This window comes from Perca fluviatilis, chromosome 21, assembly GCF_010015445.1.
Source record: "Perca fluviatilis chromosome 21, GENO_Pfluv_1.0, whole genome shotgun sequence".
In the NCBI taxonomy this organism is placed as follows: domain Eukaryota; kingdom Metazoa; phylum Chordata; class Actinopteri; order Perciformes; family Percidae; genus Perca; species Perca fluviatilis.
In genome coordinates, this window is record NC_053132.1 from 19841142 (window position 1) to 19902089 (window position 60948).

The window sequence follows — 60948 nt, forward strand, 5'->3', positions numbered from 1 at the left end:
TGATGAATTCAAATATCTGCATGAAATTGAATATGTGGGAATGTGGAAGAATATTGTTCAGAATAAAGAGTACAGATAGAAGAGTGAGAGTTAAGCAGTTTAGCCAGGATGGAAAAAACGTACCATATCCTCCAAATGAAATGCAGGAATACTTATCATTTGATATAACTTTAAATTAGATTTAACACAATTGGTTCAAAATTCGGCTTCGGGAAAAGTAAGAAATTCCTCATTTAAAGTGATGGTTCGGAGTAATTTCACCCTAGGGTCCTTTGCACCATGACCTCGAGCCAAACACCCCCCCAGAAGCTTTTTTCACCTGGGTCGAACATTGGGAGAGTTAGCGTTATCAGCTGAATAGCTTAGCGCAGGGGCTAATGGATCCACGTTTGTATCTCGTAAGTTATCCCACTAATAATGCCCGAAATGATACCAAACTTCTACACTAGTACAAATAGGTTATGTACTCATAAAACGATGGATTGGAAAGTTTGTAAGTACACCAGAAGTTTATGTAAATAACACTTGCCTGTTGGCTTCTGCTCTCTGATGCTGCTGCTGCTACTGCTACCGGCAGTAAGATGAGTGCTTAGGGACGTCTACAAATTACAACACCGAAAAGAGATACAACAAAAATATTTATTTTTATAATGAGGAATGCAACTATTGACTATTGTTATTATCCATTAATCTGTATGTTTAAAAAATAAAAATAGTGAACATTTCCAAAACCTAAGCTGACATTTTTAAATAGCTTGTTTTGTCCAACCAACTGTCCAAAACCCTGAGGGTATTTAGTTCACAATGAAATAAAACTTAAATGATTAAATTGTTGTTGTTAATTTCTTGTTGATCATCTTATTGCGTTACAGCGCTAACATTGCTAACTAATTGCAAACCTTGGTATGTTATCAAAACGGCTGCTCAAATTTTGGGAAACACACTTATTAGCTAGCCGAAAGAGCGATACCACTCACATATCTGTCCATTAAACATGAAGCTACAGCCAGGAGACAGTTAGCTTATCTTAAATGACGACGTTAGCTTAGCTTTAAGCTAAACTTTGTTGCAAAAACACATAACACACAAACTGAATTCACACAGTCAAACATTTGTTTGCTTTCTTGCAGAGAGTTAGACGAGACGAGAACAATAGCACTCTCACGTCTATATGGTGAATATGAAGCTGCAAACGGCTAGCCTGGTTCTGTCCAAAGATAAAAACACTATTTATTATATTATAAGTTATGTTTACTATACAGACATGAGAGTGGTAGCTAGAGATCTTCTCATCTAACTCTCAGCAAGATAACAAATACGCATAATGTTGAATTATTCTTTAAAAACACACGGGTCTCTTCACAATGCAGCATAATGTCAAAGGTGAGCCTTACAGGTCAAGGAGCATCTCAGGCAATCAGAGTAAAAGTTAACAAACAAATTGACCACAGATGACTGTTATTTGTCTAGGATCGGGGAGGATGCTGAGGGTCACTGCTATATCTGGACCTGAGCAGCGAGCCCCATGCTGGGGAGGCCTGGCGGTCGACGGAGCCGCACTCTAAAATAAACACACACTGGTACTGAAATGATCCAAACAGGAACACTCATCCATTCAAGCCCGCCTTCATTAAAGTGGTCCGCCCAGGCTCTAATTATAGGATTACAGGTTAGCCAGCAGGACAAACACAGCAAGGGCCTCTGGTTGGATGCAGCTGCCCCAAAACACACTGATCACTGTACCTAGTGACCCAGGTATCCACCCACAGGCATACACACACACACACACTCCTGCACAAACCCCAAACACTAATTTACACAGTGCTAGTCTTTTTCTCCCTCTCCACAGGACGCTGTACACACTCAGTTTAAACTAACACACGCAAGCCAAACAAGACATTTACCTGGGTAAGTATAGTGCTGATCGTGTGCCTCCTAAACACACTTAAAAATAACCCCAAGGTGGAGCGGCAAGGAAAGTCAGCCCTGCAGTCTGATAGCAGAGTGAGGCAGACAGGGTCAGGAGAACTCTTCTCAATAACACCTTATTATAGCCACAGACAGTCTGGGCTTTTAAGATGTTTTAAGAGATGACCCTGGGGAGCCTGTATCACCACTTAAGAATCCTGATTCGAGGGGCATGCATCCTTTCCTCCCTTTCCTTCGCACTAGATATTTGGTAATCTGTAGGAAGCTCAGGGCCTCTTTCAGTTTTAGTCCCTTCATTCTTTGCGATCCTTCATTCATTCTGTCTGGGGTTAGATCAGTAAATCAGTTTGCTGGTTGCTGATATGACCGAAATGAGGAAACGATTGTGTCTGCCGATGTCAAGGTTTGGAATGCTGCAGAATTGAAAGTCAAACTCTTCGGACCTGTTCTCTCAATCCCAATTTCCCTGGGGTTTTAGGCATGCTCTAGGAATGTTGGTCGGTCCACCATTTTGATCCAGGCCGCAATATCTCAACAACTATTGGATGATTTGCCATTCAATTTTGTACAGACATTAATGGTCCTCGGAGTATGAATCCGTCTGACTTTGGTGATCCCATGACTCCTCCTATAGCAACACCAGCCACAGTGGGACTACGTGTTCACTTATGCTGCGAAATATTCTAACATCTACTCGATGGATTGGCAAGCAATTTTGTATACATTCATGGTTTTTACTAACTTTGGTGAGCCCTTGACTTTTTCTTTAGCTCCAACATGAGGTAGGCCTACACATGTTTTGTGTTAAATGTCTCAACTTTTGGATGGATCACTGGATTTCCATAAAATTTGGTACGGATATTCATGGTCACCAGAGAATAAATCCTAATGACTGTTACACCACGAGGTTGACATGTGTGGTACAGACATTCTTATTATAAGGATAAAGTATAATAGTGTGGTAGTTGCATTTCCTTTTAGTCCTATTCTTTAGTCATGATTCAATAATAATCATAAAACCCAGGAATAAGATAGCATGTTTGCACTTCTGGTTCCCTTGTCTTGAAGTCAATGGGTTTTTGGTTAGATACCTGAAATAAGGTCTGCGGTTAACACAAGCTTAAGAGATTTTCAAGTTTTTTTTTTAGCATAAAATGTCAATTAATACCTCACTTGTGAATTTTTAAGCTTGTACGTGCAAAATCAGTTGGAAGCTAGTGGTGGTGTGACTGTGGTGTACAGTTTGTTTATGGCCTAACGTTAGCTTTTTACTTCTGAACAAAACAAGAGTATCATAAACTTTTGTTTGCCACAGAACTTATTTTCTCCAACAATCCCAAATCCACTGGAAAAATCCCATTGGCTTTTTGTCGAGGGAACTAGGGCGATACTAACTACTGGGTCGGCCTACAAAAATACGTCATCCCTGCAACACTCTATACATAACTAATAACATTCCCATCAGCCTCAGCTGTGCTTTGTGCTAATTAAGTAATGTTAGCATGCTAACATGCTAAACTATGATGGTGAACATGGTAAACATTATGCAGCACCACTGTGCCCAAGCACAGACTTGTGCAGCGAGCATGGCTGTTCTGTAGTCTTGTTAATAGTGGGTTTCATGATGATTCACAGGGGTTTTCCACCTTGCAAGAAAAGATGTTTGGGGGAAACACTAAGTTCTTGACATTTTAATTTTATTTCATTATTTTTTACATTTTATTTCAGTTTAAAAAAAAACAGTACAAAAAAATGTAATTTATTGTTTTGTAAAATTGTGCGCCATATGCATTGTACTGGCATAAAATATGGGCTACAGGTAGCTTCAACTCACTGAGTGTGATTACACTAATGATAACAAAACAGCCCACTTCAGTTTAGTGTTCTGTCATTATTATTCATGAAGGAATACATTGTACAGTTTGTAGATACACTATTACTGGAAGTAAAGCTACTGATCTGTAAAGAGCTGCCAAGATGTGTTTTTTAAGCCCTTGGGCATAATCTTGAGGAACAACGAATTCTCTATGAATATTACATTTTCTTCTAAATGAGATGCCAATTATTTTTAGCAAAACGTCCATCTTTCTGTAAGTAAGAACCAAGAAATGATCACAAAGAGAACACGCATCTCTCTCACACTCCCATAATATGCAATCAAGCAGAATGTCAACCTTGCTTTGTGCTGACACCATCAAGTGATAATTGTGTAAACAAAAGACGCAACAATCATTCAAACATTATAAGGAAATAGATGGAAAGGCATAACAAAAAAATACAAACTGTATCAAGAAGAGCCACACAGTGAAAATAAAAGAAGGGCCGCTTTGTGGTTGAGAGCAATTCAGAACCCAACATTTCAAAATGTCACCATGGTCTTCTGTGATCGTGGATGTTTTCCCAGAAGTGATTATCATGCCAGTTTAAATGTGTCTGTGTTTACACATCTGGCTTCTGAACCGAGCAACTGTAAATGGAGGTGAGGAGGGGCTGAAAGAGGACGAGACGGAGGAGCAGCGAGAGCGGCGTGAGGCTTATTGGGGCCAACAGAGGGCATTGTTATCTGTAATATCCATTCAAATGTGCCGTATCAGATGCAGTGAGTGCGGCGCTGCTTGAGGATGGAAATTAGTCTTGTTCCCCCACTCAGCCCTGGTCACACCAAGGGCAAATTCAGACAAATTAATTTACTCAGACAATACATATGGAACCCTGGCGATACAGAGGGATGTATGAATGGCAGAGGATGGCAGAAACAGTGGAGGAGTGTGAAGCAGAGAGGTCCATGCCTCAGTATGCAAACCAACGTGCCCTGACCTCCTTCTCTTACAATACTAAACAACTGTCAGCATTTTATGTCCATGCAGATTCAGGGTGACTTTCCCATTTCATTTTAACCTCATGTGCATTCCTAAATTTACCCAATGCTGCCATGGTTACAATTGAAAAAGAAAAACACAAATAAATGTAACTTATTGTGGTTCCCTGGCCTTGAGTTGACATGATTCTGCTTGAAACAGTAAATTAAAGTGAGCCATAATCCATCAAGGATTTAAATTTATTTTTTAAATGCATTGAGCTGTTTCTTGCTGAATCTTTCAAATGGATACATGTTACACCACTGGGATGCATGTTTGTTTGAGATTTAAAAAAAATGCTATTTTAATATGGAACTGTAAAACAGTTTTACATTCATTCTTTACACTAAATAGAGGTGTGTTATGATACAGAATATTAGCCAATATAATAAAAATGTAATTTTTCATTTTGACTTGAATAACATCTTGCCTGAATCTATTTGGAAGACTTTGTACCGTAGCAAAGCTCACCCCGTAATAGTGCAGATAGGAACACAGATAGCGCTATCTTGCTGCCCCCCCATGCTATCTCACTGAGAGACACTGTGAAGTGTAGAGGACATAAATCTTGTGTATTTACAACCCGTGCTGTAGTCAGCTATCTGTTCAGATGCCCTGCCCTCCTCCTCCTCCTTCTCTTCCTGATCTTGTCTGTGCAACGTCTAGGTGCTTTCAATAGCCTACTGTTGTCAAATGGGATATCAAAGGATGGTGTTTCTCAATCAGCCTGTTGTGTCACAGATTGCGATCAGAAGGATCTTTGAAAAAAAAGAAGAAATAAAAAAGGCTTGGTCATAGAAAATATAAATGTTGCCGGGGAACAAAGGGTGGAACTCGACACTGGTAATCCTAGAGTTTTTTTCTTGCATTACGCTTTGTCATGATAGCTTGCATTTCTGTCCAGTAATGTGGTGAGATTACTCATTTGAAGTTCGCAAATTGTCATCTCACAACGGTCCACTTCCATTACCAGATCTGAAGTGCTAATGTCATTTGACAGCATATGAAATGAGAGTAAAATTATTTTTTTTAAATGTGTTGACGTAGCAGCCCAACGGCGCGACAGCGAGAGAATCTCGTTGATGCTGAAAAGCTGGGCTATACGATTGCACAAGACAGGCCTTGTGAGGAACCATTGACCCATCGACTGCTGTGATCCATGTCTGACTGACATCAATACACATTCATCTCTGCTTGTTTCACCTCAGGCTAGTAGGCCACAGGCTACAGCGGCTGGCATAAGATCCGGACAGGCAACAAGCATCACTTTGTCTTCCACCCTCGCACTATCACTGGCATCAAACACCAGGGGAGGCGATCTGATGGACCTTTTGCTTTGTTGGGAATTAGTCACTGTTAAAGGGCCTTGAAATGTCAGTGGTCAGTGTATCTGATTTATGTAAACCCTCCATTAAACAGTAATTTAGGGGAATACTTTCTTACAACAAGGTTTTCTCTATGTCCAACACAATAGTCCATGCAGTGGAGCTGAATCCATTGTTTGTCGCTTGACACCTGATGCTTTTTCCTGGAGTAAACCAATCACCTCCCGCTTACTGTCCCAACACACACACACACACACACACACACACACACACACACACACACACACACACACACACACACACACACACACACACACACTTAGAGCTTCAGATTAGCAAAGACCTCTGTGCTGCTGTTTTAATTTTTCCTCTATATCAGCATCCTTAACATTCACAACTAATGTTTTGTTCCACTGGGTAATCCCCCCACAGAGCCTATCTTAATCCATCTCTACTCTTCTCTGTTAGAAATCTATTCTGTTAGTACAACAGCCACTGCTGCCACATCCCTCCCTCCCTCCTTCTCTCTCTCTCTCTCTCTCTCTCTCTCTCTGCTCCTCTTTTTAATTATAAACTAATCTAGGGAGGTAATCACAGACAGCATGATCACTTACTCATGCGTATATGCCATACTATGAAATGCAAGCAGTTTATTACCCTGTCTCTCCTGCCTATTTACAGCCACCAGGAAGCATGGATGCAGCCATAATGCTGTGGCAATTAGCCGTAAAAAAGAAACATTAGTGCACTGACTGGATATTGGAGAGTGCTGGCTCTCATTTGGCTTTCATGGCAGGTTGGTGTACTGTACTGTAGTTGCTTCGTGTGGCATATAGGTTAGGGGTCAGGCCAGCAGAAAAGCGTGGAGTCATGCAGCACTGAAAGGCAGTGGTGGAAGAAGTATTTCCATCCTTAAGTAAACTTAAGGCTACTTAAGTAAAAGTAATACCACACTGTAAAAATAGTCTTTTACAAGTAAAAGTCCTGCATTGATGTTAAGTAAAAGAATTTAAGTATCATCAGAAAAAAATGTACTTAAAGTATTAAAAGTAAAAGCACTCAATGCAGAAAAATCCTCACATTTTAGAAACTGGAAACGATCAAAGCAGTTCTGCCAATCAACTAAGTGTTTAATCGGCTAATCATTTCAGCTGTAGGCCTATACATTGTTAGGTAGTTTAATTTATATATATTATATATATTTATATAGTTTAATTATTATAACTACATGTTTTTTGTGTGCAAAAATCTTAATTTGTATAGTAACTAGTAACTAAAGATGTCAGATTAATGTAGTGGAGTAAAAAATAGAAAGTGGCATGAAAAGAAAACACTCAAATAAAGTACCTTAAATGTTTAGCCTACCTAGGTACGTTACTTGAGTAAATGTACTAAGTTACATTCCACCACCGCTGAAAGGGGCTTTGTGGTTTTCATTTCATGAAGCCTTAAAAACGTTATTGGAGATGTGATTGATGCTGAGTGGCAGCAGCGCAGGATGGAACTGGATCCTCAGACTGATGAGCGCTCTAATAGGCCTGTCTAATGTATCATCGATGGATTGACTGCCGTCTCGGAGGAGACATTTCAGAGGGATTCCAGGAGATGAATTTCAGAAAGAAAGAAAAAAACTTCTTTGCTGCTGGTGTTTAACAAAGCCAGGCTGAATAATGGCCAGTGAAAAGACGCCCTCTTCTTGCGCAGCCGGGATGTGCAGGGAGGATTTATTCCAAGAGGAATACAGACAAGCAACTATATGCTTCACGTGGTCGCTGCCTCTCTCTCTCTCTCTCTCTCTCTCTCTCTCTCTCTCTCTCTCTCTCTCTCTCTCTCTCTCTCTCTCTCAGCCAATCTGCGCACAGTGACGCTGAGCAAAGGCTGGATCTAGTCTTGGCTTCATCATCATATTTAACACACCCACCCAGATTCACACATGCTACAGGAGGTGCATTTAGTCCTAGAGGTTGGCTGGTCCTGCTGGAGGATCTCTGTCTCCTGTTACCTGTGCAGTTTATTGCGTCGGCTCGCCTCGGGTGATTAGTCGGGGACTCGATGTGACAAAAAATTACGCATGCTGGATCGCCGAGGTGGATTAAGAGCACACATTACTTTTCGGGGACTTTCCCATAAAGCACTTCAAATGTGAATAGGTTGCACTTCCCGTACATTCCTTCCCCCCCCCTCCCCGGGCCGAAGTCCCAGCTGATCCACGGCTGCTCATCCCCGCACAGGATCAAGGTTGGACGGTGAGACCGATGCGCGCCCTCGAACCTCTTGGACACGCTCGTTTAACGGATCATTTCGCCCCGCGTATCACAGCTGCTTTTGGCTCCTACTCACTTGTCCGCTACTCTTCTGAAATATTTCGTTGTGGCAGTGGGAAGAAGATGTGGCTTGCGCAAATCGACCGTTGGTCTGAACCGACTCAACGTGTTTTACCTGGACGCTTGCGGATGATTTTGCGCTTCTGAAAAATCTCTCCTGGACACCCGCGCGCATAACGCAGCTAGGACTCTGATGTTGAAAATACAAAGGCTGAACACTGAATCCTTTACTCAAGACGGCAAGTGAAGATGGCTCCTACGTGTTTAATGTATATTTCATTAGATTGGCGTCCAGTCTAATAAACATCATCAGCGATGTAGTCAGCTTGTTCATCTGCGTGCTCATCATTTGCAGTAAATACTCACATCTGCTCAAAAGGGAGACCATGAAGATGATCCTCCTGCGCAAATTCCGGGTTTTGATCCTCATGGTGTTCCTTATCGCATGCTCCATGCACATAATGATAGACTTGTTACCAAAGCTGGAGAGGCATGGCAACAGCGGCTGCTCGTGCTCCCACACGCCGAGCGAGGAGCCTCAGAGCTGGGGGAAGCAGGGTTGGCCTAACAAGCACACACTGCGGATCCTCCAGGACTTCAGCAACGAGCCCAGCTCCAATGTTTCCTCCCACTCCCTGGAAAGGATCCCGGTTCCAGGCGACAAAACGCAGGCTCTCAGGAGGCTGGAGCATCTGGGGCAACGTGGTGACAGGAAGAGACCGTTCATCCAGGACGCCACAGTGGCCAAAAACATGCCGGTTAAGGGTTCAAGGTTGTCGGCTCTGTATGACCACCCCTTATATAAAAGATCCCCGCCACCTCTGACAGACGAGGACACGCTGTTCAACGTCAACACGGACATCCGATTTGACCCCAAAGCTGCAGAGGATCAGGCATGGTAAAGCGTTTGGCTCATAAAGTCACTTTTGAAAGCATATCACATCACAGTCAACTCTAATGCAACAAAAGCTTTAAATAAACATTTCATAATGAGACCAAAACGTCACATCTGAGGGCTTACAGTGCAATCACATTATTGTAATGCTGCATGTGCTCATGGGCTGTTGCACAACACCTGTCACTGTTTACAAAAAAAAAAGAAATCTGACTTCCTCCTTTACCTTTTCCTTTCCTCACCCAGGAACACTGAAGGCAACATGGACGAGTTCAGCCCAACAGGAGAGCTGACGGCCGACTCCTACCCCAACTGGCTCCGCTTCCACATTGGAATAAATCGATACGAGCTGTACTCCAGACACAACCCGGTCATCGACGCCCTCCTGAAGGACCTGGTCACCCAGAGGATCACCAGCGTTGGTGAGTCATAAGAACCACAGGGGGGTGACTGGCTGGTTAACAGCAGCCAGCAGGAGGGCTTCAGTGCACAGACAGAGGGTCAACATTACACTTCTCTCTGACGCTCTGAAGCCCAAGCTTATAAAGCAGGAAACATGTTCTTTTTAAGATGACACATCATGACATGCATTTTTGCCGTGTGTTGTTGAGGTGTAAGGCTGGTGTAACAAATGTGTGCTCGTGTTGGGGGCTGCTTGCCGTATGACCTACCTCTCGAGCTCAGGGCCACTCTGACAGGCCACTTGTCTACTGATGGACACACATATTTGTTGGGCTCATGGATTAAACCTGTGCCATTTTGGTTATCTGGTTGCTATAGTTGTCTCTGTTTGCCGCACAGGTCAAAGTTCGGTTTACAAATATCAGTAACGGTGTCAGCAGCAGTGTTGCCAGATTTGACAGACACCAAGTAGGCCAAACAAGAGTGGGGACGTGTGTGATGACATTTCATACAATTTTATCATAAAATGACACAACACACACAGCTCTTGGTCCAGCTAGACAGCAGTGAACATTATATCGTAATAGCTTTGTAACATACTGATAATGGACGTATTGGGTTTGTCCTGTGGAACAGGAATTTGCCCCCTCAGATCCTCTCTGGTATGTTTTTTTTTATTCTGAGGCTGAAGACAAGTGAAAAAGCAAAAGCGATGAGTCTTCTGTTTCTTTTGTTCAATTAGGCAAACCGAAAAGCACGGTTACAGTAATTAAAAAATCAACTCCACCAAGCGGATAACGTTATATTACACGTAAAAAGCACTCACTTTTATGAACAGACAGAGCTTCTATCACAGAGTTGTGACTTTGTAACGGAATAACAGTTTGAGTAGGAAAAGACTCCGCCTAGTTGTAACTGAAATTACATTTTCAGGCCCAATCACAATACACAGAGAGGAGAAACGGCCGACTGGTTTCCATCGGGGGAAACAGCCCAAATGGCACAAAAAGTAGCCCAAATTATCACAAGCCGCCCAAAACAAATTTTACCAGCCCAATTGGGTGGAAAACAGCCCAATCTGGCAACACTGAGTGTCAGTCGAACAGTAATGTGTGCCTCTAATGTAGCTCGCCCTACTGGTTATGACTGAGAGGAGATGCTGCTAAGTAATGGACAACTATGCCTATCGATGCCACAGGCACTGACAACATGAACCCACACTCAAACACCACACACAAGTATGCATGAAGATGGAAGTCAGCTGCAGGCTATCGCACGACAGCGCCGATTCTGCTCGGCCTGTTCACTCCTCCCTGCTTTACGAGGCTGAAGGAATAATAAGAAAAACACCACAATCTCCTCTCATTTATCCCCACAAAGCGTCACCGCAGAATATATCAGAACACCTGGTCTCAATGCAAATTATGTGGCTACACATCACGGTGTGATTCAAATCAAACGCTGTGGCTTTTTTTATTTGATTGGCAAGTGCTTGGGGAATCCAGCTTTTTTGCAGAAAGCCACAAGTGCAAGTAGATACCTGACAGAGGCGATAATCCACGCTGGGCCAGTTATATGGAGTCTATTTCTTTTTTCTTTCTTTTTTTTTCTTCAAGGGATTGTCTTCCTTTTTTGGCTCAGTCCAGCTCCCACATTCCAAGAGTGCTTGTCGACTCAAAGTCGCCCATCTTGCGCTCGCTGTGAAAAGTAATTGCAGATTCCAGGTTCATCTGCCAATCACAAAACTGTTACTGGCCTTTAGCAAACGATTAAATACTTATCTGGGAGTAGGATTAACTGTTTATAAAACTAGTATCCCTGCCTGGTTACTAAAGGAAAAATGTGTTTCTTGCTTTCCTGTCTTACTGCTCAACATGCTCTCTGGTTTTCTCCCTCTTGCGTTCTGTCTCTCGGGCTGGGTGGATAGAGGAAGCAGTTCTCAGCATCTCTAGCCAGCTAAATACATGGTGGCTCAGTAATTACAGAGCCTTAACACAGGCCTGGGGCAGAATACCAATAGAAGCAAATAGCAGTCGGTTACTATCTAAACTCAAGGATAGGAGTGCTCGGATGCATTATACGCTCTAACCTCTTTTGAGCAGCGTTCATCAATAAGGGCATGGCGTGCAAAAGCAGCAGATATGATAAATGTTATTACAGATGATACGGGAGGTCTGTAACTTTCATTTGCGGTTTGCTTACTGTGAGTGGAGGTTGAAATGAAATGGTATATTCATGGTCCCCCGTGTACACTTCCTATCAATTACAGTTGGATTTGCCTCTATCCAACATGCCCCCCAAATATCTTCAGGGAAACTCTTTTGACACAGAAGCGAGTGAGACCAGGCGGACATTGATCTTTTCGCTTGTAATTTCTTTCTCTGTAAACATTTTTTCTTGTCCTCGTGATTCCCATATGTAAAAATAAATGAGAGCATTGATTGAGGAGGTTGTTCTTTGGCAAAAGGCCACTGAAACACTGCTTTCGATCGATCAGCTGAAGAAAGAACTGCTCTGTTTTGGGGTTTTTTTTGCGAGTTTCGCTGTTTTTCAGCCCTGAATAGTCCTCGCCACAGTGCCTGGCCCAGTCCCACGAGGGCCTTTAGACTGCATTATCATGTACAAAAAGGGGGAAAAAAACCTGAAGGATAGAAGGATGAATACAAACACAATGAGACAGGGAGAGATGGACCCTCCAGAGAATACAAAGAAAGAGTAAACAGGGGAGGAACGGGCGAGCACTCGCTGTCCTTCACCCCCCTCACTCTCCCTTCCCATCAAACAAACACTGTGACATCAGCGCTCTGCCTTTTCAGTCTGTCTCACACACACACACACACACACACACACACACACACACACACACACACACACACACACACACACACACACACACACACAAGCTCACATACACAACAGTGCTTCACCAACATGACATGTCATGTGAAATCAAATCAATGTCAGTCAATATTACATTATGGTTAATATGAACAGAATATAGGCTCATTTCCTCATGTGTATATGGACTTATGGATAGGCTCTTATCTCTGAGCTGTATGCATTTTGTTCTACTCATGTGACACAGTCTACTGGTCAACACACTTCTGGTCGGTTAATATATGTGCTTATTACTTAATTTGGCCTTCGGTTAATGTATTGTTAACGGCAGTGATGTCTGTTTCACTTCAACAGCAATGAAGTCTGGAGGCACTCAGCTCAAGCTCATCATGACCTTCCAGAACTACGGCCAGGCTCTCTTTAAACCCATGAAGTAAGTTTTGTATGTGTTTGAAAAAAGAAGAAGTTCCCGCTAGCTTTATTGTTCCTCTGGTTAAACTGACTTGAGGAAACCCACCTTCTTTAAGAAAAGCAATCTCTTTCGTATCGTGTTAAAGCTTGAGTGCCATTTCAGCATAAAACACCAATATATGCAGCTCTTTACCTCCACTGACTTCCTTTTTTCATCCTACTACCTACTCATTCCCCTCACAACATCAATCTCATTTCCTCATTCTCCTCTCTGGCTATATCAAATTGCTTTCATTTCAGCACAACCTTGATATTCGACTGAAGGCCGACATCATTCTGCTGTGTCAGAGCCAAATGTTGAGTAGGCATTTCACCTCACAGGGCTTTCAGGTGACACAACACATCCTTTAGTGGCCATATTTGAGGTCCTCAGCCCTCAGGCAACACTGGCTGTGTTGTTTTATGACTGATTCATCTGATCAATTATCTGTGTTGTGATAATGTCAAACCATCTAGTTGGCTAAATGTCACTGTCTTGTTGTCAACATGTGATTTTGCCTCGCTTGCTACAGCTTGAAGTGTTCATAACCCAGTGAAGTTGAAACCAAATTTGTAAACCCTGACTTTTAAATGTTTGTCTACAGTCAAACCTTTTAGTCATATGCTAGCGGTGTGGCTCTGTGCATGTTGGTTGTTAGGTTGGTCGGTCAGTCCACCACTTTGGTCCAGACTGAAACATCTCAACAACTATTAGATGGATTGCCGTGACATTTGGAACATATATCTATGGTGCCCCGAGGATGACTCCTAGCGGCTTTGGTGATCCTCTGTCCTTGAATATAGCGCCACCATGAGGTTGTGGTTTTTGAGTTAAATGTCTCAACATCTCCAGGCTAAAACTTGTTACACACATTCATGTCCCCTTCAGGATGAGTTTTGAGGCTATAATTTCTCAAAATTATCCCTGGCTTGAATCAGGTTGGGTTTGGACTGTTTTTTGTGTGTACTTAAATTGTTAAAAATTAAGACCTCATAGCCTGGTAATGTCATGAATAATGTATGGGTGTGCACAGCTGTGTTTGATCGCCGTCTTCTGGTTATCTATTCAATTCTTTCCATTTGCATGGATAAAAAAAGCAGTGGAAATTTGGGGCTCAGGCCCAAACCTGCTGCAGTGGTTCAGGCTCAGTTTGGGCTTAGTCAGAAACTATACAGGTTCACGTAGCGTTTGGGACTGGGTATTTTTTGGGCCCGATTATCACTCTAGTTGTAATAAAGTTGGTGATCCTTTTTATCTAGCGCAATCATTAGGTTGAAACTTAACTTAACTGTGGCTACGGCCCCAGCTAATGGAGATCCCAATAATTCAAATCAAATCAAATCAAACTTATCCATTACATGTTAGCATTTAGCTCAAAGAAAAACTGTCTCCATACATACTGTACAGCCTCAAAGAGCTGCTTGTTAAATTTGTCACAAGTCTCATATTGGTTCCTGAAAGAGGATAAGGTATAATTTAAGGTATGTATTTTTGGCTTGGTGCCCGCTGCGCAGACGTGGCCACAGGTAGCAGCATCTCAGGCATCATTCTTGCTAACCCAGGAGCTACATCTTTTGTCATTATTTCTCCATAGCTGGTTCTCTGTAATGGTGCCAGACATAACTGCTGTAAGCTTTGTAATCCAACACCTCTGTTCGGTGCCTCATCTCCTTCTGAATCCTATTCCAGTTGTGATATGAGAGGATCCGACTGATGAACTGTAGCTTATTATCAATGTCTCACATAAAGGGGTGAAGAGGAGGGAAAGCAACACTTTATTTTCCTTTTGTACCTATTGTGCTTACGTCGACACACCCTGTAATACACCTTGGTTTAACTTGTAGCGCAGATAAGTCTATCCAGTGGTAAAAAAAAAATGCCACACTGGTAGATAGATACTGTGTAATATTTGATTAATTCTCATTTCCTTTATCCAAACTGTCGTATTTAGACAATAACGCATCCCAAGAGAAGTGCTCTTTGCTCCTTATCCCTCCTTGATTGGTGGATTTAAATGTCACCCGTCCTTTGTTATGGTGATTGTAATTTAATTGTGGGTTAATGCTTTTCTACACAAGACTGTTGTCTGGTCCCTGCATGTCAGCATGGAGAGCGGGGTTAAGCCTGTGGATGATAGGTAGTGAGGTGGGAGGAAAAGCTATTCAGAGACTGTTGTAATTACTGCTTCAATCGTACCACACTAAGTCAGGCTAGACGCAACAAGCCTGAAATCATCCTGACAGGTTGGGAAGAGGAGAGATGTGAGAATGAGGTGAGAGGAGGGAAGAGATGGGGAGAGTAAAAGTGTGGAGTGCAAGAGAGGAGGGAGGAGAGGTGAGGGGGCCAGGGTTAGAGAAAATAGTAGAGAGACAGACGAGGAGACGTGGGCAAAGAGTGTTGTAAATACACGCACAGAGTAAAAATCCACAGATTATCTTGGTGCACTGCCTCGAATTTGAACCCAGACGGAAATGTGAAATGACATTTTCCGAGAAAAGCATGGGATGGTGGGCTTGGGCGTAAATCTGATGGTTGACAGTTGTGGTTGCCAGAGCTGCCGTGATGTTTGATAATCCTGAAAAATGGCAAGAGTGAAATGGGAGGGGGGCTTTTTCATTCCCTCCTGCTTGAATGCACTTGACTTCAACAAAATAAGGCAACCCATGATGGCATGTGTGTGTGTGCTCATTTGGACTGCAATCAAGGTCTTGACAGATTTGCAGTGTCATTCCCTCGCAAAAACACATGTGCGCACGCACACACACACACACACACACACACACACACACACACACACACACACACACACACACACACACACACACACACACACATCCACGCACATCCACTTAACACCCAACATCATCTCCTGTTTCCCAAATCTGCTGGTGTGTTTCCACATGGTGCATCAAAGAGACAGAGGCTGAGAGATCAAAGACTTCTCCGGCTGTGCTCTTCTGCACGGCTCCTCTCAACTCTAATGCAAATGTGTGCCAGGCAATCAGGCAGCGAAGGCAGGCAGGCATGTATGCGGTGTCTGGGTAACGATCGACCCCTCAAACCATCCATATCTGTGGAAACCTGCTCTCTCTGTTTATCAGCCCCTCTGTCCCTTTCTCATTCTTAGTATTCTCCATCATTCCCCCCCCCCGTATCTGAAACTCTGCCTTTTTGTTTTTCTCTCTTGCCCTTTCTTTATTGAACGTCACAGATGAAGAAATCCATTAACATATTCCCGTATTTGCTTCATTTTCCCTCAGAGAGAGAGAGAATGGTCAGTACCTCTGTTTTGTAATGGCATTCAGAGGAACCATCTGTATGTGTAGGTCAAGGAAAACACACTTTAGCATGATTTAACCATTCATATGACAGAGACTGAATCAGCTTCTACTGTATTGAGACACCACAAAATGGCTTAACGTACCTGTCCATGATGTAACATAGATGAATCAGCCCACTGAACTGCTGTCTGCAGTCCACTTTTCCAGACATGGAACAAACCCAATCTTAACTACTCTAATCTAACTCAATACTTGTTTTGCAAGGTTTGTTAAGACCACAGGTCTTGTGAGATCAGAGAGTCTTTAAGGGATGGCACTAAAATCCCAGCTGATGCCCATCCCTGTGTTGCTTAAGTAGACCGATGAAATCATCAAGGTTGTACTCTCTGTCACAACATTGTAACCTGAATGAAGCTGAGTTTTATGACTAAGCTCAATTATCACTTTCGTCATCCTCTGCATGCTGTTGTGCCTGAGGCCAGGACTGAAATAACCCTAAATATGCGGCATTTCCATAATTCCTGCTTTTGTTCCTGTAAACAAACATTTTGCGCTGTCAGCTTGGGAGCATCTACTACACATATGTGGGTTAAAACATGTTAATTTTACACATAAGCCCTCAAAATATACAACATATAGGCATTTTGAAGACTTATCCTGAAATCTACCTCAAATGGCAAAAATGCACATTGATGCTTTGGTACACTGTAGAACAAGAAGAAAATTGTCCCAGTTGTCCTAATAGATAATTCTTATGGTGCAGCTATATGCTGTAGCTTGTAGTGTTTTTCAAGGTGGATATGCTAGAATACTGCTGCTTAAAGTGAAGTGGTTGGCTGAAACAAATATACATAATACAAAAATAATATATAATAACTTTTTTTAGTACCAAAAGTAAAACTTCCAAAAAGTCGACAATATCAAAAAATTTGCAAAAACTACCGCCATTTAGATTAATCTAGCAAATAAGAATATATTGAAACTGAAGTCTAACAGAAGTAGAACATTTTTGCATGATTAACACCACTACAAATTATGACCACAAACTGAGTATCACACCTAAATATTATACCTAAAACGTGTTTAATGTCCCGCACCCTCTTCGTTTAATTCAAGCAAGAGTAAGTCAACCAATCTGCTATTTTCTAAATAGCTACAGTAAGAAAATTGCATCTTGCTATTTATAATTAGCACGTATATACATTTCTGTGTCATCTGCATACATTTTGATATTAACTTCTGAAAAGATATCAGAAGGGCCCAAATAGAACCTTGAGGGACACTGATAGAGCACTCATAAAATGGTGGGTTTTTCTTCAATTCTTGTACAGTGGCTTTGTATGCCTCTGACACCTCCACCAATTGCAGGGTTAGGGAAACTGCTATGTTGCCTGACAGGTGAAACTCTTGGCAAAAAGACAACAACCTGTAAGTCGTGCTCAATCATAACTCACATTCGTTAACTTGATTTTCGATTTCCAAAAGGGCCACCAATTACTACCACTTTGGTCAGCAGCTATGAGAAAATAACTACAGCTCGAGACTGGACCGGTAACTCACTCTGTGCTGTGGGGAAAAAAACGTCACTCTTTGAAAAGGTACAGTCCCTTAGGGAAGAACGCTCCAGCAACAAAACACGTTGTACCTTCAAAAGCTTACCTTCAACCTCAAATAATACTAATACACATAATGTGCCTTTTGCTGTCAGACATGTCCATGTACCTTTTAGTGCAATGAAAAGGTATGTATGTAATACCTTAAGGACCACAAGGAAGGTGTATTGAAATAGACCTTTGCCGTACAGTGTGTTCGAGTCCCAGCTGTAGAGTCATACTTTTCAGCACTTTGAACCTGTGTGTCTGACAGTGAAAGTCTTTAATTGTTTGAGTTTCTTTGTCTCTTTCTGTCTTTCCCTCTTTCATTTTGTCTCTCTGTCATTATGACTTTGCGCTGGTGTGAACCGGGGAAACATGATTGTAATATATACAGTGGAAGCGCACAAAGCCCATTAGATGATGAGCGCAGATGATCGACAAAGGAAGGCGGGGGGAAGGACTGATGATTGATATAATGACAGTCTTCCGTTCCTTCTCGCTTCCACTTAATTGTATCACTTGTCAATCAGCAGACTGTTGGCTCAGTCGCACACAAATCAATCGGAGTATTCCTAGAAGAGATATCCGCTCCCCCCCACTGAGCGATCTATATCTGTGCTGAGTCGGGTCCATGAGTAATTTTTGATTGACAGGTCGGGGAGACAGGAGACGGGAGTCACATAATGTCACCTCGTTTGTGTCAATAACATATTGACTGCAGCACAAATAACAGCCTGGAGGAAATGTCTGTGTTAAATGTGAAATATAAGTGGGAAATTTGCTGCGTAGAGGAGATGATGTATCATCAAGCTGCATTAGCCGTGGGAGGTGAAAGAATAAGCTTGAGGGAGCTTTGTCTGAAGACGGGGAGGGCATGTCTCAACAAAAACCCTTATTATCCTTGCTTAAAGCTGCCCAGATTTGTCCTCGTACAAGGCAAAGACCGAGAGACTGATAAAAGACAGGACAATTCAGCGATTGTTCCCGTGTGTTGCCAGACAAAAGGATGTCAAACAAGCGCACTCCTCTCTGGACTGACCTCCATTTTTGCCCCTCACTTTTTGTATACATTTTCTCAGTTTGGTGTTTTTGTCAGCGTGTGTACATGTCTGCTGCGTGATATTGTATTCACAAGGTCTTTCTGTGCCTGTGCTTTGACTTTGAGTCGGGAAATAAAGGGATGGACCGCCTCAGGACAAGTCATTCAGAGCACAGATAATAAGAGGAGCTCTGTTTGGAAATACAGGAAATTCAAAGCAGTGCAGTTGCAACGCCAGAGCTGAGTGGGTAGAAAGTAACATGTTAACCCCCAAAACTGCTGGCCAGCATATCTGGAAATGGTGCAACACACACTCCGGCAGCTGCATTGAACAATGACATAAAGCATTTAAACATTTTTACAAGAATAATTGGATATATAAAGCACATATAGTAATTAAACCCTATACTGTACATGCTTGTGGCATACAATAGGTAGCACATGCATGAAATCCACTGTGAATGTATTTGCATACATTACATGCTTAGAATTCACATAAAGGTTATATCTCGTATAAGCAGTTTTTTTTATACACACAAACTACAATCACAATTATCCCTGTATGACCAAATAAACATATTTTTCCAAGCCCAAAATGTGAGCCCACTTAAACTGTAAATGCAATAGGTCCTGCACATGCTCCACATCTTAAACAGAGCACTCGGGGATCATGAATAATTGCAGAATATTATAATTGCTTGTAAACGCACTGGCCCACCTAAGGAAATATCTCCAATCAGTTCATTTCTGCTGTTCTGTTGTTAGAGAAAACAGTTGAATAATTAATAAAAAATTACAACCACTGTGAGATGTGTTATTTAGCAGCACTTAAGGCTTTGCACTGCTCTCTGCTTAATGTTTTGACTGTTTCCCTTATGTCATAATTGTTTCACCAGGGTATTATTTGTGCTGAAGCAAAATTGTTGGAGGAACAGACAAAAAAAACAGTGTGTTCAAGTGCTCAGTGATCCAATGGAGCCCCGAGGCTCAGTTATCTGACCCCCTTACCGTCTTCCCTGCCGAGACTGTAACACACTGCAGGCCACCAGGATCATGTAAAGCACAGCCACACTGTTTTCCCCTGTGTGTATGTGTTAGTTTGTTGGAGCTTGAGATGGATTAGAAGTGTGGAAACAAAAATGGTAAAATCCACCCTGAGCCACAGGAGCCTTACATGTTTAATACTAATTAGCTTCAGTGACACTGGATACCAGGCCTAATCTCCATCCATCCATCCATCCATCTTCGTCCGCTTATCCGGTGTCGGGTCGCGGGGGGAGCAGCTCCAGCAGGGGACCCCAAACTTCCCTTTCCCGAGCAACATTAACCAGCTCCAACTGGGGGATCCCGAGGCGTTCCCAGGCCAGGTTGGAGATATAATCCCTCCACCTAGTCCTGGGTCTTCCCCGAGGCCTCCTCCCAGCTGGACGTGCCTGGAACACCTCCCTAGGGAGGCGCCCAGGGGGCATCCTTACCAGATGCCCGAACCACCTCAACTGGCTCCTTCGACGCAAAGGAGCAGCGCTCTACTCCGAGCTCCTCACGGATGACTGAGCTTCTCATCCTATCTCTAAGGGAGACGCCAGCCACCCTCCTGAGGAAACCCATTTCGGCCGCTTGTACCCTGGATCTCGTTCTTTCGGTCATGACCCAGCCTTCATGACCATAGGTGAGGGTAGGAACGACAACTGACCGGTAGATCGAGAGCTTTGCCTTCTGGCTCAGCTCTCTTTTCGTCACAACGGTGCGATAGATTGAATGTAATACCGCACCCGCTGCGCCGATTCTCCAACCAATCTCCCGGTCCATTGTCCCCTCACTCGCAAACAAAACCCCAAGGTACTTGAACTCCTTCACTTGGGGTAAGGACTCATTCGCTACCTGGAGTAGGCACTCCATCGGTTTCCTGCTGAGAACCATGGCCTCAGATTTAGAGGTGCTGATCCTCATCCCAACCGCTTCACTCTCGGCTGCGAACCGATCCAGTGAGTGCTGAAGGTCGCAGGCCGATGATGCCATCAGGACCACATCATCTGCAAAGAGCAGCGATGAGATCCCCAGCCCACCGAAACACAACCCCTCCCCACCCCGACTACGCCTCGATATCCTGTCCATTAATGTTACAAACAGGATTGGTGACAAAGCGCAGCCCTGGCGTTTTTTATAATTTTTTGGCGGCCCCCCCCCCAAAAAAAAGAAGGCCATTTTTGGGGGGAGGGGGGCCCCCCTCCCCCTTTTGTTGTTTTTTACTAGAGATTGGATGGCCCTGAGAAGAGACCCCCTCACCCCATACTCCCGCAGCACCTCCCACAGTATCTCCTGGGGGACCCGGTCATACGCCTTTTCCAGATCCACAAAACACATGTAGTTGGGCATACTCCCAGGCTCCCTCCAGGATCCTTGCGAGAGTGAAGAGCTGGTCCGTTGTTCCACGACCAGGACGGAATCTGCATTGTTCCTCTTCAATCTGAGGTTCGACTATCGGCCGAACCCTCCTTTCCAGCACCTTGGAGTAGACTTTACCAGGGAGGCTGAGAAGTGTGATACCCCTGCAATTGGCACACACCCTCTGGTCCCCCTTTTTAAAAAGGGGAACCACCACCCCGGTCTGCCACTCCTTTGGCACTGTCCCAGACTTCCACGCAATGTTGAAGAGGCGTGTCAACCAGGACAGCCCCTCCACACCCAGAGCCTTGAGCATTTCTGGACGGATCTCATCAATCCCAGGGGCTTTGCCACTGTGGAGTTGTTTGACTACATCAGTGACTTCCAACTGGGAAATTGACAATGATCCCCCATCATCCTCCAGCTCTGCCTCTAACATAGAGGGCGTATTAGTCGGATTCAGGAGTTCCTCAAAGTGTTCCTTCCACCGCCCTATTACCTCCTCAGTTGAGGTCAACAGTGTCCCATCCTTACTGTACACAGCTTGGATGGTTCCCTGCTTCCCCCTCCTGAGGTGGCGAACAGTTTTCCAGAAGCACCTTGGTGCTGACCGAAAGTCCTTCTCCATGTCTTTTCCAAACTTCTCCCACACCCGCTGCTATGCCTCTTTCACGGCAGAGGCTGCAGCCCTTCGGGCCCTTCGGTACCCTGCAACCGCCTCCAGAGTCCTCTGGGATAACATATCCCGGAAAGACTCCTTCTTTAGTCGGACGGCTTCCCTGACCACCGGTGTCCACCACGGTGTTCGTGGGTTACCGTCCCTTGAGGCACCTAAGACCCTAAGACCACAGCTCCTCGCCGCAGCTTCAGCAATGGAAACTTTGAACATTGTCCACTCGGGTTCAATGCCCCCAGCCTCAACAGGGATGCACGAAAAGCTCCGCCGGAGGTGTGAGTTGAAAGTCTGTCAGACAGGGGCCTCCTCCAGACGTTCCCAATTTACCGGCACTACCCGTTTGGGCTTACCAGGTCTGTCCAGAGTTCTGATGGCTCGTGCACAGTTTCTGAATACGACTGTGTGCATTCTTTGTGGATTGACATTTTGATACTTTCACAGTATTTATATAGCCTCTTGCTTGCTTTATAATAAAAAACAGACATGGAAATCTCACTTTTCACAATATGAGACCTTGAAAATGATCAATATTGGACAAGGTCGGGCCATAGGGCATTGATGCAAACTTCAGTAGCCTGGTTACCATAAATCATTGCTTTTTATTCAATCAGACGGTCAAGGGTCAAAACAAAGGGTTGTGTACATTCACAGAGACAGACATAGAGACATGTTTTTTGGTTAAATTGTATGCGTTCCAGTGCAAATTGGTCAAATAATGGCATGCATGGAAAGGCTTATATCACTGGCGACTATAAAATGAACCACTTTTTCTGTCTGCGGGGAACATATTTATCACAGGGTAAAAATAACTTCCTCTAGCTTCCTGTGTAAATTAATTTTATGTTCTGATGTAAAATTGGTTGAGGACCTATTTACCAAGCAGCTGTGAAATATCCTATAAATAAAAATAAAGGCTAAACTGGCACACTCTGATAATAATCTCTTAATACGGGGCTGAAGTTGGTATGGTAATGGGCAATAAGCAGTGCAGACCTATTGCTCAGCGTACTATAGAAAAACATTCTATGAGCAGAAGCTTATGAAAATAATCTATGTTCCATTGGGGATGGGGGGGGAAACTGTTGTAATCTGTTAATGTACTGTTGGCGTTCTGCCATATACAGTTATCAGCCATCATGATTTATGTAGAGTGTAGATATTAGTAAGTAATGCATTCTAACACACAGTGCCAGTTTTAATTAGTGTAGCTGGTTAGCACAATCGTTAAGTTTGACATGTCTGTGTAATGCTAACATCCATTTCTTTTCTAAAAACTCAACATCAGCATCCAGTCTTTTCACCACTTCCTTACTCTGCACTGCTGTCACTGCAAATGAGGTGTTTTGTGTGTGTGTGTGTGTGTGTGTGTGTTAATTTGTAAACGATGCGTGTCGTAGCGCCCTTTCGTGAGTGCGTGCCACTTCTAATGATTTTGGACATGCATGTGTTCCAAACTGTTTCAGTATTCATACTGCAGCTGTAGGAGACAGAAACTGATTTTTCTTTGTCTTTGTGTGCTGATTTGTGTGTACATGTTTGTGTTTGCTCATGTGCGTATGAGCACCACTTGGCAGTAATACTGTTATGGCAAATTCCACCCGGCCTTCGCTTAGGCCTTCCAGGAGCAGAAATGTCTTGACGATATTATCAGTCAACTGCCCCCTTCAGGTAAATGTTATCAGCTCTAATGCTGTGCTGAAGGAACGATAACACAGTGTTGCAGCCAGCAGAAATGACAAGCCAGCATCCAATCTGCATATCAAAGCCTCGTCTAAATTCCTCTGCCATCTCTGTGTGCACGCACGTTAGTGCACGTTTGTGTGTGCACACACATGCATGGATTTGAAATGCTGTGCTGCTATTTCTCCGCAGTCTCAGAGGCAAGTTGTTCCTGGCCCCGCCACAATGGTGGTTCATCCCTGATAAACTCAATCATTGTTTCTTAGAAAATTCAAAAAAGTAGCTTAATTACTCGCCCATAAACATCTCAGAGAAGCTGATCCGGCTCTGTGTTTCTGTGGGAATGCAAGGCCTCGATACCATCTGTCATCTTGTCTCTTTGCTCTGAAGGAGCTGTCACTCAAAGCCAGGCTTTACTCTCTGTCTGGACACGGCACACCTCGACAGCTAATGTGACAATCGCGGCAGACGTTGATTCATCTGGCCTGGGCCCAGCCCTACGCGCTGCCATTCTTATTGAGGACCAGATGCTGAAAGCGGAGGCACAGAGGGTGTTTCATGACTGGAAATGAGACTTTTATGTCTTCCCAGAGTCAATGAACAAAGAGTGAGAGTGTGACAGTGTCATGTGTCCTGTATTTAGCATCACATACTGTAGTTAAGTGGAAACACCAGCTGGGGGGCCAATCTATAGTAACTTTATTTAAAAACAATTATTTAGTTCATGCTAGTTTAGGCTGCATGGATAACATGCAAACCAGGTCTTGTAAACAAAAGTCACACTGACTCACAACTGGCTTGTTCACTGGACAGTGTTTTAGAAACCTGTCATCTCACGAGGTTGGAGATTTTGGCAGCATGGTGAATCAAATAAATCTAACTTGAGTCCCTTCAACTTTAGCCAAGAATCGTGTATGTTGTGTGCTTAAGAGCATGTGAAGGAATAACAGAGCGTGAGCATCAGTCCTGACTGCAGCTTGTTTTGCTCGGCTGCCGGCTATCAAATGTCAACATCTGTCTTCGTATAGCATTCAAACCTTTGCATTTTTTGGGTTGTTTCCTGTTCTCGATACATTTTTACATCTAAAAACAGCACCACACTCATCTTAGAAGAAGCATTTTCATCCGTCTTGGTTTGGTTATTTTAGCCTGAATGTTCCGGCCAAATGAACTTGTAAGTGCTCCCAGAGTTTGATGAAACTGCCCTGAATGTATCCAGGGTGAAAGTATCGTTAGTCTCATGAATTATGGAGGGGAGAATGTGCTTTGGAGTTAGCAGTTAAAGAGAGATGTTCTGAATGGGGCAAACATACCTTAAAAAAAGTGAACCGGTGCTTTCACTTTTCTTGATCTGAGAGCTGCGATGGCCTGAAGAAGCCGCCGTTCTCAGTGGTTAATATGCACCCAGTATCTGTTATTCTGCCACAGGGCGAGACAGCTCTGGTTTTACTGAAATATCCAGCGTTTTATAATGTGGCGGAGCTTCAGTCTGGTCTCCAGAGCTTCTCCTGTGATCTTTCCCCTTACTTTCTGTCTTTACCTTCACCAGCCATTAAAGCTTCACGCTGAAACTGATCCCTTTTATAAGCTGTGGTTAGTGTCAGGGAAAACACCTTAGGGGGATCATTAGACTGTAATGAAGCAGGAGGTAAAATACCATGTTCACCCGTCGCTCTCCAACATTCCTGATTGTCAGGTTTAATTATAGCACCGCAAGGTCTTTGGGGCGTCACGTTTTTTTACTGCGTTTATCTCATTTCTTTTATTCACCCTCCACCTCTCCCTTTCGGCAGATGGACACATGGTCTAATTGGGCTTTCTCTTCCCTCCTGTCCCAAAGGAATTGCCTTTTGAGGGGGGCATTTAGGAACATGGGGCATGTTGTGATACGTAATTAACAAACAGCAGAGCGGCGACTAAGGTTACGGTGGGAAAAAGGTTGTGTGAACCACAGCTGTCCGTGCTCTGGCTATGGTATAGATGCGGATTAAATAACATCTGTTCCACACGGCTGCATACTGTATGAGCTTGATTAAAGTAGAAAGCTCTGCTCTTACAATTCAATATCTGCATATCCCAACCCCCCCAAGCTTCACCACTGACATCCTCTTCAGAGGAAAAGAAGGAGTTTGGGTAGTCAAAACAAGTGATGCAACCATCCTCAGATGGGAAGATTAAAAAGCCATCCATAACGCCCAAGTCCCAACATGAATTGCTGCCTCACATGAAACAGGATGGAAAGGTTGCATGTACTGTACCAGTCAGTCTCCGCTTTAGCACCTCTCCGAGATGAGCATCATTTAAAAGGGATGACAGCATGTGATTTGTTGATGTGCTGCTTAAGTGGAACAACAATATACTCAGACTGAGTTGCCTATTTGTTTATTGGCACACTTTAATTTTAATTGTGTTTAACAATGCTGTTTCATTACAGTTTATAGGCGCTTTATTGGCACAAGATGCAAATGTGCTCGCTGCTGAAACAAAAACCTCCAATTACAGATTGTACATGGACTCAAATAGCAACCATTATGTAACTTACAGTTACAACATAAAATATGCATCTTTTTTTTATTAATAATGCCTTTTTTGTCTGAAGTTTTAAAGGTTCAATACAATTTATGTGTGCAGACTGAAAGCAGTTTTAATTGATTTTATTGGCCACTGGGGGGGCAGTGCAACAAGCTGTAAACACAACATTCGCATATAAAGCAGATAGGGCTAACATGTTTGCAAACAAGAAGCAACATTAGCATTCATTTTGAGTTTTGTTTTTGGCCACCCTAGAAATTGTACATACAAACTGCAAATTTGCATCTAAAAAATAGTGCCTTGAAAACTCCTGAGCTAAGCTAACAAGCTAGTCTATAACATAGCATGACTAGCCTGCAGCCAAACAGCCACCAGCGTGGCCAGCCCCTAAAGCTAACTGAAACTTCAAAAACTGTATTTTTGGCCACTTGGCGGCAGCATAAACGATCTGTACACACACAATATGCACTATTTTAAGTCGGTATGTTAAAGCTATTGCCAAACATTTGCCTATCTGCATATCCAGCAGATACAGAGCAACATTAGCATTAGCTTTGGAGTCATGTTTCTGGCCACCTGATTAATGTAGGTTCAATATTTCCCCCCCTTTTAGCTGTTTTACTTTCCACCAACTCCTGAGGGGAAATATGTGGCTCTTCAGCAGCTAAATGCTCCACTGTGTCTGCAGATAGCGTTCAGAGCATTTTCACTGAAAACAACCTTTTTCCATTAAATTATGCTATAACTGCATTTTCAGGTGATACTTCTCTATAAGTATATTCACTATGAGTCATTTAAACCACTGTTATTGAAATATAAACTTGTGACTTCTGACTTGTGTGGCTTTAATGTAGGCTACTATTGGCATTTCAAAGACAATGTCAGTTTCAGCTAAAAGAAGTACAAAAAACTACAGTAGGATTATATGAATTTTGGGAGTGTTTTGGCCCTATACAATCTTCCCAGTCCTGCAGATTATTAATGTCAGTGGGGTGTGGATAAAGAAAGGATAAAGACAAGACCATATGGTTGCGCTCACCAAAGGATTATGATTTGTTGTTGTTTGCAAAAAAAAGAGAGAGAGGGAGGAAAAGTGACTTCAGCATTGTTAGGCCCGTCGAGGAGAAAGCAGCTTGGCAAAACGGCACGGATTAGTGTGCTGCGAGAGCTTTCCTACCAACTGTGATGCTGTGCTGTGTGTTCAGTTAACTCAGTGCAGCATTGAAGTGGGAGGGGGAAGGGGGGCATCTATGGTGTTTGCCCAGCGCTTATTCAAATATGAGCTTTGGAGTCTGAGTTCTTGTCCAAGCACGAGCTAACTTCAGAGGGGGCGTGGCCGTCTCATCATTCAAAGTAATGATCCCTGAAAATCATAGCCCAGCGTCTGGAACAGGCCACTGCTTTCACCTTTAATTCCACATGTCCTCCCCTAATTTACTGTTCACGAACAACTCAAGCAGGCAGACCACTTAAACATGCAGCGTTCACTATCCAGAACACTCCCTCTCCTACGTAGAAGAGCACAACTCATAATTTATTAGTCAGTCTGAAGAGAGGCTTTCACGTCTGTCACACCGTCCGTGTAAGGAAACATTAAAAGCAGTTTGTTTGAGCTCTTAGCCGATATTCACTCCTTTATTCTGTAGTGCAGTAATGGAAGAGCTGCAGTTAAATGCAACAGACTTAAGGCATTTTAAATATGCAAATTAACATTGGTCTTCTTTTTTGACCATGTTTATTTTATTCCCTGAATTAAATGTGCATGCATCTGCCATGGTGTGTACGTCATTAGGAGATGTTGCTAGCTACAACTAAGGAACTAAGCTTGTCAGTTTGTGTCTCCATGGCCGGTTGGCTGCTGCATTTTTCTCCCTCTTCACTCGCACAGTTTCTTTGTGTAGATCTGATCCACTTTCTGTTTCGGAGACGTGAAAACTGCCGTTCAAGTCTGTCTTAAAAAGAGACTTGAAAAAAATGAGGACCTATCCTTTAATATCTTAAAGGTGTCAGCGTGATCACACTCTGCCATCGGCTCATTCATTCAGCACCTTTCATCTTCCTTTGCTTCTCATCCTTTTTTTCTTGCTTTTGGCATGTTTTATTTCCTCTTTCCCCTCACTACTTCTTTTCTAACTCTCCCAAGGCCATTTCCTATTTTTCTCCGTCCCTTTTCTCTCCCCGTCACTCCTTTTCACCATCACTCCTTCTTCCTCCAGCCACACCTCTCAATCTCTGGTCTTAGGAGAATAGAAAGCGAGAGGAGAGCTCTGCTCCCCACGATAACATCTCTGGGCTCTCATTTTCTCCTGATATGATATGAGTGATTCACGCTGACTTTACTCCGTCCCTTTCCTCCCCTCCTTTGAGTTTATTCCCTCTACTTACTCTTGCAGCCCTCCCTGGAAAATCTGAATCTGACGTTTATCGTTCCTCCTCTCGCAAAACTTGTTTTTCCCTGCTCATAAAGCCTCCCAGACAGTCCTTATAAATGCTTAACAAGGTCATTTTTGTATTGTACTTTTCAGCCGCGTCCATCCGTTGGGCTTCCTCTTTTATTTGTGAGGTTATAATGGTGCTGCAATAAAAAAAAAAAAGAAGAGGTTGGTTCCTCTGAGGTTTGAGGAATACGAGGCAGCCTTTCCCTTCATTTATTGCTCTTATGAAACAGAAGAACTGACTCATGGTGTTCGTGAGGTCTGATAAAGTTTGTTGCTTGTATGTTTTGTGGTTAAATCTCCTGGATACCTTCCTCATTCCATCTCAGTGCTTTGGTTTCTCCATTCACCCCTCTCTCCCTCTCTCTTCATCTCTCTCTTGTTTTTCCCCGTGGATATTTTTCTCCAGTTTGGAGCCTCTGTGACCTTGCCATACTAGTCCTATAGCTCCAGGGTTTCCCTATGTGTATTTATAGTTTATTTATAGGCGCAGATCTGTGTTCTGTCTGCTTATCAACAGCCACCGTGTACCCCACCCACCAATTTACCAGACACAGCCCTTGGATTTCAGGACACCACAGGCCCTGGCTGCAGTCGCTCACAGCTCGCCAGACCTTGATGCCAATCCTCCCTCTCTCTTTCATTCGCTGCTTTTTACTAAAGTGTATCCCAAATCCCTTGATTTGTGTCGCTGAGTCGTGTTCTTTTTTTTCACCACCCAGTTTGTATTATTTCTTTCTTTTACCGTCTCCCTTTCTCTCCACTAACCCACTTTTGGGGGGTTTCTCTTCATAGCTCTAAGACTCTGAGGCCCTCGCTGCCCCTCGGTGGTTCTCTCCAGAAACGACAGAAGAATACTCAAACGCTCCTCTCCTCTGTTCTTCTTGTCATGTGTGTATTACTTTAGCTATGAGGCGTGAACTGTGATCCGCAAGAGATTTGTGTGTCATAAATCAGACGTGCTAGTCGCCTTACTGGAGCATGTTGCCAAATCCCATCAGTGCACATTTTTTACACAAGCCGTGTTGCTGCTTTTACAACAACATGTGAGTCAAAAGTGGCGACACGCAGAAGCACACAAGTTGGATCCTGTTACAGTGGCATGCCAGCAAACTGTATAATTAGACTAATTGTCTCAGCAATAAATTTCAATCCAGACATGAAAGAATTTGGGGGGGGGGGGTTTACGTTACTAATTACTCACGCCGGGACATGACATATGTTTAATGCCTGATGCAGTGGTGGGTCATTATAAGCCAGCTTTGATTAAAGTAAAACTTACAAGTTGATGCACAGTTAAATGAAATTGTGCGCAGCAGCCACATGATTAAAAAAAAGAAGCACCTAGTTTGTAGTGTGACTCAGAGATACTGTACAGAGAGAGAGAGAGAGAGGGTGAGAGGGCGAGTGGGATGGAGACAACGTGGGAGGCAGACATGATGAAGCGCTGCCCAGCAGAATGAGCCACTTCAACTGGATTTAATGGGACGTTGCTAACGGATGTATGAATGGTTTATCTTCTCATGTCTAATTCAGCTCCGCTCTGTCCTCATTGTCAGCCATTCAGAATGAGGCGAGGCAGGAAAATCCTTTCATCCCATCCTAATGACTTTTATATACAGTATAGTTTCAACATAGACACGTACTTGACATATTATACTTCCCACAATCAGGTTGGTGAAGTCTTCATCAAAATGGACAACTTATTGCATAAAACAAGCGCATTTGAAAAAACAAAAAATCAATTCATATGAATGCAGTTGGTGTTATACCAAACATTTTAAAGTAACTGTTTGAAGATCGACACCACTCTCATGTCTGTACGCTAAATATGAAGCAAGAGCAAAGAAGCCATTAGCTTATCTTAAAGACTGGAAACGAGGGGAAACAGCTAGCCTGGCTCTGTCCAAAGGTAACTCTAAAGCTAACTAATTAACAAACCAAAATGTAACTACAGCAAGTTGTTTTTTTACGGGCAGTTACGTGGTGTAACTGTCAACCCTAAGCATTAGAGGTGTTGGAAGGGGGACTTTTTTTAGCTTTGGACATCGGTTTCCTCGTTTCTGTTGTTTATGCTAAGCTAAGCTAAGATAACCATCTCCTGGCTGATCTTTCGATCCGGTGCCAATTTCGATACCTCAGTTTCGATACCGGTTCCTAACGATACTTTTTTCGATACCATAGGTTTTAAAATCCATTTCAACATCAACAAAAATCCATTAAACACAAAACTTTTATTTTTCACCTTTAGTAATTAATTAATTAGACATGGCACTGATCTCGTCTTTGCTTGGACATTTTCCCTCTTGCTGCCAGTGTGAAGGGATTGACACTTTCTGGTATTGTCTTCCTATTCCTAACATCAGGGTGGACCGGTGCAGAGGCTAATGTGAATGGGGAAATAGACAGAGCTAACGCTATAGCAACCGACTAGCAGCACAAGCTAACATACATAAAGTGGTAGTCAATGTTATGGGGATGCATTCGGTTTAAGTAGTGAAATTACACTTATCTGTCAAGTATTTCTAAAATGTGTAACCTTAACGTTACGTTGGAAAAACAAAGATGTTGCCTGGTCAAAGAATAACATTAAAGCTCCTAGGTAACGTTACATCGCAACGCAGAGTTGCATCCACACATTCAAACCACTCGCGTTAGCGTAAACAATTACTTTAACTTCTGTTCGCTAAAAAAGGTTATCTTTCTGACCTACAATCACAGAAATGCCAGATGATGTTGAAGGGGGCGGGTTTGACTGCGAGGAGGTGAAAGGCTCCTCTAGTTCCATCTTTTTACCGTTGAATACCGTGCAACTTTCTGCTTTAATATTGATCCCGTGCATGGTCAAGTGCTTCATTAAATTGGTGGTTAGCACATATGTTGCACTTTGCTGACTCTGCATCCACTTTTATAAAGTGTAGCCACACTTTAGACCTCTTTGGCATTGTAAAACTATGCGGTAGAACACATGAGGAAAAAACAACTACACTTGTGTCGTGTGACTGCGAGTATTTTCAGAAATCCTCCCCGTCACATGGTGGTGGACAGCCAATCGCCGGCGACTTTAGGTCCTTACATGCAAGTATGCTACAGGCTCACACAGACGCAGCCTCTTCGGCTTTTGGAACCGAAATTTGGCACGGAAAGATAAATCATTTTTCGGTACTCAGAGTTTTTCTGAGTATCGACAGTTTTTGACTTTTCATGCTGACAGTTCTTCAGTTTTTTTAATACTCAAGAACAGAAATTAAATTGTAATTTTGTACCAGTGTTGCCTTATTATTCTTATTAGAAAATGTTGAGAGATGACTTAATACTGCTGCAGCCAAATAGACTTTTCTGTATGTAATACATTAATATACAGCCATGGTCTAAGATGGGCTGAGTTTATGGTGATTAAAAGATAGCCCCATTTGTCTCTAAACAAGCACTCTTAACAAATCACTACTCTTACCATCACCAGGATCTCTTTTTTTTATTTCTTTCAAGACCAAAGCCACAGGAAATGAGGAAAATCCATTAGCTGGGTGGTTTTAGCCGTCTTGCCCCCCCAAACACTGTACTTCAGTAGAGTGGAAGCGTAGTCCTGCCCTGTGGGCCTGCTGCATGACAAGGGCAGAGGAAATGGCCAGGCATTAATGGCAGCTTTGATTACTCTCCTGTCACTAATGTAGCCAACATGAAAGACAAGAAGAGAAGAGGGATGACTTCAGCCCCAATCAGAGGCAATCTGATGGCATCTACATGTAGCTGGACCATTTTGAGCACGAAGAAAGGCTCAGGGGGGGGCATGTGCAGATGATCCAATCACCACATACCTCCAAGCACAGAACTCTCATCTGTAGATCTGGATAATGGTTAGTCACTAGGAAGGTTACAGTATCTTCGCTCTCATCTCTGTCCTTCCTCCACCCTCTAAAGCCAGAAGGATTGCTGTGCTACTGTTTGTTATAGGTTGTTGCTTGCAGCTTGAGCAGCGGAGATGCATTGCATGAAGCTACACATGGTTGTAGACACACTGGGTGTGGCAGCTATAGTCATAAAGTACAATGTGCTCTAAGACAGTGTGTTCAGAGTCCGTTTCATGTTGAATGTGTTCTCACAATTGAAAGAGTTTCCACTGTTCAGATGCGTAGAGGGGTGGTGATGGCGCAGTGGATGTGACACCTGCCTTTAGTATGGGAGGCTTGGGTTCGATTCCCACTGCAATACATCTATGAATGTGTTCCTGAGCAGGACGCTTAACCCCTAGTTGCTCCAGAGGCGTGCGGTGCGACCTCTGGCATATATAGCAATTGTAAATTGCTTTGGATAAAAGCGTCCGCTAAATGACATGTAATGTAAACAAGACACATGGTATCTATTGGGAGCATAATGCGTCATGGAAATAGAATATTTGACTTGGTGCTTTTTGATGGTATATGTATCAAATATGAGAATTTTGAGATTGTGGCCATAGCTAACAAAATCTTCTGCTTTTGGCCGGGCTGGTATCAGCTTGACCGATGTGCCCAATAATGCAATTTTCGTAATACTAAATCATAATAAATTGGTTTTTTTTTTAATCTTAAGAAAAAAATTGTTTTGGGGGAAAAAAAAGGGGGAACTTTTTTTTTTTTTTTGTGAGCCTGCCAGTTGACCCTCTAAAGTCATAAATGTGTAGCTGCTCAATTACTTTTTTAAATTTTAATAATCAGTTAATCATTAAAGTCATAATCCAAGCTCCAAGTTTTCAAAAGTGAGATTGTATTGCTTTTCTTGGTCTTACATTGTAGTTAATTAAATAGTTTGCATTTTGGACTGTTGGTCGGACAAAACAGGATATTTCATGACATCACCTTGGGCTCTGGGATATTGCGATGGACATTTTTTTTTTTTTTTACAGCTTTAAACTTTATTAATCGAATAATTGAGAAAATAATCATAAATTGCAGCCATGCATAATGAATGAAAAGAAAAAAAGTATTTTTTTGGATTAGAGTTCTTTCTTTGCATCAATCTGCAATGTCATTTATCAACTCAACAAATGTGGTACTTTGTCTCTGCCCACTGAGATTAATCTCCGCCAATGAGATTAGCTCTGCCTCCAGAGAGGCTCTGGCTCCTTTAAATGTTTGGAAAACCAAATTTCCAATTTGGCACATCCATGTCCCCAAGGGCAGTGGTGTGTCATAGAAAACCTGATAATGTACTCAAAGTGCAGACATGTTGTTATCCACCCAGTTCACAATGGGAGTCTGTGCCCAGTGGAGCCATTTGTGTGTCAACCTGAGTAATATATGTAAGCGCAGTATGGCAGCCTGTACTGTTCCTGCCTGCACATAAAAACATAGAGGTGCATACAAACTACTGAGAGAAAGTAGTAAAGTAGTAGTAGTAAACTAGACTGTTAAATGATTCAATTTAAAGGAAATTATTTAAATTCAAATGGTTTGAGTCAGTCCATTTTGAAAAAATAAATATAATAGAATATTTTAAAAAATTGCACTAGACTCCATATTTATGTGAAAATACACCCATCTTATCGGTTGCAAATTATTGCTGCAATGGAGAAGAACACTCTAATTGACGTGCTGCAATTTGCCTTATTTGCCCAAATTATTAATGCTGGCGGGAAATCTTCTCAGCATGCAGGATTGATGAATGAGAACTCAAGAGCAAAATGCAAAGCTGTCTCCTAATAAATATCAGCAAGCGAGCTGAGTTTGTAGGAGATGGAGCTGGACTCAGCAAAGATGTCCGAACCTGCTGGGAAGAGAATTATCCTTTTGGAGTTCAAGTTTAATTTTCATGGCACCCATTTTATATCAAAACTTGGATGATTATGACACAGACGGGTTTTTTTTTTTTTCACTTATGTTTCCTAATTTGAACTTTTTATGACTTCTTTATCGCTGTTTTGAATTAAACCACATTTAAGAAACAGACATTTTAAGCCATATATGCGGGCCTGTAAATGCATTTTAAATGACCTTAAGCACGTTATGAAAAAGTTAATAATGTGAGACAGGGCCCTGGTGCACTATAAACTATTAAAGCACACGGTGTCACGCTGCTGAGCTGATTAACCCCGGTGTGAGGTTCTGTGCCATGTACCAGCGTTGATCGGCCATGTCCAGCTGTTTCCAAGCCATCAGACTGCTCTGGCCTCGGCCTCTCTCCTGGGGAAACACACGCACACACACACACACACTCACACTATTTATTGCCTGTGCACGTCTGCAGCGTGTGTGCTTGTGCCTTTAAGCTGTTAGATTTAGAAAAGTCAGCTCCCCAACGTGTGTGTGTGTTTGTGTGTGTGTGTGTGTGTGTGTGTGTGTGTGTGTGTAAGACAGCTGGTAGCCTGTGTGTGTGTGTGTGTGTGTGTCTGTGTATGATTTTAAATTGTCCACCTGCTCACTCAGCATCAAACCTCACTGGAAATAGCATTTCCTGCACTACTAGTCTCTCCCTCTCTTCTCCTCTTGCCTGCTCCCCAGTCCCAGATGTGGATGTGACTCACCTGGGTGCTCTTTCTCTGTGCCTGGAAGTTCATTTAGTGTCAGCAGCGTTATTGGCTGGAGTCTGCACAATGGCAGCAACATACAGTATGTCTGCGAGACCGCCGCACTCCTCTGGAAATGAATCGTCTCTCAACGGAAACATTGGCGCCATTCTCTCCTCCTTTCATTCCCTCCTCATAATTCTATTAGCACGTCCTATTCAGGAACGGCCTGATAAGTCAGCGGCACAATGAAGCGGCCGCGATGGAGTGCTTCTTCTGGGGTTTGGATGGCGCTTGCATGTATGATGTTTCAGAGAGCCGGGGCTTTGTTCTCTGTAGTGTAGCAGAAACTGCTGCTGCTGCTGCTACAGTAAGCTGCAGTCTATCAGCTCAGAGAGACGATGAGCTTAGGAATGGCCTGTGTCTTTGCTGGGTATTTTCAATGCCACAAATGGCACGCATAACGTGTGACACCAAAATAAACTTGCATACACATAAATGAGCAAACCTAGAGATGTGTGTGTGTGTGTGTGTGTGTGTGTGTGTGTGTGTGTGTGTGTGTGTGTGTGTGTGTGTGTGTGTGTGTGTGTGTGTGTGTGTGTGTGTGTGTGTGTGTGTGTGTGTGTGTGTGCGCTAAGGAGGGAAAGTTGCAGATTTTCAACCCTTCTGAAGTCGTCCAGCAGAGTTTTACCGGTAGGTAAACGTGGACATCAGGGTACTGGCGCCATTCATCTGCATGTATAGCGGTACAAAATTGACAGACTTTCCCTTAAGTTACCAGCTAATGCTAGTTTTAGGTGTCCAAAATGTTCCAATTAACTTTGATGAAGTAAAAACACACAGAACACCCCAAAACACCCCAAAACAAGTTTACTGCTATTTTGGATACGCATTGCTAAGCCTCTATCATGACTGACAGGTTGGCATGTAGCCACACCCTAAAGCATCCCCTGCTTTATCGTCAATTTTAAAATTAATGGGACCATCATTTGCTAAATGAACATCATGCTGTATTGAAGAAGACTTAAAACTAGCGATTGAGACAATAAACTCATTACGCAAATGTTTACTAGTAGGACTAGTCAATTTCTCATAGACTTCTATGCAAGCCGGCTTTTTTTGCAACCAGTGGAGTATAGTCCCTTGCTGGAAATTAGATGGAATACTGGTTTAAGGAACTTCTGTATTGGCTTCACTTTTCAGACCCGAAAGCTCCGTCTATTATTTTTACAGTCTATGATTAAAACATAATTGCATGTCTTGTCGCAGGCACATATTTTAAAATTTCTATTTTAAAGAAAACATTCTGCCCCTCCTCTTTCCTGCCTCCTCTCATGAGTGCTGCTGTCGTGTTGCTGTTTCTTCCTCCCTTCTCCTCTCTTCTTCTTCCTGCATTGTGTCCATCAGAATGTAAGAACGGTTAATGCCAGGCCTTGTTGGTAATGCCTCCTAATAAATCCATTGCACGCTGTGAGACCAAAAGGTGATGGGATTGAGGGAAGGAAGAAGAGAGAGTGCGACGAGGAGGAGGGCCGGGCATGAATAATGAAAAGCAGCAGAACTGTCCCATCAGGCCCAGCGACACCCCGGCATCCTCCTGTGCTGTTTTGGTTACAGGCAGATGAGGGCTGCGCGTGCAGAAGGAGAGGGAGATAGAAGAAGAATGGCCTGAGACATGGATGGATGTGTGCTACGTGCTTTGAGTGCTAAGGGCAGGAGCTGAGGAGGGCAGAGCAGCTGATAATTAGCTGTAATTGTTGTTCAGGGAGGGAGGGAATAAAAGGCAATTGGTTTGGGTTTCATCTCAGGTGCTTCTCTGTTTATGTCGAAGAGTTGTTCCTGTTCTCTGCTGTGTTTGCTTGAAATGATTTGATGTTATATTTCATGTGATGCCAGCAATATCGAAAAAGTCTGTGGCTACGTTGACATTTCTACGTTTTGGTTTTCAAGCAGAGTTTTGAGCACACAAGTGTTTTTAGCTCCAGTAGAAGAACTATCAGCCCCATACCGCATATCTCATGAACATTCTGGTGTACTGGGCATGCGCGTGCTATAGGGTAAACAAGAGGCATGTTGCCATGGTAACGTTAGTAGCTTAGTCTCAGAGAACGAGACGTCACGAGCCAATCACGCGGCGAAAGTTTGGCATCAGTGTCGTGCTGCCAAAGGTCTCCGTTTGCGGCCGTTGAGACTGCAACACAACCCCGGAGGCGATATTACGAATCCCACTATGGCCACGCCAAGACCCGCCCTTCAATAGCGTTCACACACTACTATTGGCCAGGCGTCCATGCTTACATGTACAGGTCCTATCCCCTGACCAATCCCCTAACCTTAACCACTCGAGGTGAAATGCCTAACCCCAACCAATCAGGCTGCTTCGTAGGGCGTGTCTTGGCGTGGCCATACTGGGATTCGTAATTTTGCACCTTGGAGATTCCAAAGTCAAACAGGGTCGGAAGTGTTTTCAAATGTCTCTGGTTTAGGGGCCAATTTAAACCAAATTGTAGCAAAGTAAATGTAGCCTGTGTGTGAGTGTAAGTGCAATTTCATAGAAGGTGATGTCACCAGGTGTCTAAACAACAGTTTTCTATATTATATGACAATCGAATGCCACACATTCTAATATTTAAGAAGATGGAACCATCAAAATGCTGATTCATCTTCTGTCGACCGACCGACTGATCGATTCATCGTTTCAGCTCTATGTATTTATTATGTCATATAGCTTTTCATTCATGATATGCTTACCAAAGTAGTTTATCAGGTACAGTACAGTAGATAGGGCTGTATGAGTGGTTGTTAATAGATCCTATATTAGAGATGTGAAAATTAAACATGTAGACCCCCCCCCCTACAAAAACACATACTGTGGTCAGTCTGCAAAAACTTCAGTTCTCTTAAATTGTTAGCCAAATTTCACCCATGCTCTTGCAGTTGGCTAGAACAAAATCACCTCTAAAATGTAAAGCCAGTGTCCTCATCAGACCAGTCAGTGTAAAATGTAAAATTGAAATGCCAAGTCTGTTTTTAACCACCATCGTCTCGATGTGTCGCCCTACATGTTTTCTCACAAATGGACAAATAATGTAGGAGCTTTTAAAGTCTCAGTGAGGCTTAATAATATATGTGACGTACTGTATATAATTATCAGAAGGATTTCCTTCCTTAGATTTGATTAGGTTGCTCAAAAGTGCTTGCTGCATGGCTTAGCGATTAGTGAGATACGTGTCATTTAGCATTGACAAATGCATTTAATAAAATAAATGGTAATAAAAAAAATGTTTGACTGGGATCCAAACACGTGCAAGCTATATGCTATCCAATGATGTGCTATGTTAGTCACCAAAATCACATTTGATTGGATAAAGCTATGTATACGCCCCAGAGTTCAAGATGAGCCCTCCAAAATATGTTTTATTCTGTTTTTATAAGAAAAAGGGGATTGTGAGATTATATTTGGCATATAACGTAGGATAACTGAACAATTAAGACAAGGATACGGGGGGCAGAAAGAAAAGGTGAAATCAAGACTTAAAGTGAGAGAAAGAACGGCCATGAAGGAGCTGTAAAGCAGCAGCTCTGTATGTAGTTACATAAAAGCCAGGGCCATACGCTTTTTGTTGTTGCACGCTGGAGAGGAAAGCTCAGTGTAGGTGATTGAGCTCATATGATGGAGAAAATTGCAGTGTAGTTGAACACAGCAGGCCAGTTACACAAAGTGAGGAAAGCTCTCAGTGAGGCTCGCTTTTAAGGTTTAAGCTTCTTAAAGGCCCAGTGTGTAACGTTTTTAGTTGTTCATTATCAAAATCTGTGTTGCCTATTCACAAACTTGTCCTATTTCATGAATATTTACCACCACCATCAATTCCGAGTATTCCTATTGGCTTGGAATTTTATATTTGCATTTGCAACAGTAGAATATTAGAGCGACTATTTTTGGGGATTGGATCTGTCGCTCTCCGAGCTCTGCAGGGCTTGTAAATTGATGCTGAATTCTTTGATGTAATAAACTTTTATAATCAAGAACAGTGTCAAGCGGATTTCTTATCAACACATCGTCGCAGCATTGTAGATCGGATACCACACATGAACTGGGGTAGACGCTCCATATTCATGCGCCATCTTGAAATACGTTAGCCGGTAAGGGACATACAGGACATACTGCTCCGCCTTTCGCGTTTTTGCTGTCCCATGATAAACTCACAGGTGCTGCTAATGCTGCTAATGGGTATCGTAGCTTCCCGGGCCCGGCAAGTTTGAAGAAGGAAACATGTATTTAAAAATCCAAATCTTCTTCTTCGCCCAGAAAAAGAAAAAGGATATTGAAAAGAGCAAGAGACCGACAGAGACAGAAAAAAGCGTGAAGGCTACCGTAGCTGTAATACGTACTTTGAACTGCGTGGCGCGAGAGAGTTGATTGCGATATATGATCTCAACGCTAGATGGGAGAAATTCCCACACATTCAACCTTTAATGAGAATTATTAGTTATAATTATTAGAATTATTCAGACATACATCTTGATAGAATATATCAACCACCAAATATAAATATTATATATAATATAATATATATAACCACAAAGTATAAAGATAGTGTTTTTCTTACAAGATGAGGGACAGAAAAGAAAGCTCCTGAAAGCAGCATTGCATTTTGGTCATCCAGACATTTTTTCCCATTAGTGTTGACGTGTTCTATATCTGACCTTTAACCCCCAAGCCGTTAACCTGCATGTCATTATAACATACAATAGCAATCTTTTTTTTTCTAACCATACCTATCCACCGAGCCACACAGTTACATGGATGAGCTGCTCAATTCCAATTACATTGAGGTGATTGCAACGTCATCACAAAGCACGACTGCACACATACACACACACACACACACAGACACACACAGACACACACACACGCGCGCGCGCGTTGGAGAGTAAGAGTGGCTGGCTATTGTAGACGCAAGGAGAATTCAGAGAGGCTACATCAATCTTGTCATCAAAAATCAACATGCTTGTTAGTCTGTGTGTTTGTGTGTGTGTGTGTGTGTATGCGTGGGCTTGGCTGCGACTGTGTGTGTGTGTGTTTAGAAATGAGATTCACCTTTTGGTCTGAGCGAGGTTTTACTGGACTGTGGGTCGATAGATCAATGTTGAGTGGAAGGCACACACTCAGCACAGCCGGAATAGCCCTGGAAAGGCCACAGCAATCAGTCTTAGCCCAGCCTGTCCCCTAATCATCCAGTAGAGATTCTTATTCTGAATGGAGGCTATTTTTACAAACTGGCACTTGAAGCACTTCCAATAAAGTCAAATATGCAGCAATTACAGTTGTGGATAATTAAGTGTGATGACGCATTCACTGTCTGTCGTAAACCATGATTGTGCATTGCTGCTGTTTGACACTCCTTTGTTGTTTACCACTAGAACATATGATGGCAGCAGGTCCGACTTTAAATGAATGTAACGATACTCAAGGCAGCAGATCTCAGTGTTTGAGTTAAACCTAAACGAGCACAGCCAATACCACAGAGTGCTAGCTGGCAAGCTTGAATGGCAAATAAATAACCCAGATCAAAACATGTCTAGCATTCATCAAGGGAGTGAGGCCTTATAATAACACGGTAGCAGCTTTCTCTCCACCACTGAGGTTGAACTCAAACAATCGGATTGTTTCTGCCTCAGAGAAAAGCTTGTTTAACCAAAGGTCTGCATTATAGAACGGTCTTACTTACTGTACTTCCTTTTCAACTGCAGTATCAGTCATCTGAAATTGTTGTTATTGCAGCTGTAATTGTAGTCATCATTTAGGAACATTTGGTTGGTGGTTATTGTGAAAAAAAAAAGTAATGAATCACTTTAAGCTAACTGTGTCATTTCAGTTCGAGTACAGTCTCATCCACTAGGGCGTTGGCCAACCCGGACGGTAGCATCGCCTTGGATTTTTGCAGAAAATAAGCTCTGTGGCAAAAAAAATAAATAAAAGGGTTTGATGATACTTACACGTTTTGTTCCGCAAGATAATCTTCACAAATGAACACCACTCTTAGGATTTTTGAAGTGCAAATGCAATGGACAGAGGTTAGGCTGTAAACAAACTACACCATGGTCGCAGGACTTCAACGTCACCACTACCAAGCTGACGGTGACGTTTAATGAGTCCGACAACCTCTGCCACTAGTTTTACTACATTTAAATACGAGTGGGGTATTTACGTCTTTTTATGTCGTAGAACAAAACATGAAAATCTTCAAAGCTTGTGTTAACCACAGACCTTATTTCAAACATCTAACCAAAAACCCATTAAAGAAACTTCAAGACGAGGGAACTGGAAACCTTATTTTAGAATACTGAATACTTTTTTTCAAATTCTGAATCAAAAGAAGTACAGTTGTAACTGTTTCCTTAAAAGGAATTGGGAGTGAAAATCATCAACCTGCACTGTAGAAGCCTTGACCTACAAAAATCAAATCACAGTAAAAATCTCAGATTTATTCAAACTGTGCCAACCATAACTGCTGTATTGTCTTATTTTCTCCCATTTGCTCATTTTAAGATATACGAAAGTTATACCCATGCACAATACATATTTCAAAGGCATAATTCAGCTCTCTATAGCTACATTCACAGTCCATACAATTGTATAGCATAATGTGATTATTTGGTCAATGTGCAGCCATGCGTGCTGCACTCCTTAGCAGCTCTGATGGTGGCACGCAGCTCTTCATTGATGCTGTTCGTTTATAGCTGAATGAACGGTGCAGATTAAGGATCATCTTTTATGCCATACGGGGAAATTCATCATCTCCCCTTCCCACTCGCCGAGGCACACACATGTGTAATCCACCTCTGCTTTAGAAATGGAGATTAGAAAAACAGTTCAGTTGTCCTCTTATATGGCTTATATGGGAATCCAATGATGCATGTTTACATTTCGGTTAAGAGACTCAGTTGAAATCTTCAGAACGTTTTTATCGTGCCTTCATGTGTCATTTCTTGGTTTGGTGCATGGAAAATGGGATTTCATCTCCTGTGGGAAACTCTGTAATATTTGAATGGCTAAGCAGAGAAATGTTCTTGTCTCTTTAACATCCATCCATCCATCCATCCATCCATCCATCCATCCATCCATCCATCCATCCATCCATCCATCCATCCATCCATCCATCCATGTCTCACTCTGTTCAACCCTCCAAGTAAAGGGATGGCATTAGGCGTTTTGTAATGCTTACTGTAATTGCGTTTTAATCCAAGACAATTTAATTAACTTCCCGGTTTCCTGCTGGCTTTAATGCATTTGAAATGAAATGTGATTGGAAGTTTCCTAGGAAATATTCCATCACTAGAAGGACGACTCCTGGAAGTGCCTCGCTGATTGTCTTCTCTCATGTAGAAGAGATGCTGTGCTCAGTCCACCCAGTCAAACCACGAGAAACAGATTCCAAAAAGAAAGTAACAGCATCAGGCCTGGCATGCTCCTATTTATTCTGAGCGGTAGATCTAGACGTAGAGAGAAGGAGACAGTGAGACGTAGAGGGGTTGAGGTGTTTTTTTTTCCTACAGAGATCGTAAGGAAGATAGAGATGAGAGGTGGCGCCATATTAGGACTTTTACTGTTGGGACGAGGCGTCCTGCTGCAGTATATCTGTCTCAGATTATGTTGAGATGACGGCTTGATTTTTGTGGCCTGTTTATCTGCAACGGATATTAACAGGCCGAAAGACAACAGCTCAGGCAGCGGGAGAGAAAGAGGAGGCTGGATGTGTGTGTGTGTTTACATGCTTGTATGTAGGAGTGCCTCTCCATAAAGGATTAATGCAAAGAGTAATGGCACACACATTTCACCTTTCTGTCCCTTGTCTCTTGCCGTCATCTAAAAAGCCTCTCAATAACAATCTAGTTGAACGTCCTTCTTCCAACGTCTCCCTGTTCCTCCATCTCCCTCACAGCCAACACTCTTCATGGTGTCTTGCCTCGCGCTAAACCACTAATAGCTGTGTTTTGCTCAATGATTTGCATTTAGGAATTATTCTTTACTGAAGCACATGCCTCTTTGAAGTGCCTCCAGATTAAAAAAAAACAATAATAAGTCTGTTGTGTTGTGAAGGCATTGGCTATTTATTCAGGATGCCTTCATTTACATGGTTCTGCCCCCGAGGACTCGGAGGCTGAACTTGAAAAAGGATGTAGTTTCTTTTTAAAATCCTCTCCGCTGCATAAATCATTGTGTTGACATTATCTTTATTCATACACATTGTGATGTATGTGAATCATGGTTATGTCCATGAATTGGTCTCAGAAGCAGGGTGCAATTAACATGAATACGTAACTGTTGTCCATGTAGAATTTCTAGAAGGCCGTAACTGTGGTTTTTAAAACGGGTGTGTTTGGTTGTGTGTGTGTGTGTGTGTGTGTGTGTGTGTGTGTATTGTAGTTGTCAGTATCCTAGTTCTCTATACTTTCATCACTTGTCAGTGTGTGTATGTGAGAATGTGTGTCTGTGTTGTCTATATATTCCTATTTGTGGCTCTCTCCTGTGTCTATCCTAATCTGTCTCCCTAATGTGTGTGTGTGTGTGTGCATGCACCTACCTGTGTGTGTGTGTGTGTGTGTGTGTGTGTGTGTGTGTGTGTGTGTGTGTGTGTGTGTGTGTGTGTGTGTGTGTGTGTGTGTGTGTATGTGTATGCACCTACCTGTGTGTGTGTGTGTGTGTGTGTGTGTGTGTGTGTGTGTGTGTGTGTGTGTGTGTGTGTGTGTGTGTGTGTGTGTGTGTGTCAAAGAAAGAGAGAGAGCTTTGCTGGAAGGAAACAGCTGTCTCTCTGTATGTCAGGCCTGGCATCTGAAGGGGTAAGGGAGTAAAGGAGGAGAAGGAGGAGGAGAAGGAGGAGGATGGATGGCACTGCAGTGCCCAGGGAGCTATGACAGCCATCACACTACTTAGAAACTGCGACACACATAGGCTAACCCAAACCACACACACACACACACACCTGGATCACGGTGTGAAGGTTGTTTTGAGAGCCCCTGGGTGTTTGTTGTGTGCTAGTTAAAATCCTTGAGTGTTTTTCTTTTCTTTCCCCATTATGGATGCATGCACACTACAGTTTAAAGGCAGAGGCTGATGGTTTCAATATTACGTGTTTTTCTTTCTTTCAGATTCAAATTTTCGTTTTTGAAAAAGCCTTTGAAACAACCATCATTGCTCAGCTAAACTCTTTGTTGTGTTGAGTGTTGGAGGATATATTACTGTAGGCATCTAATGAAGAATTACTTTGCAATAGGCAATAATCAATTAAGCATTTAAAGGATATGATTTTGGTTTTAATGGAATATTTAATGGAAAGGATGTTGTGATGTTGCTGTGGTCAGGGAGGAGCCTTCACTAACCCTTCACTTCAGCAGATAACAGCTGGCTGATAACCAACAAGAAAAGTTTCTTTCTTTCTTTCTGTATTTCCTTCCTTCTTTCTTTTCTTTTTTTCATCTTTGCTTTCTTCCTTCCTTCTTCCTTTTCTTTTTCACTCTTTATTCTTTTCCTATCTCCCTCTTTCTTTTTCCTGCTTACTTTCCTCGCTTTATTTTTCCTTCTTTCTTTCTGTGCCCATCCTTTCGCAGTCAAAAACTAGGTGCCACCTCCGTGTACCATCAACAGATCACTTACTCCTAAGTAAAACGCCTGTCTCATGTGCTGTGAAGGGCTTTTTTTCTCAATTTATTAAATGTCAATGCTCAAAAGGTCAGCCTTCACGTGCGTGAGATAAAACAATACACCGCCTCCTCTCATCTCCAGTCTCCCTGTGGTTTTTTATTTCTTTTTTTTTTGTTGACCCATGGATGGGATTCGCTATCTTACCCTCTCATGCATTCAATGCTCAACTGCCTCCTAACAGCTCATCACCCGTCTGTTGAGGTTTTAAACAACTATTTCAAACTGCTGTGTGTGTGTGTTGTATGTATATGTCTGTCTGTGTGTGTACAGTATGACCCTATATTTGTGTATGGGTATAGCCGTGTAAGTTTTGCGTGTATGTGCGAGCGTGCACTCTTTGCCATGCCCGTGGGTTTGACGGATGATGTGTGACAAGTGTGTGGAGTCAGCCCTTTGGTGGGAACCCGCTGGGGCTGGAAGATGCCCTTGTCCTTCTATATTTTACAGCGTATCTTTTTAGTCCTCCAGTGTGCACGCTGTGGCCTGTACTGTAGCTATAGGCTTATGGTGATCGATTGGCATCTTGACTTTGAAACTAGATAAATCTCTCCCCCATGCTTCGCCCAACTGCACTGTTGCCACGCTGATGCTTTTTAATTCATCACCTTGGATATTCACTCTTATTGTAAATTCAAAGGAAACATGTTGACGTCTTGTTTCCATAATTCAGCTCATATGAAACAGAATACTGGAGAAAGATACTGGAGCGCGAGTGAGGATTATTCAAAAGTAAGCAGGTTGGACCGTGAACAAGATGAAAAGAGAATGAAAATAATATTCAGTTTCAGGAATTCGCAGTGAAATGCTTCATGCGTAATGCTGAGCTGTCACAACTTTTAGATTCTTCATAATGGATAACTTGTAGCCACTGGGACACAACACTGAAAAAAAGAGACACATGGGATGTGAGCACCCAGAAGTGCTCAAATAAAGAAGCATTTTGTACATATTTAGAGTTTTGTTGAATATGTATAATTTGACATGAAAACGCTAGCAAGGTGAACAAGTCGCTACGCTTTTACGTCACACGTTGGTGGATGAAATTACTGTAAGCAGCACCAATATGGAGCACCAGTTCACTACTACTCAGCCTATGAAAAATAGGTGAATCATTTTTTTTTTCTGTGGCTCTGGAGGAGCTTCCTAAAATCTGAAAATTACTCTGATGACATCATCAAGGCAATCTGGGTTTAGGTTTGAAGACTACACATCTTTAACAGGAAGCCTGGCTAACAAACGGGCATGGAGTTTGAAAGACATGGGTATTTTCCAGGCAGGGGAAGTCTTATAAAAGCTTTTTTGTTGCATTATGGGAAATGTAGTATCTTGCCTTTTTGGAGCTTGACCAAAATAAGGGACAATACGAAGTGCCTCTTGACAATTTTTCACCACTTTTTTAATCTGCCTAAAGCCTCCCAGCTTTGTAAAAAATGAATTCTAAATGGCTGGAGTAACTAAACTTCAATACCCAGAAATCCTGCACCGAACTGCACACAGCAGACTCGTGCTACAGGTTTACCATCCTAGTTGATCTGTGATGGTTGTGATGGAAAGGGACAAGACAGCTTCGCTGTGTAGGAGTATATCTTTCACTTCCAACTCATCACTGAAGGCAGGAAAGTGACCAACGCCAGATGTTTATTTATTTATTTAGTGTATTTGTATTTGCAGCTTGAGGCAAAATACCTTTTTCTTTTTTATTTGATGTCAATAACAGAGCAAAAGGAAATGCCTCTTTCTTATTTTCCCTCCCTCCTTCCTCTCTCTCTCTCTTCTCTCTCTCTCTCTCTCTCTCTCTCTCTCTCTCTCTCTCTCTCTTCTGCTGGTGTTGTAGAGGTCAGCTATGCACTGTATGCACAGGTAGATTTTCCAGATGCAGCGCTCTCATTCACTCTTATATTCTCACACTGCTGTGAGTTCACTGCTAGACCTCCGCTGCCCCAATGGCTGCTGGGGCCCCTCGGAGCGTGGAGAGGAGCCAAGAAACTGTCTGGCCACCCAGTGTAAACTATGTGTTTACAGCAAGGCCAGGGTCACACTGGGCATGCTCGACTCAGTACGTCTCACCTATTGCCGATGATAAAGGATCTGATGTCGGCGTAGACAGCTGGCTATAGTGGCGCCACCGAACCCTAAAAAACACACTATTTCTTCTGTGCTTACATACAGTAACAGCATTTGGCAGTTCTACTACGCCTTGCTGAGGAGGAAAATAAATGTATGCTTCTTTTGGCAGCCTGGTGAAATATATCTACTTATCATTCAGCATAAATCATCTGTGATTTGTAAATATTTTAAAGGTTAAGCTTGACCAGGCGGTCCAATGTGAAAGGGACGAGTAGCTCTTGAGCAACCAGCATCTTTGCCCTCCTCTCGGTTTTCTCTGAGCTCAGTGAATACTGTGTACTCAAACATTTATAGACTTTATAATGTGGTCATACATTTATGTATGTTTCGCCCTGCCATACGTTGGCGGCGCAGCTTCCTCGCAAAAACATGCCTCTAACGGTTTGCTTGATCAGAAGACGCTCAGATTTGGATGAACACAGGTGCTGCTGTTAGAGGATTCAGACATAATGTTACGAAACGCATAACAGCTGCTTATTTGTTCGTTTAAAGAACACTAAGTGGCGTCTTCTGTAGTTTGTCCTCTTTACTGTCGCTGGCTATCCTCCCCATTTAACTCCAGTGCCTTTGTCACTTCCCCGGTTTTTAGTTCCCCGTCAGTTTAGAGGGGGGCGTCGTGCCATGCTCTAAATAACTTGATTGACATTTGAATTGGATGTGGATCATGGTAATTATCCAGCCTTCCTGCTTCTTGGCTGGCATGCAGTGAGAGGAGAGCGTCGGTGCAGCCGGGCCACAGGCAAAGAAATTTGTCTAAAATGCAAACGCATGCTTGTATTCACATGCTCTTCACTCATATTAGCATTCACTGACTCACAGAAAAGCAGTGACACATAACATGCACGCCTCATTGAGTTGTGTTCTGGTGCGTATTGGAGCTTAAGAATAGAAGCATGAATAAAGCAGCTTACTGTGGTGTCCTCCCCTATAGAGACAGCAATGTAGTAGGACTATGTGAAGTATGCTTTTGGATTTCTTTAAGGCTGAACAGCCATGAATCATTGCACCAGGATATTTGCTCATGCTTATTCTCCAAGAAATCTCCATGACGACGCTCCAGTACGGTCATTAAAAGCTGGCAAGTTAGAGATCCAATATTAGACCATTTTTCTGTGGTACGTTAATATAACTGCAAGTTTTTTATCTAATGACTGGAAACAGGAGGAAACGGTTAGCATGGATCTGTTCGAAGGCGACAATATCTGTCCAGCACCTCTAAAGTTCGCTTTATTACTGTAAAAGTCTCCACTGGTTGCCTGGCAACTTCAAGGTGACTACAAGACTCAAGAAAGTCCCTGCGCTCGCTAAGAAATAGTCCAACACATAACATAAGAAGATTTAAAAAACGATCCTTGGATAAAAAAAAGAAAAGTCATGATTTGCGGCTGTTAGTACTAATGCAAAAATGATCACTGAACAAAAAAAGGTATTAGGGTATTTATGTGAATATGGGCTAAAGGATTTGTTACCTTTGGACAGAGCCAGGCTAGCTGTTTCCAGTCTTTATGCCAAGCTAAGCTAACCCACTTTAGGCAGTTGCTTCATATTTAGCGTACAGACATGAGAGTGGTATCGATCTTCTTCTCCAACTCTCGGCAAGAAAGCTAATTTGTGTATTTACCAACATGTCAAAGTATTCCTTCAGAGATGCCATAGACCAGCCATCGTCAACTGGACAGAAAAACATGTTTTAATGGCGAGTGAAGAGCTTCTTAAACATGGTGTTTTTAACCTTTCAAGTATTTCATCAGTATCATTATTGTCTCCAAATAGCTTCACTGCGTTATTCGCCCAGGACTACTTTCCTTATACTGTTTCTGACAGGAAATAACTTCAGGCCCTGCCTTAGCACAACTGTCCCCTTCGATTAAACAGTTGTAGTCACTTCACATGCTGGACTGAATGATACTGTTCCTGTTGTTGGGGCTGAGCTGCACTGGTGTAAAATAGGCACTTCTCCCTGCTTTCAAAGGCAGTATCATTTTTCCTTGATATGGAAGGAGAGCTGTGTCCCTGAAGCAAGGCTGTCCAGGAGAAGAGAGCGATACAACCAACAGACGGTGCTCGGCCTTTACCGCCAATGACCGTGTGGAAGTGAGGGATGAGCAGAATATAATTTGGTGTTTACTTTTGGTCAAACTTCCACCCATCTGCATGTGGCTGTCTGTCAAATGCTTGCAGGGAGATCGGGGATGGAGAAAGGTGAGAGAAATACAGATAAAGAGAGGAGTAAATTGGGGGAATTTTTAGTGGATGAGTGTGTTTCTGGGCTCCATGTTGGGTTAGTTAATGACTGGTGCATATGTCAGCCACGCAGCTGTGGAGTTACAATCAGCCAGCCAGCTGAGGAATGGAGCGACGGATGGAACGGAGAGGGAGAGAGAATGAGAGAGAGAGAGGCACACAGATATAAAGTATTAAGAGGAAAGCAGAGAAAACAGTTCTGCGTGAGGGAGAGCGGAGAAGCAGAGGAGGTGAGATAGAGGGTTTTTGAGCGAAATAAACAGAGAGAGGCATCCGGAGGGAATAGACAGAGAAGGAGAGAAAGAGAAGTTGCCAAGATAGTTTCCATTCTTCTCATCCTCCGTCAACTAGCTGAAGCAGAAATGGCAGAGGCTGCAGTCCAAATAATTACACTCAGCTGCCTTCCTGGAAAGTATTTACTGTTGTCAATAAAAAAAAAGAGAAGGCAGTGTGTATAAAAGGAAAAATAACTCAAATCTACAAAGATAGCAATTTGATGACAGAATTCACTGCCGCTCTTGCATTTTATCAAAGACATATTTTCTAAACGCCGCACCATCTCAGGGACTCTTCTCGCCTCCACTTCCTTTGACTTCGCCTCTTCACCCCGGTATGTCCTGTCTGTCCTGCCCCATCCTGGCCGTCCTCCATCAGCTCCGGGATTTAAGCCTTTAAGAGCCTCTTTTCCCTTCAGTAAGAGCTTTAAGGCAGAATGTGTGTGGAAAGCAGTTTTTTGGGTAAGGATCAGAGCTGGACAGAAATAGGTACAGATCGAGTACAGGAGTGGGCGCTTCAGGAGGAAGTCTCTGACCTCCGATTGTCCCCGCTTCTTGTTGCCCCACAAAACACCCCCAGTAACTCTGAGCAAGGGCCTTTTTGTGAGGCAAGGACACAAGTTTATTGTGTCTCGGTTATTGCTCACAAACGCTGTTCGCAGTATTAGGTACACAGGTGTAAAGCCGAAGTGGTTTATCACCTCTGCAGTGAGACATCTTCTTAAGTTGTGTTGAAGACATGGATTGGTTTAAATCCAATGCACCTATATATCAATGTGTACCCAGCAAACACTGTCTGTATATAGTATGTCGTCTTGCGTACCTGCTACCTGCTTTGTTCTGTAAAATTAGCTCTATTAATATGTTGCATTGTCAGGTTAACGCTGAACATTTTGCATATTGCTGACTGTCAAAACCTCGGCTTTGCCTGACAGTTAAACCTGACCGCTATGCTTTGTTTCCTTGTGATTCTGCAGGCAGACCCGGGAGCAGGAGACCCCACCAGACTTCTTCTATTTCTCTGACTTTGAAAGACACAACGCCGAGATCGCTGCCTTTCATCTGGACAAGTAAGTCAACATTGTGCCGGTCTCATGGATGTGTGGTACATGATATCTGGGACATCACGTTGCCATGTCATCTGCCTGCCCCCAACTGAAGGGGTAAAGAATTTTGTAAATAATTTCAATAATACCCTTTAAAAGTGTGAGCTGGGCTACTCTGGGTTTCAAAAATGGTTGTTTTGCATCGATTTCAGAGCCATTTTTCAGGTGAACAAACCTCTACAGTGCTGCTTTTTGGTTACAACTTTAGTATTTTAGAATTGCACTCATATATAACACTGCTGGACTCTTTTTAAGAATCAAAATTGATGCAGTAGAAGCAGAGATATAATCTTTATTCCACACAATCTTCTTCTTTGTCAAAGCCTGGTGGCTACATTACCCTCAGGGGCAGCAGTGGATGTCTGATCCAGATACGGCCCCGACACTACAAACATTTCAACTAAATAAAGGCCCCCAAAAAAACAAAAATCTGATGTTCTTGAATGTGCTTTAACTCCTTCAAGCCCAAGTGCTTCTTTCAATCCTCAAGGCCCACTGTCCTGCAGGTTTGTGTTCCTCCCTGATTGCTAATTTGCTTCTCCTCGTGTCAGCTCATTAACCACCCGGGAGGAACAAAAACCTGCAGAATGCCAGGCCAGAACTGGGTACCTTTTTGTGATATAGTCGAGCTTTAATGTGATAAGATAATGTGTTTGGAAGGTCCTCCTTAAGTATAGCAACACAGATCCATGTGTGTGAATGCAGGCAGGACTGCAGGCATACCCGTTTCTCTTGTGAGCATTAACATCCTCCATGCACTCCACATTTTCTCTGCGCTTGTTTGTACATGTGCTTCTCCTTTTCACCGTTTCTGACCCTCAGAAACTCTTCTCTTTCAAAGACAGCGAGCAGTGTGAGCCCGTACAGTAGAGGCTGCGAGCTCAGAGAGGCCATGAGTCATAGAGGATGAATGCCGCCCTCCCGCTGCTAGCATCTGACTGAACAATGACTGCAGCCTCCTTGCTTAGCTAACCACCACGCTCTCTGACTTCACTGCCTTTACAAGGCTAACCCTTTACGGCCGGTCGGCCTGCCCCAGAGACTTTAATGAAATGAGAAAACCTCATGAGGCTCTCTGATCGACCAGAAAAAGAGATGAGTTTTAGTGCCGGTGTTGCTATTAAAGTCGAGCTGACATCACTGTGGATGTGTGTGTTATTAGGAGCAGAGGGCTTGTGTTGTAGTGCGACTGCTGGTGATACCGAGGTCACACACATGTCCATTCACATCTACGCGCACACACACGCTGGGGCCACAGCGGGTAGCGATGTTGAATCTGCTTTTCCTTCAGGCACAATGACACAGTTCAGCAGCAATTGCATTAGCAGCAGCTTTCTTCACCAGTCTGCTACACATCTGGTCCTCCTCTGTGCGCGCGCGCACACACACACACACACACACACACACACACACACACACACACACACACACACACACACACACACACACACACACACACACACATATACATGAAAAATACACACTCCCTGCATATGTGTGGGTTAAGGGGAAGAGGAGGAAACCAAAGGCATGAAAGGCCCTGTGCCCATTCTAAATATAAGCCAGGCAGGGTTTGCCAAAAGCAGTGCTTTATTTTTTTTCCCCTTATTTTGTCTGTTCTAAATTAGAGCCTGGCTACAGAGCTGCTGCTGCTGCTGGTGCAGAGGCTTAGGCTACACTGCCTCCCAGGGGACCTGCAGACACACACACGCACACACACAGGCTCTTTTTAAAAGCAGCATTCACACCGGCGTGTGCGCACATCACACACACACAGAGCCACTGTCTTTTCTTATATAGGCTACACCGCTGTAAGCATCATTAATTATGTGATTGGATTTAAATGGGATGTGCACTTGGTGTTGCTGCATTAGGTGGGGAAAAAAGAGCAAGCAGTCAGCAGATACAAAGACATACAAGGACTGATGTGACCTTAAAATATTAAACGAAATAGCTCTGAATTCCCACTGGCATCTAATACTCTTTTTCAGCTGGGAGTATATGAAATGATGATTCCCACTGTTGTTCATGTGCAGCTCTTAAGCGGGCCTCTCTGTCCCACCCTGAATATAACTCAAGTTTTAAATGGCCACTTTGGGAATAAGGTTTATTAAGGATGGAAGAAATGTGAGTGATGAATAGAACTGAAGCCAGCCCTAGCTGTTCCCTATAGCATGGCAGCAGGCCCAGGCCCAGCAGGCCAGACGGTGCAGTGCGGCGCTTCATCCTGTGTCCGAGGAAAGAGACTCATTCCACCCGCCACCACGCTACTTGATAGCATCATTTATACGACAAGCTCTCTCCACCAAGTTCTCCCATATCTCGCTCTCTCTCTCTCTCTCTCTCTCTCTCTCTCTCTCTCCTCTTATTCCACTGGCTCCATCTTTAATCTCATTCTCTCTTTCTGTGTCTCTCTGTCCTCAGGCCTAGGCCATTAGGTGTTGTCAGGGGTATCAATTTTTAAAGAGCCTGTGCTGATGTTGTAGCCAGGTGGTATTGACGACGGGGTCAGCGCATGCATAAAATAGGCATGTGGCATGCACAAAGGAAGACAGTCCGCCATCTGTCAGTGAAACTTACATCTTGAAATACATGAAACCAGAAAGCTGTGTAGAAGTTAAAAATATATGTGATGCAGAATAATAGCCATAAAAACCACAGAGGTTTACCACCATGTGGTGTAACTGTCAGGGTAGGACTTGTGTCACAGTGCCCCCTGTTGGCAGTGACAGTGAATTACATAAGCATAGAGTCCCATCTTGGGTGATGTTTCTTTTCTTGCTAAATCTAAACACAGCTCATCTTTGTTGCAACACTCTACAAACAGTTGTTAAGTACATAAATAGCTCTTTAGGTGATCATATACAGTAAAACTCTCAAACATACTTTAAATATGTAAAATAAAGCACCACCAAGGTTAGTGACAAATTGGCACCATTAAAAGTATGCCGAATTAGCTATTAGCTGTTCCTGTTTGCCATGTACCCACGGATGTACAGACTAACTACCAGTGGATTACTTAGAATACTTAAAAATGTCATGATTCTCAAGCATGTTCTAGAGTTTTAAGTAGCGTATTTTTTTATAATTTCTAAACTGATTTATAGTCATTTATTTGTGATGGGCTTCTACAATACATGATGAAAGTGTAAGTCAAACTGTATCTAAAAACATGTGTGTCATGTGTGTGTGATTTTTCAGCAGCAATTTACTTAAAGTATGTTAATTGCCTCCATGAGCTGTGTGTCTCAGCCACTGTTGGAGGACAGAATGTAAGCCCTCAGTATGTGTCTCTGTCCTGTAGGATCCTGGACTTCCGCCGTGTCCCTCCTGTGGCCGGCAGGCTTGTCAACATGACAAAGGAAATCCGAGATGTCACACGAGACAAAAAGCTCTGGAGGACATTCTTCATTTCACCAGGTACAAATTGAAAAAGGGCAGAGTTATGGGTTTGCAGAGACACATCTAGAAGGGAAAACTTTAATCAATGTACCAATAATATGAGATCAAAATGAATTAAAAATGCTGCACAAATTCCACTTCAGTTGTCTTTTTTAGTTCCTATTATGTGTACCCCCAAACTGCGGGACAAACACTGTTTTACAACAATTAATCGAGATTACGTGGTGATCTCAGAAGAAAACATAATAATGAAATGCTATCTGTGCAGGCTTCAACAAAAAAGAAAATGTCATGATGCAAAAGTTAAAGCCTAGCAAAAATGAACAGTTTCCTTCTTCATAATGTAGAGCGAAGCTAGTTCTGTGCCCTGAATTACTGGGATATTAATTTGCATGGGATTAGTATTATCAGGGGACTCTGGCTTGTGCCAAAGCGCAGTTAATTAGCGATGCAACTTTTACATTTTATATATTATACACATGGAAAACTGTCACAGGATTAAAATTACTGAAAAACTCAGCAATTAATACAAGTCACTGAATGTCTCCAGGTAATTTTAATCTTGTGAAAACTGGCCTTTAAGTATATGTGGTGTGCATTTCAAAAGGGCAGAAACAGGGTGTAGTCATGTTAAAATATGTAACACTAAGTAGTATAATAGACGTTTTACGTTTTTTGTCAATGTGTGTTCTTTCTCCAAATCTCAGCCAACAACGTGTGTTTCTACGGAGAGTGTTCGTACTACTGCTCCACTGAGCACGCTCTGTGTGGTAAACCAGACCAGATAGAAGGATCCCTGGCTGCCTTCCTCCCAGACTTAGCCCTCGCCAAACGCAAGACCTGGAGGAACCCGTGGAGACGCTCCTACCACAAACGCAAGAAGGCAGAGTAAGAGATCGACCCTGCACTCAGACAGTGCTGCGTTCACTGATTGAAGCAGACACAGAGGGATTCACTGTAGAGTCCTGTAGGTCCAGCTTTCAGAGGATATTTATTACACTCACTGTGCCAGGGGCAATAACTCATGAGAGCTGAGCAAGAGATCTGCGGTGTGTAAGATATCACGTAAATCAAGTTAAAGCTGTCTGGCATCCAAGTAGAAAAAAACCAACCTGTGCAGATCATGCCACGGAAGAAAACATTTAATTACAATCTTATTAGTTTCCCAAAATCATATCAAGAATAAATTGGGAAAATAGCATGTTAAAAGGCAAAACAAATTGGATTTTGGTGACCCATGAATTCTAATGAAAAAGATGTTTATGTGATATTTTTTAACTCTTCAGATGGGAAGTGGACCCGGACTACTGCGAGGAAGTCAAACAGACTCCACCGTATGACAGTGGGACGCGACTGCTGGACATCATGGACATGACCGTCTTTGACTTCCTCATGGGTAAGTTTCAATGTCCCATGGTGGTCTATGTACCGTTTCAAAGGTCAATAATGGGCAATGTTGGGCAACACAGTATATAACACACAGTAGATGTACTACAGTACACACTAACACACACACACACACACACACACATATGTGCTGAATTGCTTACTTGTATTCCAACACAGGAAACATGGATCGCCACCATTATGAGACGTTCGAAAAGTTTGGAAATGAGACCTTTATCATCCATCTGGACAACGGCAGAGGGTGAGCCCCCACATTGTAACTCAAGAGGTTATAATGCAAAGATTGTCAAACTGATTGCCATTCAGAACTGTGCTACTTTCATTATTCCACTTGTTGGTTCCTCTGCAGTGTATATCTCCATACAAATAATAACCAATGAGAGAATTATAAAAACATGATGTGCAGGTGTCTCATTGTTCAGAAATGTGTAATCATTGATGAAGCCATCCACAACAGCAAAATAAAACACTTTTTTTAAATAATGCCTAAATTCAGTGATAAAGATGCAGTAAAACTAAAGAAACATTTTCTGAGGAAAATGCATACCCTTGCTGTGCTTGCTCATGGTTACTTGCAGACTTACTGGATGACTTATAATCATTTGAAAACTCATTAACCTTAATGTGTTCGCTAAGTTATAGATGCAACGGGAGTGAATGGGGGCTTTAAAAAACATCATCATTAGGCTTTAATGCATTACAGTATATAATTCATAAACTAAATGTTATCATAATAAACTTACATTTGTAATACTAAATTGCAGTTTGACCTATTCAATGGCTGATAATATTTAGATAATTAAAAAAGCATTAAAGTTCCCATGACATGGGGCTCTTTGGATGCTTTTATATAGACCTTAGTGGTCCCCTAAAACTGTATCTGAAGTCCCTTTCCCGAAATTCAGCCTTGGTGCAGAATTACAGCCACTAGAGCCAGTCCTACAATTAGCTTTCCTTAATATGTGCCATTTCTGTGTCTGTAGCTATTGAGGAGGAGAGAGGGGGGGCAAGGTGGAGGGTGGGGGTGTGGCCTTGACCAACTGCCACTTTGCTCGTTTGAAAGACATGATGTCTCTCTCTCATGGGCGGGCCAAATTCTCTGGGCGGGCAAAGCAGAGAAAGGGGAGGTAACCTTGCTCCTTATGACCTCATAAGGAGGAGATTCCAGATCGGCCCATCTGAGCTTTCATTTTCTCAAAGGCAGAGCAGGATACACAGGGCTCGGTTTACATCTATCACCATTTCTAGCCACTGGGGGACCATAGGCAGGCTGGGGGAACTCATATTAATGTTAAAACACCTCATAAAGTGAAATGAGGAATAGCTCATTAAATTGTGTCCTGACCATACAATTATGCATGTATAAATGTATCAGTTAGAAGAAGATTATTAATCCTGCAAGGGGAAATTCACATTTTTCCCTCTGCTTGGTACAGTCATTACCTACAGGCCTGAAATACACACACAGGTATTGCCTTGCTTAAGGAGGTGAACTGGCATTTCTCCAGCTACCAATCCACACTCCAACCGGCAACCTTCCGGTTCCCAACCCAAATCCCTACAGAATGAGTTACTGCCACCCCACATTTATTTGCATACACTTTTAAAGTTGCATGTGAGCAAAAAAGGCACTGAAAAAAGTATTATAATAATTACAATAATAACAGCAATCACATCAAAACGTGTCACTAATCAAAACCGAGACTCAATAAAAGGTGCAGGCAAACAGCAAATTGCTCAACAGCAGAGGACAAATATTTCCAAACCATTCATGCTTCTATCTTTCCCCCTAGCTTTGGAAAGCACTCCCATGACGAGATATCCATTCTGGTGCCGTTGACCCAGTGCTGCAGGTAAGGTCTTCTTTGCTGGTGTTTTTTTCATGTTGCTTGATAAGAAGGATGCAATGGCTTTATTGATCCCAGTGCAGAATATAAGCAGGATTTTCACATGTGATCAGTTGGCTGTTTACATTATCAGTATTGCCGAGCATATGGGTATGACTGTGCATTAAGCTACACTGACTGTTTTGCCCCCTCACTGTGCTCTTTCTGCAGGGTAAGGAAGTCGACCCACTTGCGTCTGCAGCTGCTGGCTAAGGAAGAATACAAGCTGTCCATGCTCATGGCAGAATCCCTGGTGAGGGACCGCCTCAGTCCCATCCTTATCCAGCCACACCTGGATGCCATGGACCGACGACTACGCCAGGTCAGTGCTCCATACTCAGTTTATACAGTGTGCCTTGTCGGATTTTGTCTTTTTTTTACTCAAACCTTTAAAGGAATAGTTCAACATTTGGGGATTATGTGCATTGGGGCTGCAACTAATGCTTATTTTCATTGCCAATTAATTGAGTGATCTATAACATGTCAGACAATGGTGAAACATGTCCAAAGCCCAAGATGATGTCCTCAATTGTCCTGTTTTTCACCACAACTCAAATATATGGTTACACTTTACTTGAAGGTATCTAGATAAGAGTGACATGGCACTGTCATGAACGTGTCATAAACATTATAAACAAGTCATAAACGTTTGTGACATAACGCTTCTGTCAGTAAGTGTCATTTGTTTTTTGTCATGATTAGTTAGGGTTAGGGTTAGGGTTCATGTGTCATGACTGTCATGACAGTGTCATGTCACTCTTATGTAGATACCTTCAAGTAAAGTGTTACCAAATATATTCAGTTTACTGTCACAAGTGAGTGAATAAACTAGAAAATATTCACATTTAAGAAGCTGGAATCAGAGAATTTTCCCTTTCCTTTTAAAAAAAAAAAATGTCTCAAACCGATTATCAAAATAGTTGGCAATTAATTTAATAGTTGACAACTAATCGATTCATCTTTGCAGCTCTGGGTGTAGTCACTTTCCTGCAGAGAGTAAGGTACTCTAGGAACTCTTGGCAAGAAAGTAAATTACCACAAATTATTGTCACTCATTGCCTCTCTTTAAACCTTATTTGACCTCTTATAGTGACTACGAACAAATTTCTTCTCTATTCAACAATGAAACCTGTTCTCTTGTCTCGTGGTATTTCCTTGTCGCTAGGTGCTGAATGTGCTGTCAGAATGCATCGAAAAGGAGGGCTACAGTTACGTTGTAGAGGACGACCTGCAGGGGCACCAAGGGACAGACCACGGCCACACCGGCCCGCGGCGGAGGTAGCTGTCTGGGGACGCTGGCGGCTGGATAGGACTGATTCCCTGGGGATGGGAGGAGCTCCAGTCTTTCTCTTAAAACTGAACTGGCATCCTGTAACACAGATGAGCTCCATCTGTACTGAATTTCTCAGAGGGCTTGGTTTTCTTTTGCTGAACTTCCAGGGACGCCCGTCTGCCTGAGGGTTTAATCGGAGCTGTCTGGAAGTGGAAGCCTGCTGGATAGGACTGCTCTTTGACAAACAAGTGCAACGACTTGAACGGCACAGATGCTCGCATGTGATGTCGAACACTTCTGGATGGATCTGGGGCCGGGTTACAAACTGGACTGAACCAACCCCCTCCCTTGCCTCACCTAGACTCCTTAAAATATCCAACCCTGACTCTTGTGTAGGACAGGACCCAAACCATGAAAGCCTTGCAAGAGACGCATTCTCTCTGTCTTGGTTAGGACCCTTTTTTTGAATTCAGTGAATTCTGAGGGACTTGTAAAGAACCTCCCGAACACACACACCCCCTTCCTCCCCTCCCCTCCCTTCACAAGCTGAATTATGTGTTTATACAGTATGTATCGTTGGTATTGCAAGTGTTTCGGTTGAACATTCCCGGTGGTGGAGTAGGAGGAGGTGAAGGTTGACTTCCTGTTGTCTTAATGATCAAAATGATGTTTTATTGATTTGCTGAAAAATGTTTTATTGCATAGTGTCTTTTATTTCTTATTTGATTTCTGCCGAGCTTCTACCGTTGGGATTCGAGATGGAAACATTTGATTGGAGTGCAGGTTTACTCCTGGATTTGTCTGTTAATTTCGCCCATAAATGTTACTTGTACTTGAGAGAGTATTTATTAAAATTCATATTTATTCTTTGAGATGGATCAGTTTCTGTTGACAAATGCAACTGCGGAATTGACATCACAGTGGCGCACTTCTTCATTTGTCCAAAAGAGGGCAAACTGAGCACGTGCAGGAAAAGTAGCTGCCAGGTCCGTGTGTCTCTCGGTTAAGTTACCCCTCTCCATTCTAAGTATCAAGCTCGCGTTTAAATTGCTTTAATGAAGCCATCGCGAGTCTTGATTAGACATTTAACACAAGATTTTCATCCAACTACTGTTTCCGTTTTATTCTTTCAGTGCAACAGATATGAGGTTAAAGTTATGGTACCAAAAGCCAAATGTGACGCTGATAGTTTTGTATTATTGTTTCTTTGTAATATATTTGATTTTCAGATGTTGCTGTTGTGGAGAGATTATTTTTCAGGATGTATATTTCATTCATTACCAACAGCTGATAGCTTTTATCTGTTAACGATTCAGTCGCTGGCTGAAAGTTAATATATACAGTAGGAAAATCTAGTGCCTGTGCAATGATAGAAATACTTGAATGTCTGGTTTCATAGCGGAAAGGTTTCAACTCCTCCCGGGTACGAGCTATAGGTAAGATACGGAGGTCTACATATATGTGTGTGTGCTGACTCCGTCTGTTCCATTAAGGGTTTAATTCTACAGTCAAAGTTTCCAAAGTCCTGTGTTAGGTCAGTTGTGTGTGTGTGTGTGTGTGTGTGTGTGTGTGTGTGTGTGTGTGTGTGGATCCATGGAGAACCTTAAGATGATGTTCTTGAAGTGAAAATGCTTCTTTTTTGTTTATTCAACTCTGTTTCTGTGGAATTTTTTTTTTTTCCATTTCTTTGCATCATGGTAAAAGTGCAATAAAACAAAATAAGCAGAATATCATAGTGTGTCTATGTTTTTATCAGAATTGTATTTGTTTAATAAACATCTTTCATGTTATGTTTCATCATCGTGGGAGATAATCCGTGTATAGTAGTTCAACCACAGAGTCCTTCTTACAGCCTGTAAAGCGATGTAGAAATGAAATCATTCATGATTGAGTGTTTGAGGAAAATATTGAGAGGATGCTGCGTAAGGGGGAAGCTGCACTTTGACATCCCTTAGGAAGGAGCAATCTTGACAGGCTGAGTAGTACACATCACATGACTAGTAAAATGACTTGGACATGTAAAATGAGACCTCTACCATTTAAAGCAGTGGGACCCCAGCTTTTTCCTTAAAGGGATAAGCCACCGTTTGTTGAAAAAGGGCTTATCATGGTCTCCCCTAGTGGTATAGGTGGGCCAACGCTTTTTTTGTGCATGCATTGTTTTAGTCCGGTGCAACACCGGCAGCTTAGCATAGTGAATGGAATCCTATATTGCCGGTTAGCATGTTGTGGGTAAAAGTGAGCCAACAAAAGACAAAAAAAAAAATAATTACTTGCACTGAGAAAAAATCTGCGTTGGCCCACCTATGTACAGCCAGGGTAGACCGTGATAAGCCCTATTTTAACAAACGGTGGCGTATTCCTTTAAGGGACCCCTTTTTTTTATCATTGAG

General features: G+C 42.7%; 1 protein-coding gene across 1 annotated transcript; it reads left to right on the forward strand.

Annotated features, from left to right (window-relative positions):
- Positions 1-8018: 8018 nt before the first annotated feature.
- fam20cb (FAM20C golgi associated secretory pathway kinase b) lies at positions 8019-60261 on the forward strand. Its single transcript, XM_039788941.1, has 11 exons — positions 8019-9334; positions 9578-9753; positions 12926-13004; positions 50459-50551; positions 53892-54007; positions 54697-54877; positions 55276-55385; positions 55556-55637; positions 57190-57249; positions 57454-57604; positions 58448-60261. Exons 1-11 carry the CDS (start codon positions 8823-8825, stop codon positions 58562-58564), a joined length of 1677 nt encoding a protein of 558 aa, XP_039644875.1. The 5' UTR covers positions 8019-8822; the 3' UTR covers positions 58565-60261.
- Positions 60262-60948: the final 687 nt, after the last annotated feature.

Coding starts and splice junctions, on each gene's coding strand:
- fam20cb (XM_039788941.1), top strand. CDS start 8,823: ATGAAGATGATCCTCCTGCGCAAATTCCGGGTTTTGATCCTCATGGTG. Junction 13,005..50,458: donor GCTCTCTTTAAACCCATGAA/GTAAGTTTTGTA, acceptor GTGATTCTGCAG/GCAGACCCGGGAGCAGGAGA. Junction 54,878..55,275: donor CACAAACGCAAGAAGGCAGA/GTAAGAGATCGA, acceptor TTAACTCTTCAG/ATGGGAAGTGGACCCGGACT.